Source organism: Peromyscus eremicus, chromosome 12, assembly GCF_949786415.1.
Source record: "Peromyscus eremicus chromosome 12, PerEre_H2_v1, whole genome shotgun sequence".
Lineage (NCBI taxonomy): Eukaryota > Metazoa > Chordata > Mammalia > Rodentia > Cricetidae > Peromyscus > Peromyscus eremicus.
Window position 1 is genome coordinate 7,268,205 of NC_081428.1, and position 72,089 is coordinate 7,340,293.

The following is a 72,089-nucleotide window of genomic DNA, read 5'->3' on the forward strand; positions in this document are numbered from 1 at the left end:
TGTTTATCTGGAATTAAACTTAGATAGGTGACCTCTACTCTGTCTGGTGAACTCCGGGGTGAGTAGGGCTCCTAGACTAGGCCACTGCGACGGAAATGTTCTCAGAGGGGAACCATTTCTTTCCCTTCTTGGCCACAAGAGGGAGGGGCTCAGAGCCGGGGGCCACCTGGGGCCTGTCACCCTTCGGAGATGCCTGGATCCTGGAGCCTGGATCCTGCTGCCGTGAGCCCACCCTCTCTACTTGATAAACATCTAAACAAACAACCATGGAAAGCTGTTTCTAGTGAATAAGGCCTCCAGGGGTGCACAGCAGGGTGGGGGATCAAGGGAGCAAGCACTGTGTGCTTAAGAGAAACCTCAGAGTGATTTTGGAAGCCGCATGGACTGTTTCTGTGTGGAGTGTCTCCCTCCTCTTCCCGACGGGACCTACGGTGATGTCTGTATACTGTACCGAGAGTCAAGCCATTCACCTCCCAAATGACAGAAGGCCCTGCTCCCCTTCTATGTTGTTGATTATGATTCAGTATTACTTTGTGATTGCGAAGATCAAACCCAGGGCCTCACACTGCTAGGCCAGAGCTCCCCGTCTAAGCTGTGTCCACAGCCCTCCTTTATTATTTTTTCCTTTTAAACCACACCTAAAGGCAAGGTTGCAGTGGCTGAAATAATATGGGTCATGCTCATTTGGGGGAATCACCTCTTGTGACTCCCGAGCTCAACAGAATGCTCTAGAACACAAAGTGTTTTCTGATTAGAGAAATGATGGATTCCCAATGCTGGACTTGGTCAAGGTCGCCTTGGAGGTTAAGTCCGCCATCTTCCCTTCTGTGATGATACATTATAAAACATCAGGGACTGCATTTACTAACAACAGTGGGAGGTCACGGCTGGCTTTAGGGAACCAGTGTCCTCTTGGATGTCTGGGGACCTCTCTATGTGGCAGTGGCAGCAGCAGCAGAGACCTCCAGCCTGCTGTAATATCTGTAGTTCCTGCAGTAAAAGTGTGGCCCATTTTTTAGGGTAGTGCTGGAGTGGACCAAATAAGAAAATAACTTACGCAGAAAAAAAAAAAAGTCACAAGTCCAATCCCACAGTGGCCACAGCTTCCGTCTGTTTTACTTCTGCCCGAGGTGGTGGCTCACACCTGTGATCCCAGCACTGGCCGGGCTAAATGGGAGGGTTGTGGTGATGTCCATGCTAACTGAGGCTACTAGTCTGCTCCAGGCCAGCCTGATCTACAGTGTGAGATCTTGTTTAAAACACAAAACAAAACTAACGAACAACAACACAACCCAAACCACACCCTCGTTTTAACGAAACACTTTATTTTTCATTATTAAAAAAAAAAATCTTCCTCTCTATCAAATTTTTGTCAATTGACAAAAAATACATACCCTTCAGGCGCTGAGAGTGTGTTGATACATATATACATTGTAAAATGGTGCACCATCAATCCAATGAACAAATACATCATTTCATATGTTACCGTTGTTCTGTGTATGAGATTTTTTTGTGAGGTCACCCCAGACACACTTTCTTAGCAAACTTCAAGATGGAGTACGCTGTTATTGATCCAGCCATGCTGCTCACTAAGTCTCGAGACAGAACAGTCCCAAATACATTGATCCTAAAATATCCCTGCCACTGACAATTTTATTCCCAGGGAATTAACCACACACTTTATCTTTGTTCCTTGGGCCTTATTTTCAGTAAAAAGCAAGAAGGCCTATTTGAAAACACATTAAATTGCTACATAAATTAAATTGTGGCTCACACCCAGTCTTCCCTGAGATTCAGTGCAGACACTTTGGGCTGTCTTTCTGCTCTGTTCTGGTCCAATAGAGGCATGTTTGCGCTACTGGTTGGATCGAAATTTTAAGAACTATTTTGAAAATTTGGGAAATGAAACAAATTATAGTGTGCATTGCATTTGCATTTTTTACATCTGACATGTGCCCTTGTTGTTAGTTATGGTTCAGATTTATGTTGTTGATGCTCTGTCTTAGAAACCTCAGATGATAAAAAGTTAAATCCTCAACAATGATAATAGTAATGATTATAATAATAACCCCTCCTTTCAAAGTGCAAACTAGCAAGAAACTAGAGCAGCCATATTTGAATATCCCTCCACCCCCACCCCAACCCTGGGAGGCTTTAGGATGAACTTGCGAAAACTGGACAGGAAAGTGAATTCTTTAAACATAAAATGTAAAGGTAAATGTTAATGGTGACATTATTTTTGTTTGCTTATTGAGTTTCCATTTTAAGATACAAAGGGAATTATGTGTATAATTTACATGTGAGGGATAGAAGTTGTGCCATTTATTTTTAGCAGCTGTGTATTAGGGAAAAAAAAACCTGATTGCAATTCTTGTTACCAAACTTAACTGTGCACACCACCGCAGACTTATGGCATGGAGATAAGCCAGAGAAAATAAAAATTAGGCTGCAAAACAGATGGCTGTCTGCTCTCTACCTTGCCAGCTTTTTTCTTATATATCTGTAAAAAAATATATCACATAGTTTCCTTTATCTTAATTATCACTGGGGACCAGAGTCGAGAGGAAGGAAGAGAGCTTTCGCAAGGACTGTGACACCAATGCCCCCCAAGAACTTCTGGGCACACAAGAAGCAGACTGGAAATTGTCTTCAGTGGCTTTTAATTGTGCCTAGGAAACAGCCCAGGATTCCCTGGAAGCCTCATCAACAGAGGGACAAATATTTGTATTTATTTGTGTGTGTGTGTGTGTGTGTGTGTGTGACTTAAAAACACCCTTCCTAGTGACTTGAGACTGAGTGGAGTCTGCTTCTCTCTGTCAGCTGTGATTGATCTCAGCACACGTGTGGAATTTTTATCTCCGGCACGTGTGAACTCAGCAGCCCCCATCAGCACATTTCCCTCCCCGGGACTCAAGTCCAAATGCAAACTGTTAAGCCTGAACCCTCCTCAGAGGGCAGACGGAGCTGCTGACAGCTGAAATCATTCCACCCCCAAGCCTGAGGCCACGCAGGAGCTGGCTTAGGTCCCAAAGCAGCTTGAAAGCCAATGTCCAGCAAAGGGAGGCGAGAGGCAACCTCTGAAAACCACGGGAAGGTGAAGTGCCAGGTAACCAATACACGCAGGCTTCATTTTCGGAGTTTCCAGGGGGAGACTGGAGCCAGCCTGAAAGCAACAGGAACAGAAATAGCTGTGTGCTGCAGCGGGGCGGTGTCACCATATTGTACTCAACGTGAGGTTATTAATTTCACAGTTTTCACGGATAAGTTTAAACATAGGAACATGTCACAAATAAGCCTCGGTCTCAGGGAGGCTGCCCCAACTGGGATTTAACAGTCTGCAATTTTTAAATTCAGCCGAGTCCCCAAGGGCCAATCAATATTGGTGACAATTATTCTTAGCACAGGGCCCGAGTGCAGGGGGTGTGTTTTTGTCCGTGGTATCAAGGTGGGAGAGTGTGATAGAGAAATAAGCAAATTCCCCAGTGGCGGGCCGCGGCTCCCGACAGCTGCCGTGAGTGCGCTGTGGGTCCCTCCGGCCTGTGTCTCCGGAATAGACCCATAATGACCCCATTATTTTAACCCTTGAACGTGAGCAATGTTTGATAGCTGGCTAGAAAGAGCCTAGTGTCAAACAAAGAGCGTACGGTGGGAAAAAAAACCGTAAACAAACCAGACTCTCTGGAAGTGGCTGCCGGGAGCATTGCACACACACAGGGTTTATTTACACACTCCGGTTTCTAAGTCACAGCCTCTCAGGGGCCAGTGCTGGGGACACAGGTATGTCCTCATGAGGCCGAGGCCATTTACATTCTAGAAGGAGAGGGAATAAAACGATTTTTTCTCCAGTTATTTTTTTTCTGAGGAAAGGTACTGGTTTATGCAAACGGATCAGTTTTTTTTCCCCTTTGAAGAGTTTTGCTTAAACATATTTTGTTGTTGTCATTTGGTTTATTTTTGAGGGAGTTGATGAGAAATAGTGAAAGTGGAGAATTAGGAATAGAAAGTCAGAGGTGGATCAGAGCTCACACTAACAGATCAAGTTCCTTTATTCAGTGGGCCCGGGTTTAAGTGAGTTTAAGGCCCTAACCTTGAGGAATTTGCTGGCCACACTAACAGAGCTGGAGTTAGCTGGGGAGAGAAGGGTTAAACTGTTACAACAAATTAGAAAAGACGTGTGTTTGAGTTTTCTGGTCCTTGATGGAGAGTGTCTTTTTGTCTTTCTCGGGAACCTAATTCTGGCTTTCTATCTACTTTCACGTCCAGCTAATTAGTCATTTAAAATGTCAGATTGCCAGGGAGCTAACATTAGCTAATGCCGTTTTATAGTAATGAACAACAAAATCAAGCAGGTCAATACTGTGCTCGGTTTCCATTTGTGCTTTTATACTGGCAGTCTTCTGAAATAATTGCCACAGAGATGGGAGATTCTAGAACAGAGACAAAGGAACGAGCAGAAAAGTCCCCTGATAAAAACACTAGCCTCGTGGATTTGCTACCCAACAGTTCAGCAGCTGTCTTGGAATTAAGGATTTTGCTTGTGGACTTTGTCTATTTTTCCCACTTTGAAAGGAAAACTGGAATGAACCGAGGGAAAGACTAGAAGACATCTCAGGTCATAAACGTCAGTTGCTTCTGTGAGAGCTGTAGGTTCCCGGGGCTCCAGTAAGAAAAGAGTGAGACCTGATTTTAAGATGGTTTTAATGATGTCTTGAGCCCGGTGTGGTGTCACTTACCTCTGGTCCCAGCTCTCCGGAGGCTGAGGCAGGAGGATCAAGAGTTTGAAGTCAGCCTGGGATACATAGGGAGTCTAAGACCAGGCTGACTGAGCTGCATAGCACTAACCTCTCTCTCAATCAGGGGACCTGGTAGGGGAGGTGGCCCTTCAGGTTAAATCAGCAGCTGTGTACACCTCACAGCTGGAGTTTGATCCCTGGGCCCAGAGTCAAAAGCCAGAAGCGGTGGTACATCTGTGACCTCAGCTCTCCTACCCTGAGATACAGGCAAAAACAGGAGAACTGGGTAGAAGCTTGAAGGCCAGCTAGCCCAGAGGCTGGAGCCCTGAGAGACTGAACAAGAGAGACCCTGCCTAAAAAAGGAGAGGATGGATTTCTAAAAGTTGTTCTCTGACCTCCACATTGGAGCTGTGGCATGTGGGTGTACACATACACGCACTCACAATAAATAGATAAATAGACAGATAGATCGATAGATAAATGGGTTGTTGAGAGACAGGGGAGATGTTGGCTCGGTTGGTAAAATATTTACCTTGCAAGCTAAGACCAGAGAATCCTTGGGGGCTCCCTGCCTACCCAGGCTAGCTCACTTGGTGATGTCCGGGCCAGGGAGAGAACTTGTTTTAAAAAGCAAGTGGTGGGTTCCTGAGGAAGGGCACTCAGAGTCATCCTCTAGTCTCCTCCCCCGCCTCCATAAATAAAAAGGAGGAGGCATGGATGAAGCATCCATTCGATTCTAGTTCTGCGCTGCCTTGTAATCACGGTTCTTTCCATTTCTTTGGCACTGTGGGGTTGGTGGTAGGATGTCAGCATTTTAAAGCTTAAATGTACTTTGTCCTCCTCTGTTTCGAAGTGAGTGGAGATAAAGGTTCCTGAGAGCCAGGACGACTTGTGCTTAATGTCATTAGACTTCTGGTTTGCATTATGGCTGCTAATTAGTTTCTGTCCTTAACTTTTTCCAATTAAAGCACCGAGTCCTTGGTGCTAAACACCTGGGCAGATTACCTAATTAGATGAAAGAAACATACACAGTCACTCACAGGTAATTATTTTAACTTTCGCTGCTTGTCTCTGGTGAAGGGAGACTAGATTTCGCATCAGTGGTTCCGGCTTCTGGGTGAGGGAGCTGGTCCAGTTCCACCTTCTACATGGTGCCGAGAACTTTTCTTACGTTAATATATGAAGAAGGTAATGCATGTCTTTTCTTCCCTCTGGAGAGAGAAAACACACAGGCCTGTCATTCCCCACCCCTGCTCATCACAGGAGCCAGGAGAACTCAGTGCTGTCTGGCTGAACAATGTTCTGGAGTGTTCTTGGAGACCTGCTGTTTGTCTTTCTTCCCTGGACACTGGAGGTGGGATGAGGAGACCCATGGCTCTGAAGGTGGGGTGTCTCTTCTTTACAATTTAGAGTTGCGAATCCAATCTCTATACTTCACATTCTTTTAAAGGAAAGGAAAATAATCAAAGCTTTGAGGATCTTTTAGCCCCTGGGATGATGCCAAGGACCAGCCCCACTCACAGGGAAGCACATGGCTAGTCATTGATGTGCTAGTCATTGCTGGTGACCCACGAGGTGCCTGAGTGAATTAGGTTCTGCCAGGGCTTGGGGATTAAATGCATGCAGCTGATGATATCAACGGTTCAGTCAGTCAGGGTCATTTCAGCCCCATCCAGTCTCGGAAGACCTACCCAGAAGCACCCTGGCCACTTCCTGAGCATACTCCAGCCTTGGTTCACGCTCTCTCCCTTCAGCCACATCCTCCAGCATGACTCCACCCTCTTCCCCTCAGAGGCTGGCCCCTTCAGCCCCCTTCACTAAAACCTTTCCTAGAAGCTCTGCACGTATGCCTCTGTGAGCCTCACTGTTCACTGTCCTATCTCAGCTCTGAGAGTATGATACCTCTTCATGTAGTGTCACTGGCCAGTGACACTGAATGCCCTTCTTCCATCCAGCTCCCAACCCAACCAGAAGGAGGGTGGACAGCCTGTGAGCAAACGCATAAACACATGTTCAGAAGCCATGGCATAATACCAGCAGTGAAGGATCCTATCATGAGTCAGGTAGGTGACGAGGGAGCCAGGGCAGAAAACACCAAGTCCTCTGTGCCCATCACTCCAATCACGTACCTGAGCCTCCCCTGTCATGCATTAGGCATCACCTGTGAGTGGTTCCTAACTTAGAGGAGTTGAAGCTTAGACTGGTCGGCAGGGTACACACAGTAGGACCACACTCATTCTCACCAGCACATGTCCTTCTAGGTGGCCTTGTACCTTCCTTCCTTCTCCTCAGGGCTATAATAGTGGCTGGGAGGCACAGAGCAGATAAATGCCAGAAGGTACAAAGAAGGCCAGCATGACTGGCATGTGAGTCTAGATCTGAGGACCCAGAGCCTAGTGGAGAACCCACGAGTGACATCCAAAGTCATGGACAAAGAATCACCATGTGAAGCTCACGGAAGCAGCCAGTGTACTGAGGATGACAGTACTATGCTTTGAATTCAGTGTCAGAGTTCTGCAGGGACTCAGACCCAGGTCCATCAGTGGAAAATGAGTCTTAGGACATTTGATGAAGCCGTAAAACAGATCCCTCAGTCAAGTCTAACAGATTTTGGCTCAACAGACAAGCTGTCCTCAGGTTGCTGTGAGAGTAGAATGCTGCGATTTTAGCAACACTTAGCCTTGTGCCTGGACGTGGCACACTAAATTATTATTATCATTATTACTATTTACGTTTGAGATAGGGTCTTGCTGTGTAGCCCTGGCTTGCTTGGAACTTGCTGGCCTCAGACTCAGAGGTCTGCTTGCTTCTGACCCCTCACACCCGAGTCAAAAGTGTGAGCCATCACACTTGGCATGATGCACTTTCTTTACCAACACTACTGAGTCCCTTAATTTCACTCATCTTGTCAGAGAAATCATGTTTCTATCCTGCTGTGATTAAATGTTGGTGTCTTTTCAGAAGTTGTCATTGAAATGTCACCTCATTGTGACAAGTAGTGGAAGCTGTGGCTCCATAAATAACTGACAGCTTCGTGGACAGGAGCAGGCACCCACTCCAAAAGCTTAATGCGGGGAATGTCCCCCTTTGTCTTTCTGTCTTTTGCCACCCAAGGACACGCTTTTCCTTCCCTCCATGGAATACAGCATGGAGATTTTCTTGTTTCTGTTTTTTCTTTTTTGAGACAGGGTTTCTCTGTGTATTCTTGGCTGTCCTGGAACTCACTGTGTAGACCAGGCTGGCCTCAAACTTGGAGGTCTGTAGCAGGAATCTTAAAAGTTCTTATTAATAAAATCAAACCCGGAGCCAAGTATTGGGGTGAACACTGGAAGATCAGAGAGACAGAACAAGACACAGCTAACCTCACCTGGCCAACTTCTCAGCTGATCTTGTTTCCTCAGACTGGAAGCCTCTGTGTCCTCATCCCAATGGCTCTCAGCTGAACTGCTGCTCGAAAGCCTGAAAGTTTAACCAGCCAAATGCTTCTAGTTCCTGGTCCTCATGCCTTATATACCTTTCTGCTTTCTACCATCACTCCCTGGGATTAAAGGCGTGAGTCACCATGCCTGGCTGTATCCTTGCATACATGGATTTCTGCCTCTGGAATGCTAGGATTAAAGGCATGTGCTACCACTGCCTATCCTAAGTATCTAGTGGCTTTTCTGTTCTCTGACCCCAGATAAGTTTGTTAGGGTACACAATATTTTGGGGAACACAATACCACCACAGAGGTCTGCCTGCCTCTGTCTCCTGAGTATTGGGATAAAAGGTGTGCACCATCACTGCCCAGCTGGCATGTGTTGATCTTGGAAGCAGAGAGACCAAGCTCTAGTGTGTGGGCACCTTGATCATGGACTGCTCAGTCTCTGGAATTATGAGAAATAAATTTACGTTGTTTATAAATTGCTCAGCCTCAGGTATTTGGTTATAGCAGCACAATATCCTTGGCGATATTTCTTTCCCTGACAATATTCATTTTACAAAGGGTTTTCTGTGTGCTAGACACTTGGGGAACAATGGTGACTCCAGACTGTATTTCCTTGGCAATGCCAAAAATAACTATATATATGAATGTGTAGACATAGTCCGTGATCAATCAAAGAGACACTGTAAACCCATGTGTGAGACTGATGCCATTGTATACCAGCATGCTGCTTTATAGTGAACTCTTCCCTTTTTTAATTTTACTATAGAGTAAATAATGTTTCTTTCCTACCCAGAGAGTATCACACAGAAGCTCAGGATCCTCCCTTCCAGTTATCAGATGCACTGGGGAGAGTTCATCTAAGAGACTGAAAACGATTCAGGGTATTGGTATTGCTCTAGGTCGCCTGCTAGAACTTGAAGGTAAGACGCTATTGCTGAAGACACCACACACTTCAGTCACAGGACTTGGGGAAATCAAACTGACTTGGGCGTCTCCTCCCTGATGACTGGCTTTCATAGTGTTATACGGTGTTGTGAAAACTTCTGGGGAAGAAAGGTTATCAACAGTTCTGCTCAGCTGTCAGTCCTGCTAACTACAACAATCACCAGCTGGACAAATAAGGCCAATGCTGCAATAGTGGCGCCAATGTCTTGTGGGTAACCAACAGCTGTCTGGGTGAACCTAAGGCCTGCTCAATAGGAGGGGATTCATTTCTGGTGCTGAACCTACCCAAAACCCATGGTCGGAGAGCTCATACATCCTAGAGGAGAACATTCCTACTACTGTTTTGCTAAACTGATATAATATCCAGCTGCCTTCTTAATTCTTACCCTTATACTTATGGACAAATGTAGCCCATACCCTCTATCATTGAAGCAAATGGACTATTGTAGAGAATCTCAAAACCCACAGAAGAGGTGACTGTGGAGTTCCTAGCCCCAAAGGGGACACACAGAACACAGCCTCTTTACCAAGGCTCAGGGACACATTGGAAAGATTGTAGGAATCATAGGATTAGAAGGAGTGCTACAGTGCATCTCCATCTGGCCACGACAGGGGCTCAGCTCCCATGAATTCTCAACAGCTGTGGTTACCTGCACAAGACCTGAAGGAGACCATGCCAGTGAACATTTCCACATGGGTCAGGGAAGGTCTCACAAGACCCCAGATGAACTGAGGAGCCTCCTTGCCAGCTAGGCAGGGCCTTGGAATAGTTTAGGTAATGCTACTATGGCATAGTAAAGAATTTAATGAGCTTTATTACTGGTTCTTGGAGGAGACTAAATCCTTGGGGTTCCCCACAGATTCTGTCTTTGTTAATCTTGAGCTGCTTAGTTGCCCCAGATTTTATTTTAAGGGCTGAAATGACCTTTGAATGGGAGTTTCTTACCCAATAGACCAGATTTGGGATCAAAGAACTGGGGCTTTGTGGCAAGCAGCCTGGCCAATAGGAGGGGCTGAGATCACCTGAGTCTGAGCTCAGTTACATGATCAATGATTCAATCAATCAAGAAAAACTCTGGACCCTGGAGCTTATAAAGATTCTGGGCTTGTGGCACACTGATGTTCTTGATGCTGACATACCTGGAGTCCATGGAGACAGGGCACTCAAGTTCTGCCTGCTGTGTACACGTAGAGACTTCCTGACTTCTGGGACTCGCTGCTGATCATGGAAATCTTGAATGTATGGTCAGCCAGTCTGAGGGACAGGTGGCTGGGGTCTGCAGTAAGAGTGCCCTGTGGAGGACTTTGCCTCTCACTTGGGCTGGGCTCACTGGCAAGTACTTCAGGGACACCAGCTGGTACAAGGATAGTTACAGAAAAGACACCAAAGTTGCATGCTTCCAAATTCCTAGGGACTGTGAACTTTGGGAACTGAGGCAGGAAAAAAGCTTTCTTCCTGTGCAGAGGGCAGGGAAAATCCTTGACAAAAAGTCCACTCTTGTTGACTTTTGAGTCCAGAAGTTTTGGGGCAAGTGCTGACCCATGCATGACTTTCATCCAGTGTGTGTGTGTGGGGGCTCTTTTGTCTTTTTCATAAAGGTGGGAGACAGGAGAGATCCTTGAAAGGCTGATGATTGGCTCATGCCTTTTCTGATCTTTCATTCATTCACTTGCTTATTAACTTATTCACACTGTGACTGCCACAGCCTGGTGCTCCCCACCCCTGGATCGGGGTGGGGTTGGGGGTGGGGAATGTAAATGTTCCTGCCTTACTGGTCCTTATCCACTGTGTGTTGGAGGCAGGGTGGAGAGACTGTCTGAATATAATATGTGTGATGACTTCTATATTAAAAAAATAGGTTACTGATATTATAGGTGTGTAGTTGAGAAGTATTATGGGGTAGAAGGGCGCAGGGTTAAGGGAGTGCTGGTGGAGGAGGTTGCAATTTTAAGCAGGGAAGTGGAGGCAGAACTCATTGAGAAGGTCCCATCTGAGCAAAGACTTCATGAGGATGTGAGGGAGAGTCATGAGAAACAGTGAGTGTGTAGCCAGGCCCGGAGGCCCAGTCATCCAGCTGCTCAAGAGGCCGTATGCTACAGTGCAAGTTCAAGACCAGTATGCATAACTTTGTGAGGTTCTCTCTCAAAGCAGAAGTGGAGGGAGGATAGGGGATACAGCTTAGTTCTGGAGCACTTGCCTAGCATGCACAAGGCCTGTATCACAAGGAGGGGAAGAGGAGGAAGGGAGAGGAGGGGGAGGAGGGAGAGGAGGGGGAGGAGGGAGAGGAGGGAGAGGAGGGAGAGGAGGGGGAGGAGGGAGAGGAGGGGGAGGGAGGGATTAATGTAAAAGTCCTGCATATTTGAAGAGCATGAGGAATTAGGGTATATGGAGGAGAATCAGCTAAAGAGGAAGCAATAGAGACAGTCCACTAGAGAATGCAGGATGTAGGGGTGTGGTGGGGGAGATTCTACAGGGCCCTACAGTCCATGAGGGAATGCAGGATGTAGGGGTGTGGTGGGGGAGATTCTACAGGGCCCTACAGTCCATGAGGGAATGCAGGATGTAGGGGTGTGGTGGGGGAGATTCTACAGGGCCCTACAGTCCATGAGAGAATGTAGGATGTAGGGGTGTGGTGGGGGAGATCTTACAGAGCCCTACAGTCCATGAGAGAATGTAGGATGTAGGGGTGTGGTGGGAGAGATCTTACAGAGCCCTACAGTCCATGAGAGAATGTAGGATGTAGGGGTGTGGTGGGAGAGATCTTACAGAGCCCTACAGTCCATGAGAGAATGTAGGATGTAGGGGTGTGGTGGGGGAGATCCTATGGGAGATGCACAGGGAAGACTTGGATTTTACTTGGATGTAGAGGAATCAGGAGAGTAGGAGACAGACAGCAGCCGTGGTCTGACTAGGTTTTACTAAGGATTGATTTGCTGCTGAGCTAAAAGAATTTTATGGCAAGGCTTGAGACCCAGAAAGGCCACTGTGAGAACCACAGAAGTGACCCAGTGGGGACAGTGGCGCATGAGAAGTGGTCGTCGTCTTCATCTATTTAAAATTTTAGCATTTTCTAAGAGATCAGCTATGTGGAGAGAAAGAGTGGAGTCAAAGATGCCTCCACAGTGCTGGCTGACCACAGCTGAGGGTGTGTGTGGGGGGAGATTTCAGTTTAGGCACTGCCTGCTGCTCCCACATCGTCATAACCTGTCTGTCCATTCACAAATAGGCTTATTGCTTTTGATTTTTTTCTAAAACAGCCCTCTGTGTTCCAGTGTTTGGCCAAACTTCCCACTGTGAGTCCTGGCTTTAATTTTTTAAGAAAAAATATTTTCATTTTGTATGTATGGATGTTTTGCCCACATTTATGTCTGTGTACCTTGGAACTGGAGTTATGGATGTTTGTGAACCACCATATGGGTACTGGGAATCAAACCACATCCTCTGGAAGGGCAGCAAATACCCTTCACCTCTGAGCCATCTCTCCAGGCCTCCTGGCTTTACTCGGTGGAAGAGCTGCATCTGTGGAGGGTCCGGAAACCAGTCCCCACAGACAACAGCAGTGTTGGGCATGTGTTGCCACACGCATAAGCTTTATGAAATGATTTCTATAGTTAACCTGATCAGCAGATCACGTCACATAGTTACTTTGTGTGTGTGAGGATGAGAACACTCAAGACGTGTCCTCAACAAATTTAAGTATGTATTTCACTGTTCTTGACTATGGTCACAATGTCATACTTTATGGCTCTGGAACGGGTTCATCTTGTAACCACATGTTTTCATTCTAACTAATGTTCAATTCCCTTCACCTCTAACCCTGTAAAACCACAACTCCATTCTCTGCTTCAGTTTCTATGTACTTGACTGCTTCCTCCTTCATCACAGAAGTGGTATTACAGGGTATTTTTATAGGAATGTCTGAATTGCTCCAGGTATCCCCCAAATCCACATTTTTGCAAAGTCAAGATACATTTTTTTTTTTTTTTTTTGAGACAAGGTTTCACTATGTGGCCCTGGCTGGCCTAGAACTCACTAGACCAAGGTGTCTTAGAATTCATAGATATTGCCTGCCTCTGCCTCCTGAGTGTTGGCTCTAGAGGCGTGTGCCACTCTGCCCAGCCAACATGTCCTTTTTTAAAGGTGGAATGACGGTGTACTGTATGCATATAATGTTAAGATAACATCACAATGAACAGAAAGCAGTAACGGAGCTTCAGATCGTAGGTCCATCCTTGGGAGTTCAGCCCTTTTTTCCTCCCCACTTCTGTCTCAGGGATTCCACATATGGATGTGCTGTTTTCTCCTGAGTCCAGTTTTATTCCCCTTCAAAAGTGTTCAGTTCATCGCACTGAATTTCCAAGGTCGTTTGGGAGTCACTTGGAAATACAGCCTCAGCATTTTGGGTTCTGCTTGCTCAAATCCCAGGCTGGGGACAGTTGTTACAGAGCAGTATGCTCCCTTTTGGCCACCTACTGATGATCTCTTGGATGGGGCAATCTGGTCTTCTGGCTGGCGCTAGGGAGCCCATTAAAGTGCCCAAATACACTACGGTTTTACCTGTAGAAGAATAGTACTTTCTAGAATATTGTTTAGATAGTAAACACTTAGGAACCCGGATGTCTTTGAATTTGGAACCAAGGATTAAAACCCAAGGACTATAAATCATTTCTATAACTAGATTTCCAAAGTGCACATTGAAGACCCAGAACAAAGAGCTTTAGAATTGGTCAAAACTGAGAGTCCTACAAACCCCAAACAGGAGATATTCTTTCGTTCCATGTGTACACGCGTGAGCACGTGCGTGTGTGCATGCTTGCATGCGTGCGTGCGTGCGTGCGTGCGTGTGTGTGTGTGTGTGTGTGTGTGTGCGTGTGTGGTGTGCATGTGTATGTGTGCTTGAATGTGTGTGGGCAAGTGTCCATGCATGTGTCTGTGTGTGTATGTGTATAGGCTTGAGTACTTCGAAACAAATACTTACTTTATATTGTTTCATCTGCACACCTTAGAAAATGAGAGAGAAGCGCATTAAAAATACAGCACTAGGGGCTGGCAGGATTGCTCAGTGGTGAGGGTTCTGTTTCCAGAGCTCATATCAGGTGGCTTACCACTGCCTGTAACTCCAGTTCCAGGGCATCTGGTGCACCATTCTGGACTCCAAGGACACCTGCATACATGTGATGTGCACACACACACACACACACACACACACACACACACTATAGAATAAATGGCTTATGGAAGGGACCTAATTCCAGGATTATTTTGTCACTGTGGCTTGCTATTTGGGAACTCTGACTTTGTCCAACAGAACAGGGTTGTGTAGATGGCTCAGTTGGTTAAGTGAGGCCAGAGAACCTGAGGCAAAGGCTGGGCATGTGTGCCTGGCATCCTAGTATTGGGGAAGTGGACACAGGGGGATCCCTGGGTCTGCCTGGCCAGCTGGTCTAGCCAATTGGTAAGCTACAGGTTCAATGAGAGACCTGATTTCCAAAAATAAAGTAGCATTATATTTAAGAAGACACCTGATGTTGGCCTCTGGCCTTCACATGCATTATCCACACTTATATGAGTACCCACATAGTCACGTGCACACACACAGATACATACACATACACACACATACAAAATAGCGTACATATATCAGCCGTTCTGTTTCTATGGTTGGGGATTAAATTTGAAAGGAGAACTGATTTATTTTAGCAAACATTTGCTAATATTTCTAGCTAGGAACATGACATACATGGAGCTTTCAGAGATAAGACACTCCAAACTGGAGAGAACCAGGGACGTTAGCCTTGATCAAACACCAATGCAGGGAGTGGAGTTGTAGCTCAGGAGGGTAGCCCTTGCCCCGCATGTTCAAGGCCCTGGGTACAATTGTGAGCACTGCAAAAACCAAAGACACTCACTCAGCTACAAATGCTGCTTGAGTCCTCTGTGGCACGGGTGTGTACAGTTGGTTTGTGTCAACTGCTTGTGGTTTCTTGCTTATAATTTAAAAAGTGTACCACGTACTGGTAGTGTAGCTCAGTGGTAGAGTGCTTGTCTGTCATGTGCAAGGTCCTGGGTTCCATCTTAGCATCTCACACACACACACACACACACACACACACACATACTCAGGCACACACATGCACACCCATATACATGTATATACACTCCTCTCATTCACACACATACTCAGGCACACATATGCACACTCATGTACATGTACACACAATCAGTCTGAGAGTTTCACATGTGCCGTCTAGGGTCAGTCCCATTGACCTGGGGCAGCAATCTCCTTACGTGGAGTCCTTCATTCGTTCTCCACCCTCCTTTTCCTTGGGTTCCCCTTAGGGTCCTGGGCCCTGCAGCATGACCGCTCAGAGGGAATTGGAAGCTGCTGCCCTTTGATGGTAGTTTCTGGGCCTAAGATGGAGACAAGTGGGTCCTGGGATGGCTCCTCTCCTTCCACCCTTCTTTCGGGGCTCAGCTCTTCAGCTTAGACTGCCAGTCTGGGGAGCCAGTGTGCAGCCATGTGTGCTGAGCCCCTGGAGGCTGTGGGCACTGTCTGGGGCCTGGGCCCTGAGCTGCTGAGCTGCTTAATTAGCCCTGGTGCCCAAGAAGCCCCATCTGTTCCCACACTTCATGCAGCTCCAGCTCCCCAGCTCCCTGCCTCCCAGACCAGGCAGGCTTCTCCTCCTCCTCCCTGCCATCCCTGGAGATGGCCCTACCCTGAGAGCCTTGTCATGGAGCCACGAGCCAGTTGTCACAGGTCTAGATAAATCCCGCTCTCTCACCCTGCTTGACAGACAGATCGGGACAGATGGCAGAGAAGAGAAGGGCCAGGGCAGCTTCTGCTGTAACTGGTGGACCTGCCCTTCACTGGCCACAGAGCCCAGAGCTGCTTCCCTCCATAGGGCAGACACAGCTCCCTGACCCAGAGAATCCTAGAGTATTAGTTGGGTTCTCTTGACTGCAGAGCCTGAGACAAGGGTTTGGGTGCAAGTGGTTTTTCTGGGGGATTCCAGGATGCAGGCGATGGGGAGAAGCAGACGGGAAAGAACAAAGGGAGAGGCAAAGTCCATCACAGAGATTCTGGCTGAGGTGACAGGGGACCGATGGTGAGACTGTCCTTAGGGGTTCAGATGTGTAACGCTTTTGTGGATGCACCTGCCACCCATCAAGCTGCTGGTGGCTATTTGGAGAAGAGCAGGCCAGCACAGCACCATGCCTGGAGCCTTAGCATCTCTGGTCTTGCCACTCTGTTGCCTCCTTATCCCATCTACCACACACCAAAACGAAATGGGTGGCCCGAGCAATCACCGTTTTATTACCTCTCGTATCTGTGATGCTCTGATCCAGCGAACGCTGAGCTGTGGGTTAACCTTGGGGTCTCTCGTAGAACTGCGGTCAGACGCTGGCCAGGACCAGAAACCAGAGACCCAGGGCTACTGACGCTGTCTGTGTGTCCTTTCCTCTCTGTGTGTGCTCAGATGCCTTGCCAGGGAGCCTTTCTATGTGGAACTGTTTGGGCGCCTGTCTTAGTTCGGGTTTCTATTGCTGTGGTAAGCATTATGACCGTAAGCAACCTGGGGAGGAAAGGGTTTAGCTTATAGTCCATCACTGCGGGAAGCCAGGACGGGAACTCAGGGCAGGGACCATGAGGAGTGCCCCTTACTGCTCCTGTTCCCCATGGTTTGCCCAGTCTGCGTTCTTACAACACTCAAGACCACCAGCCTAGGAATGGCACTGCCCACAGTGAGCCTAGTCTTCCCACATCAATCATCAACCAAGAAAATGCCCTCCAGGCCTGTCCACAGGGCAACCCCAGGTGGGGGCATTTTCTCAGTTGAGGTCCGCTCTTCCAAAATGACTATAGTGTGTGTCAAGTTGACATAACAGCAGTCATTACAGCTTTCTCACGGCATGGCTGTCTCTCAGCCCTTTCAAGGTATGGGGTCGCTGGGCCTGCACAAATGTCCCAAGGGCCGCTGTAGAAGCTGCAGCACTTCTTACAACCCTGCTCCAAGAGTCATGTGACTCACTCCCATCTCAGACTGTTAGTTACAGGTGAGTTACAAGTCTGCCTACACTCAAGGTGGATGGGCATAGACACCTCTCTGAACGGAAGAAGTATGAGTCCCATTGTAGAAGATCAGGTGTCATGGAGGGCAGTCCTGCGATTATCTTTTGACAGTTACATATGAATGTATAATAATATACCGTAGTTATACATGTGAATAGTTATGTAGTATGTACAGTTCTGCATGATTTTATATACTGCATCCTACATCAAAACAAAACTTAAACAGAAAGTTTCTGGTGCTACATGCTTATAAACCCCAGTGCTCAGAAGTGGAGGCAGGACGAGCAGAAATTCTAAGTCATTCTTTTTTTTTAATTTAAATTTTTTTTTTTTTTTTTTTGGTTTTTTGAGACAGGGTTTCTCTGTGTAGCTTTGCGCCTTTCCTGGAACTCGCTTTGGAGACCAGGCTGGCCTCGAACTCACAGAGATCCGCCTGGCTCTGCCTCCCGAGTGCTGGGATTAAAGGCGTGCGCCACCACCGCCCGGCTTAATTTAAATTTTTTTAATTCATTTAACATACCAACCTCAGATCCCTCCTTCTGCTCCACCCCCTCACCTCCAGCCCACCTCAGCCTCTCCCCCCAACCCCTTCATCCCCTCCTCCAAAAAGGTAAGTTCTCCCATGGGGGAGACAGCAAAGCCTGGTCCACTCAGTTGAGGCAGGACCCAGCCCCTCCCTGCTGCATCTAGGGTGAGCAAGGCGTCCCTTTAGTCATTCTTAGCCATATAGTGAGTTCTAGTCTAGCCTGGGCTACATGAGAACCTGACTGGAAAAAAAGAAAGCAAAGGAAGTTCCTCTGCTTGTCCATCTGTCGTGGTGAGGGGGCTGCCTTTCTTCTGACTACACTCCGGAGTTGAATGTTTCCTGTGGTGACCCTGGAGCTGGGAGGCCTCTCCTCAGAAACCTGTGAAGGGATTTTGTTGATAAGCCATAAAGCATGGTTCCTTTCGCTATTGCTTAATATTTGCGGATGTGTGGGTGCGTACACAACTAACCTTTCTTCCCGTTTTATTGATGGGGAAACTGAGGCTCTGAAAAGACCTCCAGGACCTAGCATGTAACAAAACTAGGAGTCTGCCTTTGTGGTTTCTGTGCTGAAACCTCCCCAGGATCCCCAAGGGAGTGGAACCCTCTGGGATCCTGATGGGTCCTCAGGACTCTCTGGTAATTCTTGGATGTTGGTGATGATCCCGAGGCCCCACAGAGCTGAGGGCAGTTTACTCTCTGGCTCAGAGATTTTCAGTGGCTCCCTGGCACCAGCAAGAACAGATCTGAATGTGCAGAATGCTCAGGGCCCCCTGTGGTGGGACGAGTGTATATGTACAAGTGTACCCACCACTTCTCAAAGTTAAGCAAGCCAGCTCTGCGTGGAGGCCTGTAGGCATCTGGGAAGGATAATGCCTTCTGGACAGGCTACAGGCCCCCACCCCTGTTCCCCGTTCCCCAAGGTCTCTCTGCAGTTGTAACAAAGGAAAGACCCCCACCCCCACCCACTCTGAAGTTTTCTTTGTTCACCAGAGCTGAAGGACAATGGCTGGGCTAGCTGGCTGGGCTGACCGGTGTGATGGGGGTGGAGACAGGCTGAGAGGAGGGGCCGGAGAAGTCTTGGGGAAGTTTCCATATGCGAGTAGTGTCTGAAGACTTGGATCCAACTGCGCTCTTTTGGACCTAGCTTGTTCCTTGCCGATCCAATAGGTCTCAAGTGGCCCATAAAATTTTTACTACATTTTGTCCGCCCGTGGACACAGTGACCTAACGTGACCCAGTCAGAGAGCTGTTTGGCAATGTTTTCAGAGGGGACCAGAATGGCCTGGGCCGCAGCCGAATTGACAGTGTTTGCTTTAATCAGGAATGATGGCTTCTGGTGGGAATCAGAGGCAGGTGGTGCGGGGAGCCGGTGAACTTTGTCACAACGCAGTGACTTCTGTAAAATTCACAGCGGTTCCTTCCAACTTTTTCTGGACAAGCAGGAGAGACTACAAATGTCTGGTGGGCTGCAAGGAATGATGGGAATAGTGTCTTATTTTTAGTCTTGAACTCAGAGAGGGAAGCCTATACGGGTGAAGCATGGTTTACTGCAGTTTGAAATTCTTTACCCTGTTATTTTGATTGAATAACTCAGATAAATAAGTGGAAATAAATGAAAAAGAGAATTCCTTTTTTGTTTTTTCTGCTATAACAGTGTCTGAGACTGAATAACTGATAAAGAAGAGAGGTGCCTTTGGCTTATAGATATAGACTGAGAAGTTCAAGGTCAGTTAGCCGCCTCTCCTGAGGGCCTCATGTTGCTTTATACATGGTGTAAAAGCAAATATCTGCATGCGAAACAGAGGAGATGAGGGTGACTCTTATTCTGGTTCGTTCATAACTGAAGAAAATCATGAATTCGTTATGAACACTCCACCTCTGCGATCCAAGTACCTCCCACCAGACCTCATCTCCCAACATGCTACAATAAGAAATTAAAGCTCAGAAAAGGCTCTGGTAGGGGTCAGCTGTGTCCAAGGCACAGCGGCCCAGATTTTCCAGGCTCTAGCAGGGGATGTGCTTCTGGGTTTTTGACTTTGCCTTGTTTGGTTCAGATGCCCCCAAGGAACAGGGACCATGCAAAAATCCTAGTTCCTAAAGTGGTGGCCTCACTCTGAGTCAGTTTCCAGAAACAATGAGATTTCTCTCAGGGTTGCTAAATACAGGAGGGTATCCCCAGGTTCCATAGGAGCAGAACTCATTTGATTCAACCCTGGGATGCTCTGAGCCTGCCTCTGAGGGTCGGGTCTGACCAACAGCCTGCTGATGTTTAGTTAACGCCGAAGTTCATGGCTCTTTTTCTTTTCTGTCTTTGTTTGATACAGGTTGGTTGATCTCTAAGCCAAGATTGGTCTGGAACACTCTTTGTAGCCCAAGTTGGTCTGAAACTTGTGGCAATCCTCCTGCTTCAACCTCCAGAGTGCAGGAATACCTTGCCTATTTCTTGTCGGCTCTCAGTGGGAGGTCAGGGGTCAATAACATCACCAGCAGCGATGTCTCAGTCCTAGGCTGGCGGGAGTCACTGGGCAGATGTCTCTGAAGAAGCGCTGTTGTGTAAGACTGTATAGGGCCGCAGCAGAGGCTCTTATTGCCAGGAACATGAACAGGTGCATTAGACTCTTCCATCTTAACCCCCCGCCCCCAGCCCCTGCCGCTCTATTTCCTTATTTAGGGATTGACTCGAGCGACTCTCTTTTGATGTTGATGTCTTTCATGACTGTATTGCCCTGGCTTTTTGACCCATCACATCTTTATGATTCCTTGTGTATCACCCCTTCCTGCTCCTCCTTCCCACCACTGCCCATGGCTGAGGTGCTGCTTCCATTCCTCAGACACCGTCGACCTGTTTGTCTTAGTTTATTTTTCTGTCTTTATGACAAAACAGCCCGACAAAAGAAACTTAAGACAGAAAGAATTTATTCCGTCTTATAGTTGGAGAGCAGAGCCCATCAGGGAGGATTGTTAATTCAGGCCTCAGGAGGGTGGAGTAGCTGGTGATATCACACCCACTGTCAGGAAGCGGAGAGGGATGCATGCACACATGCTGCCACTCAGCTCCCTTTCTTCACTTATATGGCACAGGAGCCCAGCCAGGGAATGGTGCCACCCACAGTGGGCAGGCTTCCTCCCTCAATGAACTCAATGGAGATAAATCCTCAAAGGTATTCCCATAGGCTCATCTCATTGATCATTTTAGACCCTGTCAAACTGATGGCTAATATGAGCCATCACAACGTTGCTAGTGAATTTTTACTATGTAGAGTTTTTTTTTTCTTTTCAATTGAAAGCTTGCAAATGCAAGATAAGTTAAGAAAATAACTAGGCTCCCATCATCACTGTCACTGAAGCTCTTATTTATATACACTCAGTGTTGGCCACAGAAGACTGAATGGTGTGGGTTGTCATCATCTGAAAACCTCACTCACAGGCTTTCAGTGGGTGCCTGTTATGGGTTGAGATCTTAGCTGGGGCTCTCAGCTGGACAGCTCCACGTGGCCCGGGCCCTGAGAGTGAATTAGGCAAAGGCTGTTATTAACATCTCACTACTTGGCCTTAGATATTATGGGTATGACTTCATCACAATTCTGTATTTCACCCACAGAGGCAGTCAGATGCCCAACTTCCAACTGTCTGTCTCTACTTTCTGCCTCCTGATGGAGAGTAATGATATTCTGGAAGAGTTCATGGGCATGGGAATGTCCATACTGTGCATCCTCTGTGGTCCATCCCTCCTGATTCATGGGGCTTTTGTCTTGTGAGGATATCCTGTGAGGATCCCATGCATCTCCGCTGGTCTCAGGTTATTCCTCCCAACAAGACTCTCATCTTTCATGCTAACCCAGATAAATCTGAAAGCACCCATGTTTTCCAAAATGCAGAACAGTTTAGCCCTCTCTGTCTCTCCTTTCTCTGCCCTTGGTCTTCTCTTTCATAACTTAAGCCCCTTTCATAACAATAGACTCACTGAGTATTTTTCAAGATTTATTTCATTTTTTTATTGTATGCAAGAATATGTATCTGTGTGTGAGAATGTGCACATGAATGCAGTTGCCCACAGAAGCCAGGAGGTGCCAGGTTCCCTGGGTCTGGAGATATAGGCAGGCTGTGTATTATCTAACATGGGTGCTGGGAACCGACTCTGGTCCTCAGGTCCTCTGTAAGAACTGTATGTGCTCTCTAGCTGAATCATTTAAAAGGCCTAAGGACTAGTTATCTTTGAAAATAAAATTAATATATAGTTAGTTCTCCCATCACCATCACCAGATATTTTGCAGAAACATCATGAGGGGGGTGTTATTCTCATGCTCTGAGGGAATACATTCTATCATAGTAAGGAAGGCATGGTCGCAGGGGTTTCCAGCTGTGGCAGCCATAATGGAGGGCAGCTGGTTACATTGCATTGGCATCCAGGAAGCAGAGAGCAGAGCCAGGACTGGGACCAGGCTATGACCTATTAGCCCCATCCCCTCAGATACATGCCACTTTCTGAAGGTTCCAGAATCCTCCCAAACACCACCACCAGCTGGGACCCAAGTGGGGAACATTTGGTATTCATACTATAACATGAATAAACAGTGGACATTAGAAAATTAATGTTTTTGCACTTTTTTTTAAAAAAATAGAGAGCTTTCTCTTTTAGGGCTGAGCTCTACGGAGCCAATGGTTTCTAGGAGGTGAGGGACACATACAGAATCAGAACAAGAGAGAGTTCTTCTGCTTGCTGCCTATTAGCCCTGTGTCTTTGGGCAAGAACTTGGCCGTTCACATTTTTTACTTCATCATCTATGAAAAGCGAGGTCATTATCACCCATTATTGCACATTGATGTGGAAATGAATGTGATATATACTAGGAGACCCTAGCACCAGAGACCTGACAAGGATGGAGGATACAGATCTTGTTTAGCTTGAGGTGTGGGTAAGAAGAAAGGGAGAATGTTCTGAAAGCTGATAATGTATAATAAATCCCCAAAGAGATGCTCTTTCGAAAGCCTGCTGATTAAGACATTTATCAACTGGGGAAAACGTCTTAGCAGAGAGACGGAGCAACTCTAGCTATAAATCTGCTTCCTGGTGTTTGGGCACAACTTAGAAGAGGGTGCAGTTGGTAGGACAGAGTTCCTGACCCATGACTTTCAGGCAGGTACCCCGCCCTGACAGAGCTTGGTGTGACCATCTGCAAAATGAGGAGTGTCTGTGGTCAGCATTCCCAGAAGACCCAACTTTTAATTGTATTATAAATGAAAACATTTCAGCTAGTCTTTTACGGCTTATCTTTGGGGTAGTTTCTTGGTGGTCTTTAGACTAAGGCTTCATATTTTATCTCTTCATGTGTGTACATGTATGTGAGGTCAGAGGACAACGTGCAGGAACCAGTTCTCTTCTCCCGCCATGTGGGTGCCTGGGATTGAACTCGGCCCGTCAGGCTTAGTAGCAAGCACCTTTTACCGGCCTCATCAGCTCTGGTTTGACTTTTTTTTTTTTGAGGTTAAAGATGATGGTATTTATTATTATTCCCATCTTTAATTCTGTTTACATTGGCTTTACAATTAAACAGATAACATTGATTTACAAAGAGTTTTTTGACTAATCAATTAATTAATCTGCCAGCCCGATCACAGTTTCCCCTCCCTCCCTCCTCTCCTTCCAGTCCCTCTTCACAACCTTCTCCTTTTCCCTCCTTGTTCTCCCCATCCTTTTTAACAGGATGGAATGAGGGTAGCAGGGTCCCAAAGCTTGGGAGGTGTCCTTGGTACTGAACCATGGGCGGGTGTATCATATGAACATCTCTGCTTTGATGAGAGAGACACACACAGAGAGAGGAAGTTGGGAGCAAGAGAATGATTGAAATTCTTGGGTGGTTGTTTGTCTTGTCTTTGGAGACATACATGCGGGAATGTCCTGAGCAGAGAAATCCCAGAAAGAACAAGATTATTAAAGCAGCAGTAGCAGCAGCAGCAGCAGCAGCAGCAGCAGCAGCAGCAGCAGCAGCAAAGCTTCAGTGCAGCCCAGGGGACAATGTCTGGAAAGACCCAAGGCTTCCTGATGTTGACATGGAATTAATTAGTCTACGTGTGTTCCTATTTTGGAGTCACCTTGTGTGGAGCTTTGATTCAGATGTTAAGTCATTTCCAAAAGAGAAAGCACATGATAGGACTTCTGAGTGATGAATATCTAAAATTATTACTATTGACCTGGTCTTGTTCAGAAAACATCATATAAAGTATATATAGCATTGTGTCGTTGATTATATCATGTTGTATCATCATATATACCAGATCATATCATATTGTATGAACTCAAATCTACTAACCCAAATGCTTTTTATAAAGTCACCCAGAGCACTTAGTGGGTGCTTTTTATGTGCCCGCGGAATGATGAAAATTGTTTCTAGACTTAGAATGTTGCTACAATGGTCTCCCTGAATCTGCTGCATACATGTTGGTCCCAGGGACTCCTGAAGGACTAAATATAACAAGTTGTGTGTCTGTATTTGATGTTTATATTTAGGTAGCTGCCAGATTATAAATGCGTTGTTTTTGAAACCTCGTTTGTTAAATCACCATGAGGCTTCTAGTGAAATTTTCTCAATGAAAATGTCATCACACTAGGGGAAGGGAATGAGGTCTTCTTCGGTTTTGTGTCTTTGTTACCTAGTACCACGTGTGGCTTGTAGTGTGTGCTCAGTGGTGGGGAGAATGACAGTTTTCCTCTTTACAAATGTCCCTCTCTCCCATTTCACCTCTGGCGTTTCTCTGAAGCTTCTCTGGCTCAAATAACAAAACTTCTGGACGCCAGCCCCAGGCTCGTTCTTTCTCCTCTGCAACCCCGTCCGGAAAAGTTTATTGTTAGCACGCTAATTAACGTTTAATTGGTGATAGTGACTGAGCACAATGTACTGTGATGACCAGTGGAGGCTTCCCTGTTCCCTGGTATCATGTGCTCATCTCATCCACTTGCCTGCTCATCCCTAACAACTCGCCCAGCATGCTTGGTACAGCTCTGGGCCAGTCTAGAAGTCAGCCTCACCTGTGGTGAGATCCAGAGCTTAGAGAACGCACTGCTGTGGGCACAGAAGTCCTCTGACTCATGGCTTTAGCTTCTGGTGTCAATGACCCATGGCCAACTGTGGTCAAAGAACACAAAATGGAAAATTCCAGTAAGAAGCAATTCCTAAGTTTGGAATAACTTTTATTGTGCTGCATAGTTACAATGGTTAGAGTTTACTATTGGTTACTGTTAACTTTCATGGTGTCTAATTTATCGACTAAACTTTATCACATATTTCATGCATAGGGAAAAAGCATCTTCTAGGCTTTGGGTCTATCTGCAGTTTCAGGCTCCGCTGGAATGAGATTAGTGTTGAAATATAACATCTAGGCAAATCTTCACTCTGAAGTTCAAGTTTGGATAGAGACGTGCTCAGCAACAGGGTGTGGGTGAGGAGAGGGATGGGGAAGTGAAGAGGGAGGAAGAGGATCTCCAGGACCAAGACAAAGAGTCACGGCAACACTGGCCCCCAGCAAGAACAACCTGTGGCATGTGAGAGACAGCTGTCCCCTGGGCACCCAGAGAGAGCATTTCAGTGGAAACCACCTGTTCCCTCTGGCCAAATGGATGGTGGGCGGAGTCACAGGATGGTGGGCGGAGTCAAAGAGTGGTGGGCGGGGCGTCACTCAGTGAGATCTTCTGAGCTCTGGGCAGTGCACACACAGGGCAGCCGTTGGCACCTCGTCTTCTGTGGGCCCTGAACAAACAGGAACAGGCACACATACCTTCCCCTCTGAGCTTCACTTGCCTGTCCTGCAGGGATGCACAGACATCACTGTACAGCAGATGTCTTGGGTCTAGTGAGAGAAAAGATGCTGTTTCAGGAAGATTAAAATACAAAACCCACATCCATTTCAAGGCCCCATTGATGACAGCGAGCGGCTAGCTCGGTCACTCTACCTCCCAGCCTCCAAACTTCCGCAAAGCAGGTCAACTCACTGAGGAGGTTAAGTGTATAGTACTTAAACTTGTTCTCTAATGTCAATATTCTTAAAGGCCACAGTGACATTTCAACGGGAGTTTGCTGGGGACACAGAGCAGGCCGTGGCTGCTGGCCTTCTGGCCCCGTCTTCGAACACTCTGTGTTGTTTTGCATGTGGCAGGAATCAAGTTCTCCCTGGTTAGCCCTTTATTCTGCTTGGCTCCTTCGGGTCAAACTTTAAGAACTCTCTCCTTTGCTTGTGGGGAGGTGTGGGGACAGACAGGGATGGAGGGAGGGGTGTAGAGAAGAGGCAGATGATGTCCAGTGACGGGTGGCCGGGCTGTGTCTTGTGGCCGCGTGTCCGGCAGAAGGCTGGGAGGAGAACAGCATCAACAGAGGCATCTGGTCCCCCAGCATGGAGCAGCGGCCGTGAACCGTGGCAGATGCAACCTCAGCTGTGACTGGGCACGAGGCGTCAGTGTCCAAGCCCGGGTCACGCGCCGGGCCCATTTTAACTGTGACAGTGCAGTGTCAAACTGCCATTCTTTTTCCCTGTTTTTTTTTTTTTTCTTTCTCTGAAATCTGCCAGCTCTTGGAATCAGCCTAGACCAGGCCCCTCGGGTTCCCAGGCTGGAAGAAAGCAAGCGGGCAAAGTGGTGAGTGACATCCAGAGAAGGACAGACGTGGAGGAGGGGGATTGAGAGAGCTGGGAGCCTCTGGGCAAGATGTGAGAACGGGGACTGTGGGGTTGGCTTCCTGAGACACAGGTGCAGCATGAGGATGCTCAGGGTATGCTAACGCTTAGCTGCGTGGCCATCGAGGGTACACAGGAGCTCCCCGGAGCTGGGGAGACGTCCTCAGAGAAAACCGGTGGTGTCAAGTGTTTAAAACCTGCCATTATACTGTGGAGGAAATCCTAAGAGCATGTGTGTCCGAGCGGGAGGCACAGGGCACGGCCGAGGGGGCCTTTGTTCTGCCGTGTGCAATTGTCTCCCCCCTGGTCTGCTCGTGGTGAGCTGGTGGGACAGGCCCATTTCTGGAGCCGATGACATGGGTCTGGTTAGTAACAGCAGGAGCCTCTGAACACGCATGACGTGTCCCATGTCAGGGCTTCCTCAGTTGACCCTGTCCCCTCCAAACCTCTCCCTCCTTCCTCTCTGCTTTCTTTCTTTCTTTCTTTCTTTCTTTCTTTCTTTCTTTCTTTCTTTCTTTCTTTCTTTCTTTCTTCCTTCCTTCCTTCCTTCCTTCCTTCCTTCCTTCCTTCCTTCCTTCCTTTCTCTTTCCTTTTCCTGAATCACTTTTTTTTTTCCTGTTTAATTTCCTTTCTCTCATCCTGTGTGGAGGGAATAGTAAATCAGAAATCTCTAAACAAATTCCACTTTCCAATTCTGGGTGGAGAGACCACATAGTTCCCTGGTTGTGGAGTGTCTCAAGAGTGTTGGTCTCAGAGTCCCAGGGAAGTGTGCTTATAGTGGAAAAATAAAATAAAATGAAAACCTGAAGCAAAATAACTCACACTACTTGCCAGAGCCTGGTTTCTGGGAGGTCCAGACGGGTCCAGACACAGTTCCTGAGCCTCTGAATCCTTCTGCTTCCCATATCATAGCATCTTTCTCCTTTTGCCACAGCGCCATTCTCTCCCTTTCTGTAGGTAGAGAGTCCTGACCCTAGGTCTCAGAGTGGACATCCATTTCTTACCAGACAGGCATCAATCATGTCTCTACATCAAAAGCTCCCCAACTCTTTGGTGCCGTGGTCCTTCTCCCTGCCCCATTTTTTTGTTTACTGCATGTTTGACTTTCTTTCCCCGGAGTTTTCTCCTCTGCGTCCCTCTCTATCCTTTTTCTACACCAAGGTGGGGGACACTGCCTTGACATCCCAGCCTTTCTTGGTTAAACACCACATGGGCTGCAATCTTGCACAAATATGCAAACCATATCCACACACTGTGCAGTCTGGGCTAAGTCTCTATCTGGATCTGAGGAAGGCTTTGTGTCCCGAATTCACAAAGCAAGACAGATGTTAGCCCAAGGTGCCTTTCTTCTCCAAACTTCCGGCCTCTGATTAACTGCCACCACACCCGATGTTTCCAGAACCCTGATTCCCACAATATCACGGGGCCTGCACGAACTTCGGAGGACCTGTTCTCCAGTTGTTGCGGGGATCCACCGTATGATGACAATTAGGAGCAGTTAGTGTGCAGATGAGGCCCGCGAGTGGCAGGTGGCAGGAACGGGCCTCAATTAACTAACAGACACCAAATCCCTTCCTAATGAGGCTGGGCCACCCAGATGAACCAGGAAGCATGTGTCACCGACAGCAGTGAGGATTTGTGCTGGAGGGGGTGGGGGAGAGAGGCTGGTCAACAGGTACCTGGGGCAGCTACAGAGACGGCCCCTTCGGTTCAGAAGGAGACTGGTGTAGTCACAGAGGTCAGCGTATGGCAGAGAGCAGGGTCCTGGGGCTGGAGGTGTGTGGGTGTCAGTTCTGCGTCTTTGGATGGTTGGTTCCCTTTGGCCAGTTGTCTCAGTGTCTTTTGGTGAGGAGTTCGAATTGAATACGTGGTCCACGGGACGTGGCCAGCCAGAAGGCAAGGTAATGAGTGTCAGAAATGTAATAAAGGGCTGTTGTCTTGGGGAGAATTTGAATTCCAAATCAGACACTGTAATAACGCTGCACATTGGGCTCTGTAGTTGGGAGCCAGTGGCCATTTCCATTGCAAATCTCCTGGGGGGCTTTGTGTAAATTCATCTTCTGAATTTATACGGGATGGAAACTTGTCTAGCTTTGTGTGTGCTTTTGAGAGAGAGAGAGAGAGAGAGAGAGAGAGATACACAAAAGTGAAGTGTTGGCAGAGTGGAAAGCGTATATAGGAACTTTACATTTTTTGATTTCTTTATTCTAAATAGCTCACCAGAAAAGTTTGACACTTAAAGGAGCAGGATGCACCACATAGGTTTCTCTAGCAGTCGAGATGGATCAGAACACGGGTCTATGCTCCTTGTCTTATTGATGTGTGAACGGTAGGATCAACATATGCACTTTCTGGGGTGCAGCTTTGTCTATGCACAGCCCCTAATTATAAAGCCGTATGACAATTAATATGTGGGTTAGAGGTATGCTTGAAGCTGGTTCTTTGCACCCCCCCCATCCCCTGAACCCTACCCCCTGCACCCTGCACCCTTCACTCTTCTCTTGAGGCACAAAAATAACGTTGAAAAAGGTTCAGTGCTTTAAAATGAGGCATAGAACCAAGACTGGGGATGTAGCTGTGCCTCTGTCCACCTGTGATGGTGTTTGGATAATATTACACACCGTATGTGCCAGGCTATAGAGCCCAGAAACAATGGGGTAAACCAAGAAGCCCCCAGGGAGCACCGCACGCTCGGCTTCCCTTGTCTGTCTCACCCAAGGAGTATTGAATGTTTTCTCCCTTCCCTAACATCACTGTTATAACAACAAATGTTGCTTAAAGGGAGTAAAGGGGAAGGTTGCTAACATAATTCATCAGCTTTAGCCCATCAGCTCCATCGCTCCATTGTAGCCCTGTGGCCTGGAAAGGGAAGTCTATTTAAATCCCACACAGAAGCTGTGCCGCGTCCCTTCTTGAGCAAGGTGTCCTTAGACCGCCTCTGTGTCCAGCGATGTCCACTGCTGCTGAGCTGTGACATTAACAGATTTTCTTCTCTTTTCCCTCCTTCCCTCTTTCCTTCCTGCCCGACCGCTCTTTCTTCCTTCTGGACAAGACTGTTCCACAATGGCTCTAGGTCAGTTTGGCTTTCCCCTTCTGGAAGCTCTGTGGAAATTCATCCCGTCTTTCACAGAGGCAGCTGATGTCTCCCAAGCCAACTGAAAGGTGAATGCCTTTCCCTCAGGGCTGGTGGTATCTAGTGTCCTCCGTAAGGGGTGAAGATAGCTTTGTAAGAACACATCTCACGGAGCAGAAAAGCAGGACGCAGACAGTGAGAGATCAGTGTGGTATCTAGTGAGACGCCACACACTTTATGAGTCCTGATGTTGTCATCTGGATTCTTCTAGAAGTGATGTTGAAACAAAGATTCCAATGCAAAGAACATATTAGGGAGGCAATTCTGGGAAATATTGTAGGGGAGCAACGCATGTAAGAGAGGTCTGAAATCCGGTTTGAAAAGTAGGCCATCAGCTAGTTATAACCATGAGGACTCAGTGTCCTGGGTTCTCTGAGGGACAGTGAGTGAAGAGCGGGCAGAGCTAAGGAAGCTGGACTCCCACCCACCATTCATTCATCTGAAAATGTGAACGCTTTAGCACATCGATGTTTGTGAACATTTTAACACATCGACATTTGCTGCATACTCAGGCCAAGTGTGGCCTGAAGGCCTGCTGTGGTTTGATGTGGTTTGTCCCCAAGGACACGTGGGCTGGTGGGCTGGTGGTAAACGGGTGGAAGCTTTAAAAGGGGAAGTCCAGTGGGAGGTCACCGAAGGTGTGGTCCTGTTGCTGGGTCTCAGCCTGCCTGTCTCCCTGTGTGGTGCCGTAGTCACACTCCGAAAGCAGTCCTGCCATGTGACGTGAGGCTCTCAACAGACCAAACTAATGCTGACACCATGCGCTCACTTAAGACAGCTATCCTTCGGGAGGAAGAATAAGGCAGGAGATATCTACCTCTCTCTCTGCATGTAGTCACCAAAGGGTGTCACAACATATCAACTTGGTCTCTTTCAGCCTGCTTGGGGGTTTTTGAGGCTCCAAGAATTCCTTCTAAATCTGTAAGGCATGTCTCTTCTCTGGACCCCACTGGGCAGGGGCTGAGATGTGATCACAATACTCCTGCTTTGACTCTACTGGCTTATTAGCTTCCAACCAGTACCATGCCTAGGAAGCCCCTCAAAGAAAGTAACACTGTCCCCCAGTTTTTGTCACGGACCTGTGGTCCTTCGTCAGGTTCTTGCCTCATTCTTTCATGTGACTTAACTGACTCTCCCTCACTGAGCTCTGTGAGAGAACGGGTCCATGTGGGCTTGCTGTGGCATCACCAGGACCCAGCACAGTGCCTGGCATATGAAAAAGATATTTTTGTTGAACTGCCTGCAGAGTCCCAAGGAAGAACAGAGCTCCGCATGGCGAGAGAGAGCAAGATTACTGGCTTGGCTCTCTCATCTCCTTACAGAGCCACCGATACCATTATGAAGATTCCATGCCCATGATGTCATCTAACTCTGTCTCCTGTGATGTTTAATATTGATTGTTGTTGTTGTTTATTTTTGCTCTTTTGGGGGCCTGCCACTCAGCTCCCAAATAAATCACACATGGAGGCTTATTCTTAATTATGAATGTCTGGCCCTAGCTTGGCTTGTTTCTTGACAGCTTTTCTTAACTTTAAATTAACCTGTCTGTCTTTTGCCTCTGGGCTTTTACCTTTCTCTGTTTTTGTATACCTTTCTTTCTTACTCCATTGCTGGTTGTGTAGCTGGGATGCTGGCCCCTGACGTCCTCCTCCTTCTCTGGCTCCTTCCTTCTTTTTCTCCCTGATTTCTCCTGCTGTTTCTTCTCTCTGCCTGCCAGCCCCGCCCATCCTTTCTCCTGCCTTGCCATTGGCCATTCAGCTCTTTACTAGACCAGCAGGTGTTTTAGACAAGCACAGTAACACAGCTTCACAGAGTTAAACAAATGCAACATAAACAAAAGTAACACACCTTAAAATAATGATCCCCAGCAGATTGTCAACTTGAATCTAGAATCACCTTAGAGGCGCATGTCGATGATGGATTTTCTAGACTGTGTTGATGGAGGTTAACTGAGGTGGAAAGATCACCCTCAATGTGCGTGGCATCATTCCATGAGCTGTGATCCTGGACTGATTAAAAAGGAGAAAGTGAGCTGAGCTTCATTCCTCTCTGCTTCTTGACTGTGGATGCAAAGTGACCAGCTGCTTCAAGCTCCGGTTGTCATGACTTCCCACCGTAATAATGGGCTGTGCTCTCAAACTGTGAACCAAAGCAAACATTCCCTTCTGTAAGCTGTTCCTGGTTGAGCATTTTGTCCCAATAAGAAAGGCCGCTAGGGCACGTCCCAGGGGCCCCACCCCCGGAGCCCCCCTTGAAAGCCTCCCATGCCTCCACCTTTAGAGTCACTCCACCATTTAGATGTGGCTATGGAGTCTGGGGTGGCCTTGGGACTTGAGTCAATGGCATGTGAGTAGACCTGAAGTGATCCAAGGCCTTAGCAGGGCTAGTCAGGTTGGGCTGACTCTCTTGTGCCTCTGCCAGTGCCGAGTGAAAGGCATATCTGACCAGCCTGTGGGTCTATTTTAATTATACTAAAATACAGCAATGAACATGTCTTTAAAAAAACCTATGTCTGTGATAATCGTTATATATTTCTTTGAAGGCACATTGAATAGCAAGATCTGATGGCCAGCTTGACGTGTATGATTGACGAAATGATGATGACTGTTAACACTATTCACAATGGGTCACCGTGTGAAAATATCAGGAGTTCTGAACAGTGAGAAAGGCAAAGGACTCATTTGCATCTGAATTGAAATTTTCAGTTAGAGATGAAGATAAATATGAGATTTCTCGGTCTGAGGAGCCTGGGTTCAGCATGCTCCCCATGAGCAAGGCACAGACCCACGGGAAGCCTGGATTCCAGGGTATGAGTTACAGACCTGGGTCCAAACTTCATCTCAATATATGCACTGGCTGTACATATGTGGGAATATGTCTGTCACCCTGGGTCTCTTTATCTGCTGGTCAGAAAGTCCGGTCGTGGCAGCTACTTAGCTGGTTGCATCAAAAGCTCTGTGTGTGTGTGTGTGTGTGTGTGTGTGTGTGTGTGTGTGTGTGTGTGTGTGTTCTTCACTTTTAATTACCAGGGAACACTTACTCTGTGAGCATTGAGAAAGACTAAAAACTGATTCACCCTTTCAAGCATCACCTGCCAACTTTCTACCGAAATGTTTGAGTTAATTGCTGATGCCTCCATTCCCTCGCGCACTAAGCCTATGTTGTAGGCATACAATGAATTCCAGGGAAGCCCTCACTCTTGTTGGCTTAAAAAAAAAAAATCTGGGAGGGAGTTGTAAAATTCTTGGCACCAAAAAAAAGAGATGCTGTGCTTAATTGCTGGGCTCAGGCTTGGCTGACAGACACTTACCTGTCTCCACGTTGTCTCAGGCCCAAAGTCACCCGTTAAACGTGTTTTCTCAAACACGGGCTGATAAGTTAGCTTCCGGATCCCCCAGCTAATTAGGCATCATGAGTTGAAGCTAATTTGGTGGAAAACATTTCTCAACTTAATGACATTTATGGGCAATTAGGCAGTTCTGGAAGGCGACAGGCATGCACATTTCAGCCTCTTTCCAGCGCTTAACAAGGATCCCCTCTTCCCTGGTTGGAGATTTCTCATTCTCTGAGGAATATGTTCGATACAGACACCACGGGTCTCCTTGTTATGCTAGAAACCAGCAGTTGTTTGCACTAAAGGAGCTACCGCACAGTAATGAGGTGCGGCCGGAGGTAAAATTACATTTGCCGGGGCTTTTGTGTTCTGTAGCCGGCGACACCGGGCAAGAATCCCTGAGTTGCGTGCCTGGCTACAGAATCACATCATGGATCAATGTGCCCCAGACACATGCTTTGTAGCCTGTGGTTAGAAATGGCTTCTTTCTTCAGTGCCAACAGAGCTGAACGTCTAGCAGGTAGCGTTCTTCCTTCAAAACTGTATACCACTGCTGCTAGGAATGTTCTGTAGGCCAGCAAAATGTTGCCAGTGTGCCCTTTGGTCATGACGTGCTGCTGACAGCTTCTCTCGTATACTCAGCACATGGCAGTCCAGTCTGCGGTCAGCTGGAGAGGAGAGGAGTGGGTGTCTCCTGTACTTCCGACTTCACTCAGCAGTTCAGACAGCATCCTACCCACCCTCTTCTGTCTTACCCGGCATCCCTTTCTGCAAAGCAGTTCTTGACTCTGCCTCTGTCTCCTCTCTGGGAGTGTGTTAACCAAACTCACGAGAAATTTCTAGTTCGTCTGCCTGTGGAAAGGGAGGATGATGTTCATGTGTGTGCCCACGTGCACAAACATGAAGCTAATTAATGCCGAGTCTTCCTCCTAGGTGACTGCCACCGATGGCTGAAAGAATTAAGACTGACATAGAATGTCCCTGTTCAGCAATTCCAAAGCAACACAGCCAGCCGGAAGCTACCAATCAAGACGTCTGATTGTTGTCCAGATCTCCAGGCCAAGATGCAGCAGACTAGACCCTTCATGATAGTTTGTCTTTTTCCTTTGATTTGTGAAGTCAGTTCCCACTTAATAGAAACTGTAACCTCAAGTTTTAAACTTTGATCCTTTACCAAATTAATAGTATAAGCACTATTTCTCTTTCTCTCTCTCTCTCTCAATGGTAGATGATGGCAGGAACTGAAGCTGTATTAGCTGGTGTGTGTGTGTGTGTGTGTGTGTGTGTGTGTGTGTGTGTGTGTGTGTGTGTGTGAGCTTGACACAAGCTGGTGTCATCAGGGAGGAAGGAGCCTCAGTTGAGGAAATGCCTCCATGAGATCCAGTTGTAAGGCATTTTCTCAATTAGTGATTGATGGTGGAGGGCCCAGCCCATGGTAGGTGGTGCCATCTCTGAGCTTTGATAGGCCTGGGTTCTATAAGAAAGCAGGCTGAGCAAGCCAGGGGAAGCAAGCCAGTAAGCAGCTCTCCTCCACGGCCTCTGTGTCAGCTCCCGCCTCCAGGTTCCAGCCCTGCTTGAGTTCCTGTCCTGACTTCCTCCAATGACGGACTATGATCTGGAAGTATAAGCCAGATAAACCCTTTCCTCCCCAACTTGCCTTTTGGTCATGGTGTTTCGTCGGAGCAATAGAAACCCTAACTAGGACAGAGTCTCACAGACAGCCACGTGATTGTGACGGGGGACAGCTGAGACCCTAGTGTGCTGAGGTGGTCAGTAGGTCAGATTCATTTAGTGCATTTTCCACGAATGATATTTTTGATGTCTTGCTGAGACAGGATCTCAGTATGTAGCTCTGAAGCTGGCTATGTAGACCAAATTGACCTCAAACTAACCGAAATATACTGACCTCTGCTTCCTGAGTGATGGGATTAAAGGCTTGTACCACTAAACCTAGCTTGACATTTTCTATTTATGATGAGCCCACCAGGACACAGGCCCATCGGAGGTTGATGAAGAGATGTATTGTGGGGATTAAATGAGCCTACCCATGCAAACTGCTTGCAGAGGTGTCCGAGCTCCGGATGTGTTTGGTTGGCACAGTACTTGTCTATGTGCAAAACCGTAGGTCTGGGGTGCAACAACAAAGCTCTATAATCCAGCATTTGAGAGGTAGAGACAGGAAGATCAGAAGTTCAAGATCATCCTTGGTTAAATAGTAAGTTTGAGTCTAGCCTGGGCTATAGAAGACCCTATCTTAAAACAAACAAACAAAAAACTAACATTAAACAGAAATACAAAATAGCAAAAACAGTGTCTATCTTGCCATTGTAGTTGAAGTTATGATAATGGGAATGAGAATCACCATTATCATCTTTATTGTTATTGTGTGATGTGGGAGGGTGTTTGTGTTCCACGGCCAAAGGATGGAGGTCAGAGGACAACTTTGGGGAATTGGTCCTTTATTTTAACCCTGTTGAGGGGTGTCTTTTTTCTTGTCATGCTGTATACTCCAGGCTAGCTGGTTAAATAGCTTCAAAATGATTCCCCTGTCTCTGTCTCCCATCTTGCTGTAGGAGTGCTGGGGTTTAAATGCATGCTACCACATCTGGCTTTTCACATGGGTTCCTGGGATCAGACTCAAGTCATTAGTCTTATGCATCAAGCCCTTTTGCAGGCTGAGCCATCTCGCCAGCCCTGACAAACCCGTACAGTTGAAGTGTTAGCTTTCAGTAGGAGACAGGCAGAGCCTGCCTGTGCGAACATCGGCCTCCAGGAACTCCATTCTAGAGCTGATTCCTGGCCAACCACTGCTTCACACAGTAAAGGCCATCCACCTGCCTCGAGTCTCCTTCTCTCTGTAAAACATTGCTGCTGATACCCACTACCTTGCAAAGCTGTTGTAAGAATCAACCAGACAGTGCATGACTTGGCAGGGACATGCTCTGTAGTGTCCTCAGAGCAGGGGCCATGGGGCAGGTAACATTTCTGACTTGGGTTCTTCCTTTTGACTGACAGCTGAGTGCAGCTGTCCCCTGAATGTAGCCCTTCAGCAATGCTACTCTCGTCCCCACAATCCGTGCCTGATGATGCTATTCTTGCTTCCTGCTGGATGATATCAAGATAATCTAACCACACTCTATGCTAACTCAGATGAGGGAGCCAGTGGATTCTTCTCATAGGTTGACATAAATCTTTTACAGCAGGCTTTCTGGACACATGGGGCCTATGTTAGAAGTACAACTCAAATGGACTGAGTTTGGGGTTGTGGGAGCACGCCTTGCAATGTCTCAGTCATGAGCTCAGTCAGCCATCCCTCATTTACCTCCACATACACACTCTCCTGAACTACATCCCTCCCCGCATCCCCTCGTCTCACAAAAGCCAGGAAGCTTTGGTTGGAAGAGGCACAGGGCATAGCTTTATGAACCCACTACTTCCTGAGCACTTGGTAAAGCCATAATAACATTGTTGTTTATGAAGCACCTGGCAGGTGTGGAGACTTTGTCCATCTTAATTCATTTGGTTTTCATATAAGAAGATAGGCTCTGTGTTTAAAAAAAATTATAAAACCACACGGTACGGACTTTACCACATTAGTCACATTTAACTGTGTATTTCAGCGGTATGAAGTGCACTCACATTGCCACGTGACTGTCCCCTCCCTCCTTCCACAGAAAGCTTGTCATTTTGGGAAACTGAAACCCAGCACCCACAGAACAGTGACCCTGCCTCCACCCCAGCTTCTGGCAACGGCTGCTGTGTCCTCTCTCTCTCTCTCTCTCTCTCTCTCTCTCTCTCTCTCTCTCTCTCTCTCTCTCTCGTCTCTGTGACTATTTTAGATCTGTAAACAGGATTGTAAAACACTGTCTTTTTGCATCTGCCTTAATTCACCTGACATAGTGTCTTGGAGACTTCCCCCACATCATGGCATGAGTCAGACTTTTTTTTTCTAGGCTGGATAATATCCCATTACCTGTGGGTACCACATGTGCTGACCCACTCATCTGTTGATGGCACTTGGACTACTTCTTTTATCGATGATGCTGTTATGAACACATGTGTGCTAATGCCTCTTTGAATGCTCTAATTTTTCCATTTTCCTGTGTGTATGTGGTGTGCATGTGTATGTGTGTGTGACTGTATTCATGTGTATGTATGCATGTATATATGCATGCATCTGGTCGGGTAGATATGTACCTATGTGCATGTAGAGGTTGAAGGATGGTGTTAGGAATCATCTGTGATAGCTCTTAGTTGAGGCAGGGTTTGTTAATCAAACTCAAAGCTCACCAATATGGCTGGTTTTGCTGGCCGGCTTGCTCTGGGCGTCTGTGTTCACCTGCAAGGCTGAAACTGCGGGTGTGTTGCCACAACCACCCAACATATATACACGGGTTACATGGGTTCTGGGGATCTGAACTCTGATCCTTACTCTTGCACTTTAACTGAATAATCTTCTCAGCCCTAAATTCTTGTTTTTGATTCTTTGGGGACATGTACTCAAGTAAATTTTCTAGGTTATATGGTAATAATATTTTTTGTATGTGTTTGTGTGTGTGCACTTACATGTGCCTGTCATGTGTATGTGCATGTGTGTGTGTGTGTGTGTGTGTGTGTGTGTGTGTATGTGTTTATGCATATGTGTGTGTGTGGAAGCCAGAGGTCAAACTTAGGTGTCATTTATTTCTCAGGCACTGTCCATCTTGGTTTTTTTCTTTTCTTTCTTTTTTTCTGCAAGTGTATGGATGTATGGTATGGATGTATTTGCATGTGTGTGAGCACATGTGCATGTGCGCGTTCTTGGCTATGGAGGTCTGAAGCTGATGGTACATGTCCTCCTCAGTTACTCTGCATTTTTTTCTATCTAGGCAACGTCTCTGGCCTAGACCTTGAGTTTGCCGATTCTGGCTGGTCTGGCTGGACCTGGAGCTTGCCGATTCTGGCTGGTCTGGCTAGCAGTTTGCCCAGAGGATTGCCTGCCTCTGCCTCCTGAGTGCTGGGATTACAAGTGGCCACCATCCCTGCTTGACATTTACCTGAGTATTAGGGATCTGAACTCTTCTGCATGCCAATGGAGTGGAAACACATGAAAACTCACCTTCTTCACCTGAATTACATTGATCATTACTGGGGGGATAGTAAAGTCATGTCCCCCTTGTTCCCCCAAACAAACATCATTTCCCTGATGACACCACAAAGACTCGCAGCCAGAAGCTAATGATGAACCATGGAAAACCCACCCTACAGAAAGACCTGCAAAATAATTGTTCCTTTGATTATCAAGTGAATAGATCAAAAGAAACTAAATGGTTATGAATTGGAGGAGTCTGACGGTGTGACGACGCGGGGAGAGGAGGCCCCTGGACTGGTGCTTTCGCTGTAGGGGTTTCACCTACGCGGTGGGGTGGTGTTTGAAGTCACCAATGCTAATTTCTTCTTTTTGACAAATGTGTCCTGGTTATGACAGAGGGTTCTAGATGAGCGACACACTCAAGCATTTGATGATGGTGTTCTAGTTTGCACTCTACTGGTGTGACGAAGACCATGGCCAGAAGCGCCTTGAGGAGGAAAGGGTTAATTTCATCTTCTGGCTCACAGTCGGTCCTGAAGGGACTGAAGCAGAGACCACGGAGGAACACTGCTTACTGACTTGACCTATGGTTTGCTCAGCTTCCTTTCTCAGACAGTTCAGAACCACCCGTCCAGGAGTGGGCGCCACCCAAGGTGGCCTGGGCCCTCCCACATCAACCGTGAATCAAGAAAATGGTGCAAAGACTGGCCTACAGGCCAATCTGATGGGAGCAGTTTCTAAATGAAGGTTCCCTTCTCCCTGGTGACTCTGGCTTGTGTCAGGGCGACAGAAAGCTCATCACTACAGATGGAGTACCGTGTGAGCCACTTACCTCCCAAATGAATTTATTTTTTAAGATCCACAGCTTTGTGGGAAGCAAGAGTCTAGGCCTGGAGGAGCTGGTCCTTTACCTCTACCCACCTGCAGGCTCTGAGCATGCTGGCGGATGTCATAGTTGAAATGAGAGGTGGTGTGCACAGTCTACACTGTTCTGGGCATTTTGCTAGACAATTTCAGGAGCCTTTGAATATGGAGCATGGGTTTATTCCTGTCCAGAATACCAAAATGACAGTCTGGGCTATCTGTGTGTTTGAGAAACAAGAGTGTGGCTGGAAGAAGAGGGGCAGAGAGTCACAAAGATTTTCTGAGCAAGACAGAGGAAAGGCACCTTGATGGAACAGGCACTACTGATGAGACTAGGGGTCAAAGTATTGGCTACAGCATCGGGGGAGGGTCTAAGAAGCGTGGCTCGGAGCAGTCGGCTCATCTAACCCATTTTCCGACTGGAAGAGGAAGGCAGGAGTGAGCGCAATACGGTTCTTTTAATTAGACACATGTGGATTGGATTCAAAATTAGTCTTCTGGTGGTTGTGTCGAAATGAAATGAATCAACACATGAAAAAAAAAAAAAAACAGCATGGTGCTGGGGACAAGAACTATTAGGCACCCAGGCACATACGTAGCAAACGCTGGGACAAGGTTAGGGAGGAGCAGCTTCCCTAGCTGCCTAAGACCTCAGCTAACCCCATTGTCCAACCCCAGAACCCAAAGACACCGCGTGGGGTCACCTTTCTCTCCCACCTCTAGTTTGGTGACCTCTTTATTTTATTTGCATGGTGTTCCTCCCTCCAAGGAATTCCCAGGTTCTTAACAAACTTTAAATTACCCAAGGGAAACACGTCCTCACAGGCAAGAAAGCAAAATAAAGAACCTCAACCAAAATAAACGCCCTCCACCTCCCTGTCTGTCTCCCTCTGCGACCTCCCCCTCACCTAAAATAACTCAGGCAGGTGAAGCCAGCCAGGACTGAGCTCCTGTGGTCCCTTAGCTTGAGGAGCCCTGCATACATGAATAAAGAGGTTTCTTCGGAAAACTCCAGGGAAGTGTTTGAAAAGGGCCAATGCTTCTGTTTTTTAGTTACTGCCCCATGACATCCACCACGTAGAATTCAAGTCCATCTGGCTCACAGAGGAGCAGATTTTCCTCCTGGGACACTGGATCTCTGTGGCTCTGGATCTGCTGTGATCACAGAGTCATCTGTGGTCTCCCAGGAGACACAGCTCCTCGGAGAAGCAATGTCCCGAAGAGAAGCATGACTTCGCCGAGACCGATAAAGCAGAGGGGCAGTCATGACCCTTGAGTTGGGCTTGCAAGGTCCGCCTTTCTGCATGTTTGAGGTTCTACAAAGATAGGAAGGAATCTATTTGTTAGTTTCTAGGGTAAGGTTGTGATGAAGTTCCAGAACCCCGTGAGTTTGCAATGCGCTGGCCAGTAAGGGGCGCTGTTGATTGAAAGACCGCGTCGGGGAAGAAAGGACTAGTGGGTGTTGTCTGTCGGTGCTAGGATCCCTGCAGGGGAAAAGCTGAGGAGAAACTGGAGGCTTCAGCCTCAGAGCCCCATGCGGCCTCTGAACGGAAGCCCATCCCTGGGGCAGGCTTCCCACAGCCCCGGGGCGGGAGTGGGGGCTCCTTCTCCCCCTGTGCAGCCGGCCAGCCATTCCCTGGTCTTCAGAAGGATACGAACCCCACAGAGGGATGGCTGTGATCCGCCCACTGCAGCTTGGGTCTCCATTTTTGTTCAGTTTGTTTGTTTTTGTTTTAATCATTTATTTCTAAATTGAAAAAACATTTTCATACAATATAGTTTGATTGTTTCCCTCTCGTTCAACTCCTCCCAAATCCTCCCCATCTTCCCACACACCCAATTGTATGTTCTTTTCTCACTCTCTCTCTAAAACAAAAACAAAACAAAAAGCAAGAAACATACACACACACACACACACACACACGAAACCCACAAAACCCAAAGAAAGCAAAATGAGACACAAAGTCTGTGTAAATGCCATCGGGTTCCTTTGTGTTGGCACTGGGCACTGGGCCTGCCCTGAAGTGTGGTTTATATGTCAGTTCTTCATTTTTCTTTACGGCTGTCTTTGTCTTCTGATCTCTGAGGCCAACTGGGCTGAATCTCCTCCTTCGTAACATCATTGCTCTTCTACCTATATTGAAATCGACCAAGCACTTTGGTTGATAGATTACTAAATTGTTGGCTCAAGTCTCCTGATGTGTGTGTGTGTGTGTGTGTGTGTGTGTGTGTGTGTGTGTGTTGGAGGTGTAGAGAAAGGAAAAAGAAGAGAACAGAACTATAAAATACTAAACTGAATGTTCCACTTGTGACACCATCTGTGGTTGTAACTGAGTATTATTGTTTACATGAAGCCTCTTGAGCGGTCACCTTGCATTTAGCCTGGGTTTATAAGAAAGCATGTTAAGGACACTGCACCCATGGCCGATGCTCACAATGAGAGGTCCTTAGAGATGCTGCACCCATGGCCTGTGCTCACAATGAGAGGTCCTTAGAAATGCCTGCAGCGAAGGGCTGTACAAGTACAAATAATAATAATAATCATTTATTAACTAATAATAAAAATATTTACTATTATTATTCAGACAAGGTCTCCTGTAGCCCACACTGGCTTCTAATTCAGTATGTAGCGAAGGATAATCTTGACTCTCTGATCCTCCTGCCTCCAGTGGGGACCTCCGGCTGTTTTCTTGGGTTTTTTTCTCCCTCAGCGGAGGACTGCACCAACAGGAGATGTTTGAAAATATGGAGTATTTGCATTGTGCATGTGCGTGCGTGTGTGTGTGTGTGTGTGTGTGTGTGTGTGTGTGTGTGTGTGAGAGAGAGAGAGAGAGAGAGAGAGAGAGAGAGAGAGAGAGTTAGTTTTAGTCCAGTGACGGAACCTTGGTTTGGAGGGAGAAGTGAACTTTTCAGAGCTGCCAGTGAACGAGTTACATGGCCGCCTCTCCTTTCTTTGAGCTTTTAGTTAAGATGAGAGTGCCCTATTAATATGTAGATCAGGTTGCCCCTTTGCAAAAAATTAGAGTTATTTCTGATGCTGCATGGGAATCTTTCCTGTGTGTATCTTCAGGGGTAGAAAGTCCAGCTGGCCCTTCTGAGATTGCCCATAACTCTTCAGATGTCAACAGACCATTGAAAGGTGTCAGAGTGAGGGAAATGGAAGGTAATTATTCCAGCCATGGAGAGCTGCTTTGAAAGTGAATAGAATCTGTCAGATTGTCTTTTGAAAGCAGCAGTTGGCTGCCTGTCTGGGCCATATTAAATGGATATATCTAGAGCTGAGAGGTGTCTGAGGTGGTGGCAGTCAGCTGAAGCTGGTTTGGGCCAGGGTACTGGAAATGGCTACCATGGAGGTTTCATGAATGAGCCCAAAGATATGGAAAGATTTCTATTTATCTTTTTTTTTAATGGAATCTTATGTTTGTGAATTAGGAGCTGTGACCAAAAGGACTTGGTAGTTCCTGGATGGGGTGGGTGTGGAATGGCTGGGGAGTCTTTGAGAGCATCCTCATGGTCAGGGGTATGTATATAGGCGGTGCTTGAAGAGAAGCATATTGTCCTGCAAGGGACCAATCACAGTCAGAGGATTGAAAGATGTGGAGACTGGGGGAGGTGACTGCCATTTTTCTGTTTGAGACAGTTATCACAGGGCAGAAATTTAAGAAATTTTATTTTTACATTGGTAAAAGGTTTTTTGTTTGAGTTTCTCTGTTTTGACCTTTAGGCAAAAAAGATTTCCTATATGAAAAACAAGATCAAGAGTGGGGAAAAGTGAGGGCTTGTGTGTCCTGAACACCACACTGAACACTCAGAAACCCCTGGGAAGACTGGCCTAAGGCTCTGAGAGGCTAGATTCAAATTCACACTTAACTTTCCAGCTCCGTGACCTTGAGGACAGGCAGCCGACCACTCTGTAGAACACTGTCTCTCTCCTCTTTAGAGAATCAAGATGATAAAACAGACCTCACCCTTATGTTCTCAAACTAGCAAGTGGGAAAGCGATTTTCACAAGAGAGATGATGATTCATGCAAAGCCTTGATGTAGTAATACCAACTTGAGCTACTTTGTTGGGAGTTCCACACTATCATAAAAGAACCATGGCCAAAATGTGCTTTCTGGGATAGGAAAGAAGTCGGCTCAGTGATTCAGGGAACCCAGGGTCAATTCCCAGCACCCAAATGGTGGCTCTCAACCATCTGTAACTCCAAGTGGTCCTCCTCTGATGTTTGGGACATGAATGTGGTATATGCATGTTTGCAGGCAAACACTTATACCTAAATTAAAATGAATACTAAAAAGCGATTTCTGGATCACAAATACTCAATGAATTGATTAATTAACTAATGAATACAAGGTTTTGCTACGAAGCCCCTGTTGGCCTTGGACTCTGAGCCTCCAGCCTTCATTTCTCAGCTGTGTTTACAGGCGTGCACCACCTTATAGTTGGATTATAAAAAACTCAGCCAGGGTTTTCCCTGTGTGCTCAGCACCTGTGAAGTGACAGAATGGCCTCCCGGGAGCTCGGGCCTCTCGAAACTGCTGACCAATCAGAAGCAGGCACCGCCTCTTCTCTGGGTCTTATTGTTGACTACAAGTGTTAGCTGTGACCTGCTACCCAGAGTCCCCTAAAAGGCTGAAAAGGCCACTGGCGTTATTGTCTGCTGATAACTTCTTCTTTCTTGTTCTTCTGGTGGGCATTGGAATAAGGAGAGAGAGAAAATTCCTCAAGTGAAGGCATTAAGTGAAGCCATAAAAAAGGCCTGTGAGGTTCAGGGTGTGGTGGCCAGTAAGGGCCAAGTATGAGAAGAAGAGAGAGGGATGGAGCAAAGACCCAGACAGAAATATAAACTCAGGAGGACGCAGCACGGGTGCCTGTGCTCACAGACACTGAGCCCCTCAGCCCCGCGACGTCAGTGGATTTCTGCCTCCGATGCTTTCCTGTCTGATGTCACCCGTGTGCATCAGGGTATCTCAGACGTCTTCAGGCTCAAATGAGGAAAACGGATGTGAAAGAATCAGGGAGACCTAGGTCCCGTTTCACCAAAAACAGAGAGGGGATCCCCATGTCCTTGACACAAAATACCTTCCTATGGGCCAGGGTCACCAGGAGCTGGCTTGAAGTACGGTGGATGTTTTTAGTCTTCAAATTTAATGACATCTTAGGCAAGCAATATGTCCTTGTCCCTGTCCCAGTGAGTGTGTGTTTGTTCCGGGTGAGTTGCACCCATAGATCTGGGCAATTTAAATCTCTCTGGGGATGCAGTAACCTACAGTCCATTCTTACCCAACAGTGGGTTAGTGTACGTTCAGAGATACAGATATATCAAGCTCCCTGCTCCCGGGTGAAGGGAAGCGAGGAGCTAAATAGATTAGCTATAGTGATGATTGCTATAGCAACAAAAGTAACAATGGCTAGATTCAGGGGCTTGAATTCACGGGCATGCCCAGCACATGGCACATACTAGGCTTCACATCAAATTGTGACATCAAGTCTGTGAGGAAATGATACAGTTATCCCAGGAAACTGAGGCCCAGTGAGAAGCGACAAAGTGCCACTCATGGCTAAGGTGGTAGCCATACCCTGCCTGTAGGTCAGGGTTACATGATCTATATTATTTTTGCAAAACTAATCATAAATCATTAAAACTCTATGGACAGCAAAGTCAAGCCATTTAGTTCGTTGATACTATATTTTAAACCACAGATTTATTACGCCACAGTAAGTTCCTTAGGGAAAGGGCTTGAGTGTTTTTTTTTTTTCTTCCTCTTTGGCTGAATGCACTCAGCCTTTGTCATGGACCCTTCTCATAGTGGGCATCCAGGAAGTTGGCTGGTCAGCTCCCCTTCTCCTCTCCCTTATGGAGTTCGTGTACCCTATGCCAAGGGATATCTGCAGCCTGGCAATGAACAGTTACTGGGAAACACATTATTTGAATCTGTATTACTTTTTCAAGTACAAAAAAGGATTGTGTATTTGGGTTTAAAAAATTAAAATACTAACAAAACACAAGCTGTAGAAATGGAGAGCTTCCTCCTCACCTTCTGGATAACGAGGTATGATTCTTCTAGTTTTTCCATCCCCACCCCCTTTTTTTTGAAACAGGTCTTCTCTGTGTAACAGTCCTGGCTGTCCTGGAACTCACTCTGTAGACCAGGCTGACCTTGAACACATAGAGATCCACCTGCCTCTGCCTCCAAGTATGGGTATTAAAGACAATTTTTTTTAAAGGGGTCTCATTATGTAGACCAGGCTGGCCTTGAACTCACAGAGATCCTCCTGCATATGCCTCCCAAACGCTGGGATTAAAAGCTTGTAACACCATGCACCATGCCAGCCTAGATCGTTTTATGTGTAGACAGATGTTATACAAATTGCCCTCCAACTTTCTTTCCACGGAGTACACTGTAAATTATTTAATTCCCAATTGCTGGACATTTAGGTAATCACCTGTTTTTCATTTTTGCAAATAATTTAATCAAGCCTGTGTATGAATGCACTTGCATTCTTTTGTAATTTTTAAAAGAATTTTTTAGGGCCTGGAGAGATGGCTCAGTGGGTAAGAGCATTTGTTCTTACAAAGGACCTGGTTTGGTTCCCAGCACTCACATGGTGGCTCACAAGCATGTCTGATACCCTCTTCTGACAAAGGCACCAGACAAGCATGTGGTGCACATATATATGCAAGAAAAATACTCACATATAAAAAATCATTTTTATTTTGAATTGTGCATAGATATGTATTCTGCATGTGGATATGTGTGTGTGTGAGTACAGGTGTTCCTGGAGGCCACAGGTGTCCTCTGGAAGAGCAGAAAGTGTTCTTATCCTGAATTGTCTCTCCAGCACATGTATTTCAATTTTTTTAAAATTTATTATTATTTTATTTTATGTGTATGTATGTTTTGCCTGGAGGTATGTTTGGGCACCATGTGCGTGCCCAGTACTCTGACAGTACTCATTGGAGGCCAGAAGAGGATTTCAGATTCTGCAGAATTGGATTTACAGATGGTTGTGAGCCAGCATATGGGTGCTGGGAATAGAACCCAGGTCCTCTGGAAGAGCAGTCAGTGCTTTTAACTGCTGAGCCATCTCTCCAGCCCCTTGTACTTGCATTCTTAAAGGGCTAGCTCAGTATGATGGTCCCAGAAGGTCAACTTCGGGGTCACAGGCTGTGAGCATCCCTTACCGATGGGTATTTAGGTTTTCCCCTTCTCATCCTGTAAATAGTGCTGTAATAAATTCCCATGTGCCTCTGTTCCTTGCACACTTGAAGGATGAACTCCTTAGGTGACAGTCCCAGGAGGGGAGTTTCCGGGTCACCAGGTGTAAATATTATACATGTTGCTAGAAACTATCAAATTACTGTCTAGACCGTTACAGTTCACATTGCCACCAGCAAAGTGGGATAGTCAGCTCTGCCTTCTTATCCTGAGATGTGTTTCCAAATGTAATTCCATCCATGTCTGTCCTTAGCTGTACTCCCTGTAGGTCCCAGGATCCAGGGTCAGAGGTGTCTGCCTGATGGCAGCTACCTGGGGATCAGTTTCCCATCTATATCAACCAGAATTCATGGGAATAGTGTGATGTGTGCAAGTGTTTCCAATTGAAGTATTAAAAACAGCTACCAAAACATCCCCAAACCCACCTACAAAGATGAGGTAGGGTTTGTGCACACACAGTGAGTGCTCCACATACATGGAAAGTCTAGAAGGTTTTCCACAGTTCCACACTGGAATTTCTATTAGCTTTAATATTCTGGGTACACTTTACATTTCTACTGAAAATGTCAACATGAATCTTTTGGTGGATGACAAAGCCACTAGGCAGTGACAAATTGATTTATACACCTGTTAGAAAGTTTAGGCAAGAAAGGGCCAGAACTCAGCTTACAATTAGCCAAACATGACATCTGTGCCCATTTTCGGCACAAAGAATAATTCCTCACATCTGGGTCAGATTGTGATCTCATGGTTAACAGGTTAGGGGGAACAATCCATTTTCAAATTTCAGCCCTCAAAAACAAAAAACAAAAATAGAAATAACAAAATCCCCCAACCTAAAGTGTTATTTCTAGAGAATGGCCTGTCCTAAGTGCAGAACTTACTTTGAAAATCGAGGTTCCAAGACTGGTTGGCACTAAAGTCAAGGCACCTATGTACAGATGACCCTATACCTAAGTTGGTAACTGCGTGAGTGGCATCTCACTTTTTAAAATCTGGCAGTCATAAGAACAACTTGACAGAAAAATTTGGCCAGCTTCACACTACATAAAGTCCTATGGCAGAAATGAAGGAAGACACAAGTCTATCTTCTTATCTAACTGCCAAACACTTCGGCTTTATACTACAGTTTAACAGTGTTACTACAGCTACTGTTCCGAAGGCTCAATGTACATTTAAGTGCATGACTAATACCTACTAGGTTATTTTTCTACGAAGATTTTGAAAGCCACATTATTGGTAGTTAACATTTATTAAACTCATAGTGTGTGGCCAATGTTAAGAAAGTCTCTTCCCAGCCAGGCGGTGGTGGTGGTGGTGTCGCACGCCTTTAATCCCAGCACTTGGGAGGCAGAGCCAGGTGGATCTTTGTGAGTTCGAGGCCAGCCTGGGCTACCAAGTGAGTCCCAGGAAAGGCGCAAAGCTACACAGAGAAACCCTGTCTCGAAAAACCAAAAAAAAAAAAAAAAAAAAAAAAAAAAGAAAGTCTCTTCCCATTTTCTAACTCTGTGAAATAAATGTGTTATCCCTTTTTACAAGCTGAGAATAGATAATAAATGATTTTTCCCAAGATGATAGAGCTAGCAAATTCTCACATAAGAATTCAACCCTTGGACCAGCAAGATGGTTCAGTAGGCAAAAGTACCTGCCACCATGTCTGGTGACCTGAGACTGAGCCCCAGAACCCACGTGGTGGAAGGAGAGAGCCAAGCCCTGAGGGTCATCCTCTGACCTCAATGTGGTCTCATGTATGCTGTGACACACTCGAGTGTGTACACATGAATGCACACAATAGATAAATGAGTGAATGAGAAGGAGAGGAGGAGGAGTAGGATGAGGAGGAAGAGGAGGAGGAGGAAGAAGAGGAGAAGGAGAAGAATAATGAGGAGGAGGAGGAGGAGAAGGAAGAATGAAGAAGAAGAAGAAGAAGAAGAAGAAGAAGAAGAAGAAGAAGAAGAAGAAGAAGAAGAAGAAGAAGAAGAAGGAATTATTCAACCCTCCCCTGTCTGTCCCCAAACATGATGTCTTTGTCCCTGCTGTCACCTCAGGTGGCTCTGGCTATCAAATGGTCCATTTGGCATGGAGTAAGAATTTAGAGATGTTATTTGGTGAACTAGCCCATGTAGAAGCTGTTTGAGGCATAGGAGTGTTTTCCTCTAAAACACAAAACAATATAAACAGGTATTGGAAGGTGTTGGCGCGAGGCACATAAGCCGAGCCAGTTACGGATCTGTTTGTCACTTTCTTTTCCGTAATGAAAATTTCCCATCACACCAACACAAATGTGCTGGTGGTAGCAACTGAATTTGGGTCTTTTCCGGAGAATGACGCTTCTTCCATTGAAATAGCTCCTCTCTTGGTGGTGGTGGTAGAGTGTGTGTGTGTGTGTGTGTGTGTGTGTGTGTGTGTGTGTGTGCACTTGTTTGCCTCATGAAGCGGGCATTCAGGTGGCACAAGGCTGCCGGTGACTTGTTCGGCTATTTGTGAAGAGACTGGCCAACTTGGGCTTTCTCCCTGGCAGGGGAGAAAGGGTTGTTTGTTTGTGAACCACCAGGGAGAAGCCTGGTGCAGGTGGGGCCGTCAGTGACATGCTGTTGGAAGCAGAGACTGACTGCAGGTGCCGCCTCTGGGACACGGATGTGTGCTTCCTCGGCCTGGGGCCGGAGAGTGAGGACTGCCAACCCCCCAAAAGAACCACACTGTTGTCCTCGGGGTGAATGAAAAAGATGTTTCAGTGCTGTGGACGGATCTAGATGGTTTGCCCCGGAGGACAAAACATCTCCTATAAAATCCCATTTACATAGTCCTATCTCACTTGGGCTTTTGGTGACCAGATTCAATTGTGCTGGTGTCCCTGTGCAGTGTGATATCATAGCCTCAGAGGAAGGCTTTATTTAGAGGTCACACTAGTTTGTCCTGGGGATGTAGTCATTTTTTGTGTCACGGACAATGTTTTACTGTGGAGATATGAGCCAGATGGCTCAGCCACTTGCAGTCCGGAGCTCAACAGTGTCGGTATTGTTGGTGAATAAACAGAATCTATTCTCCGCTGCTCATGAAACTGTAGTGCCCACCACTGTTTGGAGATGAAGTATTGAACAAATTGTTAGGTCTTGCTTAAAGCTGCTATGACATAGCACCCCAGAAACTAGAAATCTCACATATTCTTAAAAGCAACTGCTGCCTCCCATACAGCTTTCTTCTCTCCCCGCCCCCTCCGCCCTGAGAGGCCATTCACACGTACAGTAGTGGAAGCCCCGATTTTTGTTTCTTTCCCACCGCAGTCCATATGCTAATATGATCTGTAATCCTTGCGCCCACGCAGTGGGAACAACAGCCTCCTCCATTTTCTCAGCCCGCTCTGAACCAGGCCACCTATTTGTCAACTCCAAGCAGCACAGTGGGGCTTTATAGGACACTGTGCATGGTGTGGAAATTCACTTTCAGAAGTTGCTTCTTCCTGATGCTCTGGATATAGACAGCAGTGTTTGGAGAGGTCCGCTTGCAGGGCGACTTGGTATCCGTGAGAGGGATGAGCCCTCACACCCTGCGCTACATACAGCACAGGAAGAACTGTGAAATATTTTTTTTTTTCTTAGAAGAATGGTGTGTTTCTCAGCATTCCCCACTGGTCACCTCTTTTTCTTTCCCTCCTTTTGTCTGTGCGTGCACACCTTCTCTTTCTCAACAGAGCACGCTTTAACATCTAACTTGGCCCAGCTGTGGCCGGGTCTATTGCAATGTCAGAAGTAGTCGTTTCCTGTTTTAATTGCAGCCAAAGCCAACCTTGACTGGCAAGGAGAAAGGCACTGACAGGTTTGGGCTGTGTCCAGACCTCCTCAGACTCGCCGGCAGCCAACTGCTTGACAGTCTATGCAAATGCATGCAAATGCGGGGACACTGCCTGACACCTGCAGAAAGTGACCATCCCCGCTCAGGCTTGGCCTCCCCTGGAACTGGGGGGTTTGAAATGCGGCTTGGTTGCTCTCTGTCAGTTTATTATGCGTTTGTCAGCAGAACGCTGGCCTGGTGAAAACACTCCTCTTTGTCCCGAGGAGCCGTGTGGTGCCGCAAGTGCCAGGGGTAGTGGGATGGCTCCTGGCCAGCGCCTGTGAATCCTCCCCTCTGTCCCCAAGACCCGAATGCAGACTCCGAACTCTTGTGGGCTTGCCCACACGGAGGAAGGCCTTCTGTTCCTCTGTATGTGAGGACACAATGTTGGTGGTGGGGTAACAGAGTGAAAGGCCGGCGGCTCCCTGGCAGCTGGAACTTGGTGACTTTGAGGGAAAATGTGTCCTAGATTCTAAAAAGCCAAAGCAAGAGATCTGCCCAGGCTCTCAGAGCATCGTAGACAGGGAGAAGAAGTTCTGCTGCCTCAAGTGGGAATCAGATCGCTAGCACGCACACCTCCTCCAGACTGTGGGAAGAGGGCCAGGTGGCGGGACGCTCCCAGCCACTTGCCGCCCGCCATCTCGGCTCCCATCTGCTCAGGCCTTCCCTGGCCTCTCACGGCCCTCTCTCTAAGAGACACTGGCGCTGGTCGGACAGCTGTTCCGAGTTCTGCACGGGGGTGTGTAGGTTCAATCTTGCCTTTGTGAAGACGAGTAGGGGCATCATTATCATCATGGTCCCACAGTCACACACTGGAACGAGATCTGGATTCCAGTGCCTTCTTCCTTCAGTCACCGAGGAAGGGAGAATAAGTCAGGAACCAGCACCCTGTGGGCTCCTCAAGTGTTAGCCGCCAGATCTGGAGAGAACACTTGCTTTTTTTTTTTTTTTTTTTTTGTGCCGCTTGGCTTTAGTTTTCTAGAATGAGTTATTTGGGGAATGGTTATGCAAAACAGAACTTCTAGGACCTGGCGAGATGGCTCAGGGGGTAAAGTGCCTGGCACACAAGCGTAAGAGCAAGAGTTCAGATCCCTAGAACTCACATAAAGCTGCATAGCAGCATGCCTGCAGCCCCAGGATCCTACCGAGAGATGGGAGACAGATGAGGAATGCCTAGACACCTGTGGGCCAGCGAGCCTGGTGCATGCAGTGGCAGGCAGCAAAGAGGGATCTGGCCCTCAAACAGGGTAGAAGGTGAGGACCAACACCCAAGATTGTCTGGAGCTCATACACACAACCAGGATTTTTAAATCCACCCTCCACAGACTTAGGCTGGAAGGGTCTTGAAGGGCCTTGAAACATGAGTCCATGTGTGAGTTCATGCGTATGTGTATGTGTGTTTTGGAAGGCGAGAACCTGAATATATGTATATATTCATCTCCTAAACATCCTGGGCATACGAAGATCTCTGGAAACATCTGGAAATAGCAGATATTGCTTATAGACAACAGTATAGGGCTGGTCTACAGCTCAGTGGTAGAGCATGTGCTCAGCATGCAAAAGACCCAGGACCACCTTCCCCTCAAAAAGGAAAAGAAAAATCAATTTACTTGACATCAATATAGACTATTGATCACAGTAACTTATATTCCCCAAATAGATTTTGGGCATAAAGATCATTTTGCCGTTCATACAATTTAAATCAATCAAATGATCAGCTCACTCCTTCTTGTGTGTTAAAGGAGGTGATGGAATTGTGGAGGAAAACTCTGGAAAAATTTCACTCTGTCGTCGTCGAGAAAAGGGCTGGTGGGAAAGCTGAATGTGTGGGTTTCTGCACAGCAGGCAGGATGGTCCTTAGTAGAGACCCAGAGTGTGTGAGCGCCACGACTCATGCACAGTCAGGGAGAACAAGGGGTTCAAAACGTGAAAACTACATGGCTGGCCAACACAATGATGGTGCTCATGGAGCCTGTGAGATTTTTTAAATGCACTGAGGGAGACACGGGGTGAACTGATATGAGAAATGTATATAGAGAGCTGGCTCAGCACCTGCTGCTACGGGTAAACTGAGGCACAAAGGCATTGATAAAGATTCATGACCACTGTTTACAGTAGAACCCCTGTCTTGGGCACATGCCTTTCCTTAATAATATCACATAGCACGTGCAATAAGGAAAACTCTAGCAACCAAATAAACATCCACAGACCATGGGTGGTGAGGTCTGTATATGAATGATAAAGGTGATTCGAATTGGATGCATTCGGGGCTTCTGCCCGGAATGGGAACCAGTTGGAGGTTGCCTGGGATCAGATGCCCAGGTCCTCTGAATATCCATGAGACCCATATTGTCTGTGGTTGTCATAACATCAGCAAGGAACGAAGGCAGGAATGTCACTGGCTGGGTTTGGGGATGGATTTCACCAGCCCTGGTGCCTGGTACATGGTGACTAAGACCAACCTCTCTGCTCAGTGCCAAGGCAAGCCCCTTGGATACCAGTCTTGTTTGACTGACTGAAAAGCGAGAGTCGCGTCTTACCAGCCCCAATTCTTAGGATCTCTTATTTAAATGAGCCTGCGCTTTGCCTTTAAAAAAAAAAAAAGAAAGAAAGAAAAAGAAAGAGAGAAAGAAAAGGAAAAGAAAAAGCAAAAGAAAAAAGAAATAAGAAAAGTCTAGGATGGAATAAAATTCCACATTGCTTCGTTTTTCCCTGGTTTTCTTTCTCCCGTGCACTCGAGCTTTCTCTTTTTAAAAATACACTTTGGAATCCAAGGTAGTTGTGTTTAAGCAGCTTTAATGTCCTTTCAGGGCTGTGCGCAAGGTTGTGGTCACTCAGGCAGCAGTAACTTTGAAAAAATGACCCGTCTACACCCAAACAATAACAGAATCCCCCTTTTTATGTTGGAAACGCCCACGGCTTTCTGCGCACCCCCAGACTCCCCACGTAGCTGCTACTGTTTGACCAGCCTTCTACTGAACAACTTAATTAAGCAAAAGGAAACGTGTCAGTTTCTGCCAACCTCACAAATACAGAGCTGTGGGGGTAGGAAGGGTCGGCCGAATTAACCCACATTCCTGAACGGGTTCACTAAAGCGAGGCCTGGCTTTGCGGCAATGCCAAGGGGAGCGGCGCGCTGGATCGCCATTCACATTTATCAAGACATATTGTTCGCCAGATCATACTGAACACAATTAAAGCTGCAGGACCCCGGGGGGCCGAGGCTCGGGGTGAGCAGCTTAGCTTAACTTAAAAAAAAAAAAAAAAAAAAAAAAGAAGAAACTTGTCACTACACGGTGCCTACCGCTGACATTCTGCACAGGGACGGGACAAAACAGTTTTCCCCGCAACCATATGAAAACAGCAAGTTGTTTTTAGTAACCCCCTTTCTATGCCCCCCACCCTCCCTCCCTCTCCCCCTTCCACTTCCATGAAAGCACATGCCATGTGCAAAGCGACTGTATATTCTGCATGCCATTTGTCTTGGCCAGACCAAACCTGGATTACTCCCACCCCCTTTCTTTTTGGGGGCTGGAGGGCGGGGAAGAATCCCTTCTTAAGTCCTTCTGTAGAAGCCTGGAAAGCAGTGGCACCAGGAATCCTGCTTCCTAGCCAATTAAATGTAGTTTCCCCCCACCCCCCATTTTGCATTTTGGTTTTTCTTCCTTTATGTGAAGCCAGCCAGGGTGGAGCTCAGTGCCCAGTGCTCTGTCCCAACCCCACACCATCTGAGCCTCCTGCGGTCCCCAGGAAGATCACAGGCTTTCAGTAGTAGCCAAAGGGAATTCAGAAACTGCCTGTTCATTGGGGGGAAATTGGATCTGCACCAGTTTGGTACTGAGGCCATGCAATCCCTAAGTCTTTAGTCTCAGTGAACACCTCCTACCCCGTGTGTGTGTGTGTGTGTGTGTGTGTGTGTGTGTGTGTGTGTTTGTGTGTGTGCAACAGAGAGAGAGAGAGAGAGAGAGAGAGAGAGAGAGAGAGAGAGAGAGAGAGATCCTTGTGTCGTTTATCTATGAGAAAAGTACCCTACAGTTAATTACATGGACCCACATTCCATGTCAGGAGAGAGGGACTGAAGCCAGCCCTCCACTGTCTCATTATGCAGGCAAGGAGTTCTCTGGTGTTTGTGGCTTGGAGGATTCTTAAAGTTACACATTAGGAGCAACGGACTCTCCAATCCCACAGGAGCAGAAGCAGCAAGTTCCTCTGTGGGGACAGCTGAGGGTCCTATCTTTATGAGTCCTTGGTGACACAAGGGCACATCTGATTTGGAGGCATTGATATTTAATATATACCGCAGGGTTTCCTCAGCATGGATAGGTTTCCGGTCTGAGACTCAGTAGGTCTCAATCATCAGATGATACAGGCAGAAGTTGTCAGCTCTCTCAAATGCATGTGTTTCGGGGTGGAAATAGCCAATGGCTTTGATCAGATAAGGGGTATAATCTAGCCAGAAGTTAGACAGACAGACAAATGGGGGAAGCAGAAGAAGTTTGATTTGGCACGTGGATAGAGGCCCACCTGGAATGCAATAGTGGCCATAACATGCACTCTCGCAGACGCACTGGGTCAGGAACATTTCTAAGTGTGTGGCCCCCACCGAAGACTGTTTTCCTTGAAGCGGCTGAAACAAACATAAAACATGCTCGAAGCAGAAATCGTAAGTGATAAAACGTGCCCTGGAGCTTCTGGGACAATTCTCCCTACAGTCACCTTAAAGAATCACTTCTTCCTCTGTGTGCAAGGGCATCAAATGTGTCCCCGAATGTCTCATCTTTTCAAGAGCTCTTCGTTAGTGACTGAAAACCATCCATGCACCTGGCGGGGGTGGGCGTGGGACTCCACGATCGGGATCTCGCTTGCTCCGAATGATTTGGCTCCCAGGAAGATTTCCCTTGTGTTCTGAAGGGTGAAGTTTGTCCTACGCTGTCTAAAAAGGGTTCTTCTGGGACCTGGTGGAAAATCTGAGTGAAGCTTGAAGGAGGCAGAATACCCTAGAGACACATCCTCTCTTCCAGGGCCAGCATACCAGGGCCCCTTGTCCTGCCTGCTGTCCCCTCCTGTCCTTTGCTCTGACCTTGCTGCCTCCTCTGATGTCCCCGGTCTCCACTACAGACTGAAGACCACACTCTGTCTGTCTCAACACCACTTGGGGCACACTCAAGGGGGTTCAAGTCTCTTGTGGTTATTTTCTGGAGGGTGTGGGGTGTGCAGTGTGTTTGTATCTTTGTAGTGTATATGAATGTGTGTGTGTGTGAGTGTGTGTTGTACACGCACATGTAGAGGCCACAGAATAACCCCATGTTATTCCTTAGGTGCCACTCATGTAGTTTTTGGAGACAGGTTGTCTTATTGACCTGGTGCCCCATAGATAAGGTCAGGTTGGCCAGTGAATCTCAAGATTTGCCTGTCTCTACCTCCACAACACTGGAATCACAAGTTCTTACTACTATGTACAGCCTTTAAAAAAAAATCTGTTCGTTTATTTATTGTGTGCGCACATGTGTGCTGGCAAGTGTGTGCACCATGGCATGCATGGAGGTCTGAGGACCACTCTGTAGAGTCATTCCTCCCTTTTCATCCTTACCTGGGTTCTGGGATTCGAACTCAGGTCCTCTTGTTTGCAAGGGGAGCACTTTATGGACTGAGATGGCTCCTTGTATTTTTGGCAGTGTTGGGGATGGGAGCTAGATCTTGGTAATGCTCGGCAAGTACTCTAGCAGTGAGAGCCACTGCTGGCCCTTCTCTGCAGAGGGCTGGAGTATAAGGCTGTGGGGTCCAGTTAATGAATATAGAGGAAGCAGTGTGCTGCATGGTTCCAGCCCCTGTTGCCATTAGTCTTCAACCCCCTGTGTGCCCAGGGTGCTACTTTACTTATGACAGAGGGCAGGGATGGTAGAGTGGGCTGGAAAGCCTCTTGATAGGTCTGGGCTGGGTTCCCTAGGTTTTCCAGCCAAGGCTTCATGTCAATTTGGTCTCCTGGGCAGACCTGGCAGGACAAAGACCAAGGAAACACGTCCCTCACTGTCTTTACTGCTGCTGCACCAGGTGGGCCTTGAGGCTACAAGCAGAGCATGCTAGGAGTGTGCGAAGGCTTCGAGATCCGCCTACCCTGGCTGTCCAAACACCCCCCTCCACAGTGCAGAGTGAGGATCAGAGATGTCAAGTGACTGGCCCAGGGTCACACTGTAAGATCTTACATAAGAACTGTGGTCCATAAGCTGTTTGATTTTGCTGGATACCAGCTTCACACTTAGATGGCAAGATACTTAACTCGATACCACACACATCCTGATAGTTAGCCAAATATTTCCTTTCGTTAACATATGGCCTGAACTCTGTCTAGAGTTAGAACTTCCAGATGGGGTTAGAACTTCCAGATGGGGTTTAACACATGGCACCAAAGCAAAGAGGGTCATGACCATCCCTTCCCAAACGAGTCCTTGGTATGGATTTTGCTCACAAGGACAGGGTTAGCATCTGAGGGGTGTCATGTAGTTGAGTGATACAAAGAGACTGAGTGTCCCAAGCATGCAGCTGAGACACTACACAAGGAAAGGACTGCTCCCACCCCGGCCCTTGCCCACCTGCACCCCGGCCTCCCCAACACTGCTCCACCAGCGATTAGCAGCTGGGAGTTTTCCTAACAAGCAGGAGGTTGAAGGGCATCTCTTGTTGGGTGAGATTTATGAGCCTGCACTTCCTGGGGAGACTTCCCACGTTGAATTGTGGAGCACTTCTGACCCTACCGCCCAGAACAAGAGAGGGGTGGAGAAGGGAGGGACAGAGGGCAGAGGGGGCAGGGAGAGGGGGCATTGCTTGGCCAGATGTCAGAAAGTGGGATCTGCAGATGTACCGAGGACTATCTGCTGGTGCAGGGACCAGGTGTGTGTGTGCGTATGTGTGAGTGAGTGTGCATGTGTGTGTGTGTGTGTGTGTGTGTGTGTATCTGTCTGTCTGTCTGGAATGTGTCTCCCTCCCCTCCTATCTGTGTGACCATGGATACTCACCCAGAGCATAGAAAGACTGGGATGTGAGAAGGGTCTGCCCTGGGGCTGGTCTGCCTCAAACACCCTCTGGAAAGAAAAAAAATGCTAAGCCTGAGAGAATGGCTGCACTTAGGAGTCTGTAAGTCCCTTCTGGGTTTTGCAGCCACCTCTTCCTCTGACATTGTATTTTGATATTATCCTCTCTGCCTGCTCCTTCTGTCTCTGGCTAAGGGAGGCCCTTGGTGGGGCTCCCATGGCTATCATCTGCCCTTCTAGTTCGAGGGAGCAGAGAACTCACCCAGAGGCCCCTGGGTCAGCCCCGCTTGAACTTGGCGGCACACTAGCATCTTTAGGAGAGATTGTTAAAAGTATGGACACTGGGGCCTACCCCAGCAGGGTGATTTGGTTGGTCTAGGGCGAGGCCAGGGTACAAGGACTTCAGATCTCCTGTGTCCAGTGAAGCAAAGCTGGGGAGCCCTGCTGACTGTTGGCTGCCATCCCCAGCACTGAACATCCAGGGAGTTCTTGAAACTCACAGATCATTGAGATAATGTTGGAATGGCTCATAAGGAGATGCAATCCACACAAAATGACACTGAGCCAAACACACTCTTTCTGGAGGAACTACCAACGGTTTCCAAGACCAGGCTCCTCAGAGGCACCAGCTGGAGTCTGGCTTTGCCACTGAGGTCCCACAGTTCTCGGTCCAGAGAGGCATGTCCTTAGCTGATCCTTAGCGGTGTACGGGCCCCAGCTCCCCCGCTGCCACCATCTTAGACCAGACATGGCCTCCACCATGAGGCGTAGGTAGGTGCTGCATTTGGCTGACACCTACTCACTTGTCCTTCTTCAGCTTTTGTGTGACGCGTTTCTCTACAGCAGCACCCCAGCCCATGCTGAGCCTTCCCGTTATACCGCTCCCCATTAGTCAGAGTGCATCCTCTGGCTCGTTGCTTACTATCCGACCTGCCTGCTCTGCCCAGCCATTGCTAAGCTGTGACGAGAAGCACGCCCGTTGAGTTAATTGCTTCAGCTCTGCATTCACAGTAGGCCACAGTGACTCAGACCTGATGATGCTGGACTATGATCACTCGCAATTCCATCTTTGGGATCTAGCTTTGTATTCACTTTAATTCCGATGGCTCAGTCTTAGTGGCTGTAATGTTAGTTTTTAGCAACTTGACACAAACTAGTTTCATATAGGGAGAGGGCAACTCAACTGAAATACCGCCTCCATCAGCCTGGGCTGTGATCAGGTCATCGTGGAGAACAAGCCAGGAAGCAGTAATCCTCCATGGCTTCTACTTCAGAAAGAAATCTTGGGATGATTGACTTCTAGGCTGTTTTGATTTGGACACCAAACTTTGTTTTTGGTACCTTCTATACCATACAGATAAAATAATACAGAATAGTTCCGAAGAAGGTCCCAGTGACTGTAGGAAACCGGAATAAACACCCACATCTTACTTCCTTTCACCCATGAACTCAGCACCGAAGTCCAGGGGACAGTCTGACTTTGCACTGCAGAGATCAGTCTTCAGGCCAATAGTTCTGGAGCTCCACAGACCCATAAGGAGCAGCCTGGCACAGAACTGGACCCCTGGTGAGATCCCAAGAAAGCTGGCGACTTATGTTTACCGTGGGTCACACAGATGATACAGCTAGGTGGGGAGACTACAACAGCATTCAGAATTAAAATTCAGAACACAAACATTGGTTTGCATCTAACTACAGTTGGTCCTGACCCTGTCTCTGTCTCTGTCTGTCTCTGTCTGTCTGTCTCTGTCTCTGTCTCTGTCTGTCTCTGTCTCTGTCTCTGTCTCTGTCTCTCTCTCTGTGTGTGTGTGTGTGTGTGTGTGTGTGTGTAGAGTTCAGAGGATGTCACCCTCAGGAAAGCCACCCACTTCCTGGAAGACAGGGTCTCTCATTGGTCGGGAGCTCACCATTAGGTTGGGCAGCCTGTAAGCTCCAGAGATCTACTCCTCTCCTACTCGGGGTGGGGCTTACGAGCACACCCTACCACACGCACTTTTTCTGCGGGTTCTGGGGAACCACCTCAGATCCTTGTGTCTGCAAGGCGAGCCTCTTGCCCACTGAGCCATCTTCCAGCCCTGTGATCTTGCCTTGTGTTTTCTCTTTCCTCTGGCTCAGCATTTCCACACGGATGCTCTTTTCCTCCTTCCCCTCCGGCTCCTCATCTCTCCCCCTCTCTCATTCCTTCTCTCTGATGCCTTCATCCTCTCCCCTCCCCCTGGCCTCTCTCCTTTTCCTTTTCTCTCTCTACTGCCCACCTCCACCCTGTCTCTCCTCTCCATTCTTTTAGTACCATTCCGGTTATAACCTGTTCTTGCTGACTTTTTCAAATGCTCCCCATTTGAAGTGATTACCCATTTTAGTATCTACAGATGAAGGATTGGGGTGGCGTGGGCCTCATCTTGGCCTCAGAAGAACTCTTCTGTCCCAAAAATGACTTCCCTAATTCTCACCAAATCGCCTCAAAAGCACGAGTCTCGCTAAGAAATAAACTAGATTTCCTTTTCTGATTGTAAAATAGTTTCTTCTTAGTTATAAGAAACCAGTCAAGTATGGGGGGTAAAACATGGGACTGGGGAGCAGGTTCACTCAGTAAAGTGTTTGTCACACAAGCATGAGGGAGGACCCGAGCTGGGTCTGCAGCATCCGTGTGCAAAGCTGGGTGTGGCGATGTATGCTGTGTCCCAGCTCTGGAAGAGGAAGCAGGTGGATCCCTGGGCTGGTTGACCAGCTAGCCAGGCCTAATTGGCAAGTACCAGGTCCCAGTGAGGGATCTTGTCTCAAAACACCGAGATGGAGGGTTCCTGAGGAACGAAGCCTGAGGACTTGCACCCATGAACACACACACACGGACTCCCCCATGTACACCCCACCATGTACACACACATACATGTACACACAGAATAAAACTCTAATAAATCCCCACTATCCAGAGATAAACAGTCAGATGAAAAATGTTCTTAAAACACTCCCCCCTCCCTCCCTCCTTCCCTCCCTCCTTGTTTCGGACTCCACACACACTTATACTTAGACATCTTCTACTTCAGATGGCATTTTACATTATTCTCTAAAACTACTATGGGCATCTTTCTCGGTCTAAGTACCAGAGTTCTAGAACAGTATTTGCAGTTGCTTCAGATTACCTCAGAATCATGTCCTTATTTCTGGCTGCATAGTATTTCACTGTGCATTCTTAGCAAAACCTGGCAAAGACAAACATGCTTATTTCCATTTGGTTTTAAAGTTAAAAACAATGTTGTTTTTAATGTCCTGATAACCGAATCGTGAAGTCTCTTCCCGTTCAGAATAATTCCTTGAAGAACAATTGGCTTGAGTGGTCTTACTAATAATTTATATGATATATAATGTGTAGAGTGATATATAGATATTACCTTGTAAATATAATGTTATCATAAAATCATATGTATATAATGAAGATGCATAATATTTGCTAGGGACATTAATGAACCTAAAAGATTCCCATGTATTGATCTCTCAGTATTAGCAGGGGCAGCCATGTCTAATCCACAGGATCATTTTCTTACTCAAGTCATAACTGCTGGTCATTCTCGAGGACTCATTAACAGTAAGGTCCCTGACCCGTCTGTCCCCATGACAAGCTCCTAGATCCCAAACTTCCTGTAAGGAGCAGAGCGAAGAAGGAATGGAGGCTCCTATAGTAAAGGGACAGGAAGGAGCTGGTGTGCGCTGGAAACCATGGGCTCCACACGGGTGGTGTGCATCTAGACTTGAGAAGAGAGACACAGTCCACATAAGCCAGCAAAGACCTCAGAGCTCAGTTCTGTATTTCAAAGTAGATTTTAAAGACAGCGGATCACTCTAAGGTCTTTCCTTCTTTCCTGTGGGAGCCCACAAAGGTTTCCTAGTGAGATCTGGGCTTGCTTTACCCAGCAGGCTGCATAAGCGGATGGACTGACCACGTGCGTGGTTACCAGGTGTTTGGAAGGGTCTGCACTTGGCTGTGCTGTGGGGAGGTCTTTTGCTCCACCCCTTGGCATTTCTATAAATAGCCACAGACAGAAGGTGCCAGTGGGTTTTGACCCAGGCCCTCCCGAGGCTATCCTATGTTTCTATCTGTCTCTCTCCCTTCTATATTTCTATCTAAATACTTCTCACTTCTCCCTAATCAAGAGTACCCTGGGAAAAATGTGGGGGCAGGTCCCCTACACTTTCCTTTTTAATAAAAAAAAATATTTTGTGTGTGTGCGCACACATGGGGTATGCCTGTGTCTGTACATGGGTTCACTCATGAGTCCAGGTGTGGAAGCCTGAGGTTGACACCAGGATCCTTCCTCAATTGCCCTCCATCTTAGTTTCTGACACCGGGGGGCCTCTCTCTGAACTTGGAGCTCATCAGTTCAGCTGGACTGGCTGGCCAGCAATCCCCCCGTCAGCCCATCTCCACCACCACCCACCCAGTGCCGGGGCTGCAGGTGTGCGCGCCTATACTTGGCTTCTCCATGAGTGCTGGGGGTCTGAACTCAGGACCTCATGCTTGAGTGGAATACATTTTAGCCACTGAGCCATCTCAGAAGCCCCTCCCTCCCTCCCTCCCTCCCTCTCTCCCTCTTTCCTTCTCTCTCTCTCTCTCTCTCTCTCTCTCTCTCTCTCTCTCTCTCCACTCTTTGGCTCTTTGAGTACCAATCTGATTATAAACTACACTGTTCTTATTGACCTTTTCAGGCTTTTTCATACCTTGAAAGAATGAAAAATTATAGCATCCACGAATTAAAATAACTCTCAGCCCCCTCTTATTAGCTGAATGCAGTCAGGGCATAAATACAGTGAGTGTTCAAGGGGAAAAAAAAGAGTGCAGAATAGAAAATTGTTTAAGTGGCCAAAGAAACTTTATCCCATTGTGCTGCAGGCCAAGCTATGCCAGCTATATGTAAATGCAAGCGGTGGCCTGTGCTCATGTGTCCACTTTGAAGTTGCCATCTGAATTTAATTCTGTCTTTGTGATTAAATCAGGCCATTACGTTTAATCTCACTTAATAGTAAGAAACGTTCTTTGTTGTTTTCTATAGGCAACATATTCTGCCCCTAACATATACAGCTTGGCATTCACACTTCCCTATTAATCCCCGATGGCTGATAATTGCTTCATCTCCAAGCCCTCTGTCCAATTCACAAGAGCTGATTGCAACTATTCTTTCCTATACATTAATGCACTGTTTGGGTCTTGCTTCTTTGCCTCAGTGCGCCCTATCAAGCTGTCCACATTTTCTGGGCATGTGGATGTATTGTGAGATGTTAAATTAAATTCTGTGTTGACACCCCCACCCCGTCCCAAACACCGGAATCTATTAGCCCCTGGAACTTAGCTGATTGACAAGTGGAGCTGCTTTTCCACTGAAAACCCTTCCGTAAAAACAACAACACACTAAATATTTTGTTTCTAGGCGAAGTCTGGGGTCTTACGAAGGCTGTCCTGCTTGTTCTGCGGTCATTACGGAAGCATGGCCGACTGCGTTCTCGCCATGAAGTTGTCCCCATCTTGTGTTTCTCTGTGTTGTCTTTCTCTGGGGGAGGGGCTTTAACTCTCAGAGATGCTTTTGGTGTTGCCATAAGACTGGACATTATCCTCTCCTTTTTGATTTCTGTCCCTAAAAATGTTTCAGATGCTGACTCCTCTGACCTCCTCCACCTGTTCTCTGTGAACTGTTCAGGCCGAGCAGGACGGCCAGGAAGACAGCAGCTGAGGGGAGGGCTCCCGGCTCCACGCTTTGCACCTACGGCAACAGATACGGCTAATTTTAATGTTTAGCTTTGCAAGGACGCAGGCTTCCCTCTCTGTTACCCCCTCATTAGATGGGCCATGCTCACCAAACTTTCCATCATGCGAAATTAAGAACACTATCATTATCAATTTGACTCTTGGTTCCTGAAGCATAATAAGCTGTTTCTATCTAATTCACGTTAACCACATATAGAACCTGGAATCTCCACGGAGGCAGACACACATTCATAGCCTCCCGCGCTGCTCAGCCCGGCTTTGTGCAATTGCAGCCTCCTGCCTGTTACTGGGGCCCCTGGGAAATTCATGTGGCGAGTTTTAATTTCCTTATAGGATTTTAGAAGCGATCTTATTTGACCTTATTTTTATATAGTATATGTTAAGGTGAACACTGTCTTATGATTACCATAGGAAAATCCTAAAAGCTCAGATAATTTTGCTATAGGGAAAAATCCCGAAAGCATTTTGAATCTCCGACATAAGCAGCTGTCATTTTGGTTTATTTTCTAGTTACAGTTTCCATGTTTAACCAACACATAGAGCCGTGCTTTATATAAAAGCATACATACAATTTTCAGCATTTCCAGAGCATTTTATTATATTAGTCCAAGATAACTGAGGTGCTGAGAAACGTGCCTTCGGAGATTAGTATTTGTCTTATTGTAAAGCAGTGTTTAAAGAATGTGACTTTTTCCTATTTAGAATAATTCCAGATTTATGAGAAAGCTACACATGGTACAGAAAGCATGCCTGTGCCTCTCACCCAATGTTGCCTTTTTTCTTTCATTTTAAAAAATTGCATCCATTTATTCACTTATTTTAGCAGGAGGAGTGTGTGCCATGGTGTGTGTGTGTGTGTGTGTGTGTGTGTGTGTGTGTGTGTGTGTGTGGTCAAGGGACAACTTATGTGAGTCCTCTTCCCGCTGTGTGGATTCCAGGGATGAAGTTCGGATCATCAGGCTCAGTGGCAAGTGCTTTCCCTGCGGAGCCGTCTCACCAGCCTGAATATTGCCTATTTCTTAACATCTTACATAACTACAAGATACTTCTCACAACTAAGAAATAGAGCATTTAAAAAAATCCATGTAGGGTCTATGAAGTCATTTAATCAGGCTCTTTCATCATAGAAATACGTATTTTCCTATGTCATTGAACATTCTTTTTCAAAGAGAAATTGAAGGCGATTGAGTATGGTTGTCGAATACGTTAGATTCTAGGTCACATGTTGACGGTGTCCAGTCATAAAGCTGTCATCTTCATCCTAGAAGTCACTTGCTGGAGACAGGCTGCACTTAGGCTCACCCCACCCCAATCCGAAGTAGTGCCTACCCGCAGGGCTCACTGCTGACATTCTCAGAGCATCAGCGGGAGGTCCTGAGGGCAAGACAAATCCAGGCAGCAGTTTCTCCCTTCCTTCCTTCCTTCCTTCCTAAATTCCTTTCTTTCTTTAAGTTTATGAATACATTGTCACTGTAGAAATCTGGAAGCTACGCACTGGAAAAAGTCAGTGAGCAGAACGGTTACCAGCCGCACAGATGTGCCCGTCAGGAACTTGCAGGCACAGCTGGACCCCACTGCTTTGTAACTGTCTGTTTCAGTTATACCCTGCTCATTTTTCTGGAACATTTAATATTCTTATAAAGTTCCCCCAAGAGGTACACAAGTTCTATCCTATGACATTACCAAGACTATTAGCTTCATGTTTGGAGAATTTATGATGTTTCAAGAGAGGCAGAAACAAGAGGAACCCTGAGTGCACAAGGCGGGGTGGGAAGGTGGGTGGTCGATCGAGAACTGACTCCCGAAAGCTGTCCTCTGACCCACACGCTGATGCTGTGGCATGATGCTGGGCACATCCACCTCAAATACACAGACATATACAAATAATAAATATCTATGAAGATATTTCAAGATTTTTCTCATTACTATTATAATTTTCTGCCTTTTTCATTTCTCCTGTTTTATGTTCATTTTTCATGTTAAAAGGGAATAATTAATATGTTTTATTATTGTCTCAGGGATAATATTTTCAGGGACAGAACTCATGACTTTGACTGAGGTCATCCTGTTTGTACCATTCCTGGAGGTTGTCTTCCAGGATTATTTAAAAAAGAAGTTAACCTGAGAATCACCGCTTTTATACAGGAATGGTTATAGAAATCTGATTTTCAGAAGATATCAAATACAAAATTGATTAGCAGTTTCTGTCTGGCCCACTGTTTAGCCAACCAGGGGCTCTCCTCCATGGGAGATGGTTGCGTACTTGTGGGAATGTGCATCCCAAACACTGCTCCAGAGAGCCCCTCAGAACCTGGCTGAAAGGTGGCCAGAGAAAATGGCAGGAATCAACAATCACAAAAACAACATGAACTGGCTCTGGGTGGGTCCAAGTCTCCAGATGCAGTTGCGAGATGTCACATGTTCAAAAGATGTAAACAAGCAGAATTTCTATGGACATTTCTGGAAATTTCTGGGCTCATTTTGTTGGCATTAAGACACAAGACAAAAGCTGTCCTCGGTGACCTCAAACCACTCACTCTCTCATGGAGAACTAGAATTTTCCAGGGCAGATAATACTGCTACTTGTTGGGTCTTGAGCTCTGAGAGAATGCTGAACTTAACTAAGCCTGCATGGATTTGTTATATAATTGAGTTTCCCTAATCTCTTCTGTATGGTGATGGTGCTGCTGTTTCACTAAATGGGAGTTGGTGACTTTAGTTTGAGATTATACCAAGCAAGATACAGGATTACATATGCTTTTAAAATATATTCCCAGACATTTTATGAGATAAAAAAAGAATTAAAAAAATTGTGCTGGAAAAATATAGCCAGCCTCCTGGCTCTTCAGGTTCTAGGGCTGTGGGTTCTATACTCGTGGATTCAACCAACTCTGGATTAAAAATATTTGGTAAAAATTATGTCTATCACAAATCTTTAGAGACTTTTTTATTGTTATTTGCAATACATGCACCTCACTTACATTTGAGATCATAAGGAACGGAAAAGGTTCAGGTGTTGGTGTCTGGAGACCCTGAAGCCGAGCAGGCCGCCTCAGACACAGTCTAATCCCATGTCAGTTAGTCACAGTCTAACCCCAAGTCAAAGCTTCTCTACACAACACAACTCGGAGGAACTGGGACTGTTAGAATCGGGTTAATACTGCGAACACTACCTGGTGCTTTTGCTAAGTCAAGAACAGAGTGATTCATCCCCTTGATTCCTGGGAGAAAGGCATCTAACACCGCCAAATGTCTCAACAGGAGCAAAGGGAAGTAAGGACCCGGAAAACAGACAGATGAACGATAAGTTCTCAAAGCTCAAAGCCTGGAACTTCCCTGGGTGGCCACGAGGTCCCTGAGTGGGAATACAGAGCACAAGGCCTTCACATTTCTCAGGCCCGGACGACATGCAACATGGTTTTTCTGTTCTGGAGCTTGAATCAGTAGCCAGAGAAGAAGTTGGCGTTGTGTTCTCAACTTTTAAATTCCATTACAGAAATTCCTGTAGTGATCTTTTCTGACAATGCAGCGGAGGGACTGCACGTGTGGCTTGGCTGTGAGCATGTTTGTCCAGCATGCACGGGGGTCAGGGTTTGATCCCCAGGGTTCAGTGACCTGGGTGTGATGGCACTTGCCTGTAATCCCAGCATGTAGGAGACAAAGGCGAGAAATACCACCAGTAAGGGGACATCCTCTACTATTTAGAGAGTTCCAGGCCAGCCTGGGCTACAAGAGACCTGTCTTAAACAGAAATAGTGGAAGGAAGGAAGGAAGGAAGGAAGGAAGGAAGGAAGGAAGGAAGAAAGGAAGGAAGGAAGGAAGGAAGGAAGGAAGGAAGGAAGGAAGGAAGGAGAGAGGAAGAAAAGGAGAAAGAAATGTAATAGAAGGTTTAAGATGAAGAAGACTAAGACCATGTTTTACCAGCAAATTCTTGCAGTCTCCCTCCCTGTCTCCCTCCCTCCCTCTTTTCTTTCCCAGCTCTACTAGAGAAGGCAAAGTTGGAAGTGACCCCCATCTTAGAGGAATGGGAAGGAAAGAGGGGTCACTGTCTCCATGGCCCAGTGAGGTGTGAGGCAAGAATTGGCATTTAAGTCGGATCTTGAAGGGCGTTTTACAGGGGTGGTAGAAATACGGCGAGGGGGCTGGGTCAGGCTGACTGGCTGAGGGGACGGAGTGGAAAGGCTGGCAGTGGAGAAGGTAGGACGTCAGGCTGGCAGGTACCTGAAGAACAGAGGTTAGGGAAGCCTTGAGTGACAGGTTCTGGGCTGTTCTGGGCCCTCCGTTCTCAGGGGTCTGTCTCATCAAACTGAAGTGTTGTTCGAACACCCTCACCAGAGGGCAGCCTCACATGGGGCGCTGTGCTAGCTTTTGAGGAGACTGAAACTTTCAGGGAAGGATGGAGACATAGAACAACCTACCCACTAGAAGCACTAGCCTTCTAGTTCTGCCCAGCTGGAAAAAATAAATCCCCCCAGGGATGAGACTCCTGGGCCACAGGCTTATTTTGAAAAGACAACCTGGTGCTATCCTGAGCCTGTTTATGTTGTTGAAATGACATTGCATAATCCAGTCGGCTACTGTGATATAAATACACCCACAGCCTAAAGAAGCTGAGTCCCCGGGCCCACTGGGAGCCTGGGCTGCTCTTGAGGGACTTACCCATCTGGAAGTGATAGGAGGTGGGATCAGACTTCCAAAGGCTCTACAGATGCCTTCTATACCCCACAGCAGAGGTAACTGACTTTAGGGCAACCGTGAGTGGGTGCTTCCAGAACATGCCGCAGGCCAACTGTGAGTGGTACTGTTCTTAGGAGGCCCAGAGAGAAGATGCAGGGTCAGTGAAAACAAACATCACTGGTCTAAAATCCACAGACCCAAGCTGTTTCGGGCTCTGTCTCTGAAACGATCTCGTGAGTCTCTGGGTGAGACAGGAAGGCAGCGCCAGACCCACGCTAAGAGAGAGGCAACTGAGGAACTAGAGAATCGGGACTCAGGTCTTTGCTGTCCTCTCCTTTCCTCACTTTTCTCTCCTTTACCTAGAGCTAAAATAACCAGAAATGCTTTCATGTGAGAGAGAGCGGTGCCATCAAATAGTGGCTGAGCTGGAGCCCGGAGTCTCCCTGCCCCACCTGGGGTACTCTAGGGCAGTTCCCTGAACCACTCCAAAATGAGAACCACCTTTGACTCTTACCCGTATTAACGGTGTTGAAGTCCCTCTAGGTTTGCTTTGCAAAACAAAAACAAACTAACAGCCCAGTAAGTCTCATAATTCTTCTACCTCATCTTGGAAGTAACTTTCTAGAACGGCTTCTTGTTCTGGATGTGGGAAGCCTGTGAATTCTAGATTTCTGTGAATTCAGATCCGAGACTGACTTAGTGAATTCGTTTCCATCTTGAGAGGTAGAAATTAAAGTTTAAATATTGAGGATTGAGTTTATAGTTTAGCAATAGGAATGTTGTCCCAGATGGCGAATGAGAACAGGAGAATGTTCCATTACTTTGGCCCACATAACTGTTCCTCTTTCTGTTTGGCTTTCAGCGCGGGCAGGCCTCCATAAGCATAAGGCAAGCATGGCTTAAGAGGCCTGGTGTTCCCAGCCCAGGCCTGCTTGCTCCTGTAGAGTATGAGTGAGGAGCCCAAAGACCTCAAACACTATTGAAATGGGCAAGGGATAGAAGAGAGGAGAGCTGGGGGACAGTGTGGCCTAAGGGGACATCTCCATTCAGAGTAATTTTCCCTGCCATTCAGAAACCTGCCTACTATGACACATCTTCTGATTTTGCCAGGGAAACTCAATATCTACATTTTCAGGTAGTTTCCCAAAGATCACATGCAGCCAGCGAACTGATTTTAAACCAGCGACACTCAGCTGCAGCTGCTGTCACCCGCACGGGCCACCTCTGTCCTGGAAATCAGAGTATCACAGACAAGCGCCTTTGAAACCGAACACTCAGGATTTCAGGTCACTCCACACTTTCTCAGGTGTCCTCTGTTGTGGGGTTTAAAAATTATATTTAAGCCCAGACTCCACCCCAGGTAGAACCGCTTTGGGAGTATAAACTAGACATGTGTCTGATTTGTTTAAATTATTTTTATTTTGATTGAATAGCCACAAAAAGCTTATCATCTTTTTTAAAAAATTGCTTTGCTTTATTAATTCCATTTCTCGATGAGATTTTGGGTTGCTGTTTTTAAAAATATAAGATGGCAAAGAATTTGCAAAATAAAGTCTTGTATAGAAAACTACAGAAAATATTTTTTTCTTTTAGATATTTTCTTTAGCATGGTTGATTAACACTATTATCAATTTAGAGAAATTCAGCAGCCAAACTATTAGTAATGCTCTATACATTTTTAGAGCTGTCTAATGGGGGAAATTTCTAGATGTATCTTTTTCCTATGTGCTGAAAGATTTCTTAGTAATCTTTGTGCAGTGATTACTCTTAAATTTTAATTATTTTTATAGTCATTTTTATTTTTTCAAAAACCATAGTTGGTGTGAATACAATTTAAATATGAAATGACACTATAATCAAATGCTTTGTTATAGTTTACAAAAGTGAAGTTTTCAAGGTTACAAAACCCCTCCCCAGAATAAAGTTTTTTTGTTTTTTTTTAAATCCCTCCTTTTTTAAACGAGTCACTGTGACAAACAGGTTCAGTGGCCGGTCACGGCTGACTCCTATTGCACTGGTGGCCAATGGAATTAAAAAGGACTCCCAACTTTCATAATCGCTGCCTCAAAGGGACCGCGATTTAGGTTCATTGGGAATGAAGAAATGATTCTTACTGCTTTAGTTCTTCTTCAAACCTGTTTATCGTGAGTTTTGCAGAAATTTACTGTCGTCACCATTATCTGATGGACGGCTCGATGGCGCCGAGGAGACACACACCTCGGAGTACCTGTCACCACTTTTCTCTTCTCACAGCACTGAAGGTATGGTCAGGAAACAGCGCCTTGCTTCCTCACCCCCAGCTTCCAGCAAACACTCTTCTCCTCACTCTCTCTAGATCTGTCTGCCGAGGCTCTCTCAGACAAACAGAAAGACACAATGTTTGTCTGTTAGTGTCTTTCCCTGTCTCGTTCAAGGTCCATAAGGCGCTTCTCTATTGTAGCATGGAGCAAGATTCTCTTCAGTTTTAAGGCTGAACGACACTCCATTATAATCACATACAGCATTGTGTTTACCCATTCTCGCATGGATGGACACTTGGGTTGTCCTAACTCTGACCCATTGGGAGCAGAGCTGCCATGGATTCTGATCTACACATATGGGAGTCCCTGCTTTTGATTTTGGCAGTCCCTGTTTTTAAGGATCCGCTGATGGCCTCTACTTTGAAGGCTACTCTCACCTGCAGGCCGGGTGGGGATGGTCCCCTCCATGCCTGTGTTTCAGCTACATCACCTGATGGTTACAGGTAAACATTTAGTGTGGTCCTTCACTCCAGTTCAGCTAGCAGAAAAGAAATTGATGGAGGGAGGCTGACCAGCTCGTCGGATCTGAAACCGTAGAATTACAGATAAGCTCCTGCCTCTGGGAAAGCCTGCTTTGGACACTGCCAGGATGCCATCACCACTGGACCCCCGCTGCTGCCCCAGCTGGAGTCTGTCACTGGACTGCGGTTTGGACAATGGCCACCTCCACATCAGTGAACACTTGAGTCTGCTGTGGCCACAGTGAAGACCGATAACCAGCCCTACCTATCAAAGTCCCTGAGACAGAAACTTGGGCTTTAGATGTCAGGAGGGACATATGTGACCCTCAAAGTGACAGTGAGAGCCGTGAGTCTCATGTGGCCAGGAATCAGCACAAAGAGGAGAAGCATTTACGTTCACTGCTGCGCCAGCCAGCACGCCAGCTTTGGGAACAGGACACTGGCTTCCAGAACTGGCCGTAGCAGGGATGTTTACATTACAAACTGGAGCTTTGTTTTTCCCTTAGAAAGCATTTTCCTGGCATATCGCTGGTTGATGTACTGAAGAGCCCAAGGGGCAGGTATCTAATATAGCAAGGAAATAACAGATCGCCTGTGCAGATGGACTGAATGGAGCTGAAGGAAGGAAAGAAGGAGACAAGACAGGGGGAGAGAGAGAGAGAGAGAGAGAGAGAGAGAGAGAGAGAGAGAGAGAGAGAGAGAGAGAACACAGGCACAAAGAAAATACATTTCTACACAGGCATACACAGCTTAGAGCAGAGCTGGCCTGTGGAGATACTCTTCAAGCTACACATGTAATTCTAAATTTTTATCGTGGACATACTAAAAGCTAAAAGAAATGGGTAAAATTAATTTTAGTAATACATTGTATCTAGGCACTATTCTTAAGAATCATTAATGTAAAATTATTAATGAATTTGCTTGTATTTTTTTCTTTGTTCAATGTCTTCAAAATCCAGTGTGTATTTCACACCTACGACACACTCTGGGTGGATGGGCTGTATTCCAAGTGCTCAGTGGCTCCATGTGTTGGTGACACCACATTGGACAATAGATGATTATAATATTTGAAGAATGCTTAGGATAAGCTTCAGACCATGTCCCTGTTGTGGGCTGTGAAGAGCATATTGTTTTCCTGTGCTGTTGGCATGGGAAATCAGAAATCCAAACTTTAAATAAAATTGAGCCAAGTCAATTAAGATCCTATCTTTTAGGATGAATGTTGCTGAAGATGTCAGCTATGTCCCTGAGAATGTGAACAGGGATTTCCAGGGGAAGAAGGGGAGAGGAGGGGCTGGAGAGATGGCTCCGTGGGTAAGAGCACTGGCTGCTCTTATAGAGGACCTGGGTTCCATTCCTAGGACCCATATGGTGACTCATAACTGTAACTCCAGCTCTAGGAGATTTGATGCCCTCTTCTGACCTCTGTGAGCACAGGCACACAGGTGATACACACATATATACATTCAGGCAAATCCACCATCACATAAAGTAGAAATGAATACATCTAAAAGGACACTCAAATTCTGCTGAGAGATAGAGAGATAAGCCATCTGAAGGACCCGCAGACCACCAGCCTGGTTCTCCCATCTATATAGAAAATGCAACTGCAACTTATAACTAACTGCCAAGTGAGCATCATGGTCCTGATGGTACCTTGCTGAAATGGGTGTCCTCGGGGCTTGGGATGCAGCTCAGCTGGTAGAGTGCTGGCCTGCACATATCAGTCCTAGGTTTGATTTCCAGCTCCACATAAACCTGATGTTATGGAACAGATCTACAATCTCAGAACTTGGGGCAACTGAGGCAGCATGAGAAGTTCAACATCATCCTCAACTCCATAGTACATTGGAGGCCAGCTCACAACTGTCTGTAATCGAAGATCAAGTGGATTCAACTCCCTCACAAAGACATGCAGGTCAAACACCAATGCATATAAAAATAAAAAAGTAAATTAAAAAATGATCTAATTTATGTATAATGAGTAAAAAATAATCCTTTTAAACTTTCAAAAAAAATGAAGATGTTTCTTTTTTTCTTTTC

General features: G+C 46.7%; 1 long non-coding RNA gene across 2 annotated transcripts; it reads left to right on the forward strand.

Annotated features, from left to right (window-relative positions):
- Positions 1-4,313: 4,313 nt before the first annotated feature.
- Positions 4,314-34,033, forward strand: LOC131922595 (uncharacterized). Of its 2 annotated transcripts, none has more exons than XR_009382336.1 (5): positions 4,314-4,673; positions 5,951-6,116; positions 6,689-6,796; positions 8,954-9,080; positions 33,771-34,033. It is a non-coding gene; the product is annotated as an uncharacterized LOC131922595 (long non-coding RNA). The 2 variants fall into 2 exon arrangements; XR_009382337.1 differs by having other exon boundaries at positions 4,316-4,673; positions 5,997-6,116.
- The last annotated feature ends 38,056 nt before the right edge of the window (positions 34,034-72,089 follow it).